General features: G+C 33.2%; 6 protein-coding genes and 1 long non-coding RNA gene across 11 annotated transcripts; 2 read left to right on the top strand and 5 right to left on the bottom strand.

Moving 5' to 3' along the window:
• Window positions 1-6,003: 6,003 nt before the first annotated feature.
• Window positions 6,004-9,899, bottom strand: LOC8260435 (25.3 kDa vesicle transport protein). Of its 2 annotated transcripts, none has more exons than XM_015725405.2 (6): window positions 9,744-9,899; window positions 8,846-9,076; window positions 8,336-8,496; window positions 8,076-8,222; window positions 7,243-7,319; window positions 6,004-6,478 (listed from the first exon to the last, which is right to left on the bottom strand). In XM_015725405.2, the coding sequence occupies exons 2-6, from the start codon at window positions 9,031-9,033 to the stop codon at window positions 6,395-6,397; spliced, it is 657 nt and encodes a 218-aa protein (XP_015580891.1). In that variant the 5' UTR covers window positions 9,034-9,076; window positions 9,744-9,899; the 3' UTR covers window positions 6,004-6,394. The 2 variants fall into 2 exon arrangements, with proteins under 2 accessions (XP_015580891.1, XP_015580892.1); XM_015725406.3 differs by having other exon boundaries at window positions 8,846-9,068; window positions 9,744-9,884.
• Window positions 9,900-17,948: 8,049 nt separating this feature from the next.
• On the top strand, window positions 17,949-20,862 carry LOC8260434. Its single transcript, XM_002529138.4, has 4 exons — window positions 17,949-18,289; window positions 18,746-19,432; window positions 19,615-19,959; window positions 20,322-20,862. The coding sequence occupies exons 1-4, from the start codon at window positions 18,200-18,202 to the stop codon at window positions 20,595-20,597; spliced, it is 1,398 nt and encodes a 465-aa protein (XP_002529184.2). The 5' UTR covers window positions 17,949-18,199; the 3' UTR covers window positions 20,598-20,862.
• A 253-nt stretch (window positions 20,863-21,115) lies between these two features.
• On the top strand, window positions 21,116-23,435 carry LOC125370973. Its single transcript, XR_007217102.1, has 2 exons — window positions 21,116-21,569; window positions 22,057-23,435. It is a non-coding gene; the product is annotated as an uncharacterized LOC125370973 (long non-coding RNA).
• LOC8260433 lies at window positions 21,583-25,354 on the bottom strand. Its single transcript, XM_015725391.3, is given in 6 exon segments — window positions 21,583-22,496; window positions 22,613-22,704; window positions 22,935-23,137; window positions 23,140-23,170; window positions 23,886-24,549; window positions 25,205-25,354. Coding segments are annotated over 5 exon segments (1,605 nt in total). The 5' UTR covers window positions 24,537-24,549; window positions 25,205-25,354; the 3' UTR covers window positions 21,583-21,868.
• A 504-nt stretch (window positions 25,355-25,858) lies between these two features.
• On the bottom strand, window positions 25,859-32,827 carry LOC8260432 (ABC transporter B family member 19). The gene is made up of 10 exons (XM_002529136.3): window positions 32,274-32,827; window positions 30,559-31,955; window positions 30,306-30,360; window positions 30,033-30,208; window positions 29,692-29,856; window positions 29,301-29,596; window positions 28,899-29,215; window positions 28,591-28,814; window positions 26,568-28,496; window positions 25,859-26,366 (listed from the first exon to the last, which is right to left on the bottom strand). Exons 2-10 carry the CDS (start codon window positions 31,789-31,791, stop codon window positions 26,019-26,021), a joined length of 4,743 nt encoding a protein of 1,580 aa, XP_002529182.1. The 5' UTR covers window positions 31,792-31,955; window positions 32,274-32,827; the 3' UTR covers window positions 25,859-26,018.
• A 571-nt stretch (window positions 32,828-33,398) lies between these two features.
• On the bottom strand, window positions 33,399-46,795 carry LOC8260430. 3 transcript variants are annotated; one of them, XM_048378642.1, is made up of 11 exons: window positions 46,399-46,795; window positions 45,566-45,792; window positions 45,287-45,475; window positions 45,086-45,185; window positions 44,877-44,907; window positions 42,829-42,871; window positions 42,183-42,335; window positions 37,981-40,042; window positions 36,437-37,856; window positions 34,624-34,707; window positions 33,399-33,840 (listed from the first exon to the last, which is right to left on the bottom strand). In XM_048378642.1, exons 2-11 carry the CDS (start codon window positions 45,622-45,624, stop codon window positions 33,776-33,778), a joined length of 4,206 nt encoding a protein of 1,401 aa, XP_048234599.1. In that variant the 5' UTR covers window positions 45,625-45,792; window positions 46,399-46,795; the 3' UTR covers window positions 33,399-33,775. The 3 variants fall into 3 exon arrangements, with proteins under 3 accessions (XP_048234599.1, XP_048234600.1, XP_048234601.1); XM_048378643.1 differs by having other exon boundaries at window positions 45,566-45,748; XM_048378644.1 differs by lacking the exon at window positions 45,566-45,792.
• A 10,535-nt stretch (window positions 46,796-57,330) lies between these two features.
• On the bottom strand, window positions 57,331-59,614 carry LOC8260429 (trihelix transcription factor ASIL2). Of its 2 annotated transcripts, none has more exons than XM_015725383.3 (2): window positions 58,228-59,614; window positions 57,331-57,704 (listed from the first exon to the last, which is right to left on the bottom strand). In XM_015725383.3, the coding sequence occupies exons 1-2, from the start codon at window positions 59,183-59,185 to the stop codon at window positions 57,577-57,579; spliced, it is 1,086 nt and encodes a 361-aa protein (XP_015580869.1). In that variant the 5' UTR covers window positions 59,186-59,614; the 3' UTR covers window positions 57,331-57,576. The 2 variants fall into 2 exon arrangements, with proteins under 2 accessions (XP_015580869.1, XP_015580871.1); XM_015725385.3 differs by having other exon boundaries at window positions 58,252-59,613.
• Between the last annotated feature and the right edge of the window lie 1,786 nt (window positions 59,615-61,400).

The following is a 61,400-nucleotide window of genomic DNA, read 5'->3' as shown; positions in this document are numbered from 1 at the left end:
TAATAATGAGTTTTTATTTAAGTTAATTTTAGCTTTATTTTTATTCGGTTTAATTAGAATGATTTAAATACAAATTTTGAATGTTCATATTAGATAAATAAATGAGTTATTTTCTATACCCAATTAGTTTGAAATTTTAAGAAATTATTCAAGTAAATTATTTGAGAAATGATTATATTTTGGTTATTCAAAATTTTCTCAAATGCATACTTATATAAGTAAAATTATATATTGAAAAATTATGGTAGAATTGTAAAGGATGTTTATAAAAGAATTTTGGGAAAAATTGGTATTATAATTGATTAGTAGTATTAAATTTTAAGTTGGAAATTGATTATTTAATTTAATTGTGTGTTAGGACTAAATTGGAAATTTATTTTGGAATAAGGATTGAAAGTATAATGTTATTTTTATAGGGTTAAATTGGAATTTTGATGGATGGAATTGTAAGTAATTAAGAAAGTTGAGGGACTAAATTGTAATAAAGAAAAGTTCGGGGGCCTAATGTCGATATTGAAAGGAAAGAAAATCGGGGAAGAAGAAAGGAAGAGAGAGAGAGAGAGAGAGCGAAGAGGACTCAGCGGTGGCGAGCTCGGGCGCGAGCCCAGGCCGGCGTGGCGCTGCGGCAAAGCGCGCGAGAGGGGCGGGTCTTCCGGCCTTCCGGCCGATCTCGGTGGCGATCACTCCCCTTGGAGAGAGCTTCCTTTTGGCGGCCACGGCTTTGGTGGCTTGAGGAGAGAGTTCCCGCGAAGTGGTGGCAGCCGTGTTTTCCGGTTTTTCCCATGAGCTCCGGAGGATGGACGATCGGAGGACGTATCCCGACTCTCCTCACCAAGCTTCGCGATGGCACCGGTTTCGTGGCAATCGGGCTCCGTTTGTAAATCGGCCGTGATCGTCCGTAAATTTCTCCCGGATGATCGGGTGTCGATCGAAAATCAAGTGGGGATCGTCATCGGCCGTCGTTGTGAGTCCGATGGTGTGTCCGGATCGTCGATCGGACTCTAATTTTCTCCGGCCGTTGATCTTGAAAATCCTTTGATTTTAAATTTGTGTTTATTGGATTATATTGTGTATTTGATAATATTTGTGAGTCAAAAATAATTGTCTGTCAGTTTGCTTGCCTCGTATTTTGTGATGTGTGGCGGAGTCGGGAAATAATGAAGTTTGGGGACCCGACTCCCGTTGTTTAAATTGTTGGATATTTGAAGTGTTCTTCTGGCAGGTCCTGGACCCGTTTTTACGGGGGGTAATGTTCGTGTTGTAGGGGAGGTTCTGCCGAATTTTCGGTAGAATTCTCCTGAGTCGAGATTCTTAGACAGTCAATCCTAGGAGTCTAGAACTAGGATTAAAGATCGATTGTTTCAGCGTTTTGATAAATTATTTTCCGTGATCAGATGATCTGTTCGCTCGCCCAACCGAGGGAGTAGAGCTAGGAGGTCGCCCCAATTCGTGAGTTAAAGTCATTTAATCATTGCACTATTGCTAAGTTTGATTTTAATATGCTATTTTGGAAGTTTATGCTTAATTTGGTTATTAGTATCGCAATGTAAATAATTTTACTGGATTATTAATTAACGAAGATAATATAAGTATTATTATAGTAATGTTATAATAATACCAAATATAGTCAGTTTTCCACATGAGTTGCCTGATGTATTACTCTTAATTGTTAATTGTTATTTTGATATGGTTGAATGATTTCATTATACAATGATATTTGTTATATGTGATGATTTCGATTTGGGGATGTGGCTTTCGTAGAACATGCCGCCTGATGGGTTACATCGACAAGCGACCGGTAATGATCATGGACATGTAATCAGATTTTTTATGGGTTTGCCCTGGTCGAGCATGGCTCTCCGGGCTGATTTGTGTAAATTGCCGGAGGTAAGGTCCCTGGTCGAGCATTACTCTCGGGGCGCCGGCTTATTTGGATGCTTAAGTGACCAGACTGGAAGTAAGGTCCCTGGTCGAGCTTTGCTCTCGGGGCGCCAGTCTTATTGGATTAAGAGAGCCAAAATGGCTGTTAGAATTTGGGGTTAGGGTTCTACTGAGCCACTCGTCCCGTAAAAGTAAAAATATATTTTTATTTATTCATTTATTTATTTATTATGGTATGATTATAATATGGATTGTATTTACGTGCATGGTTGATATATTGATTCGAATGATCAATATTTTCTGTGAAGAAAGTAATAGGGTATGATTATAGTATAATTGGTATTTATGTGCATGGTTTGATATACTGATTTGAATAATCTATGTTTTCTGAGAAGAATGCAATAGTTCCCAGATTATTTGATTTTAACTCACTCTGACTCATTTTTATTGTTTTTCGTGTTAGTCCTCTCGCGACTCTTATTCAAGAACTCCTTCATCATCGGGTGATGTATTTGATTTGGTATGTTAAGTTGTAAAATCTTAGATTCTCCGCAGTAGTAATAGTAGATGTATCAGTTGTAAATTTTCTGAGTTTCAGGTCTTGCCTAGTTTTTCTGGCAGACCAAAGTATTTATGTAGAATGTAGCTGTTAAGATAAATTGTGGCTTTAATAATATTAATTTGAGATGAGATTTGTTTAAATCAGTGAGTGTCAGACTTACTACGGGTTTCGGTGGCCTTAAGCCTACCCATTCCCTAGTGCCGGTCACGGGCCCACGGGTGGGGTCGTGACATTAATTTTATTAAAAAAATTTAAAAAATTAATATAATAAAAAAAATATAAAAACCGACTCACATAAACCAAACCCGACTGGTAAATAATATTTAACCCTCGATCTTTTTAGCTTAGTGCGACTCCTTATAATGGGCCAAATAATTAGCTTCCTAGGAAATGTAGTCGGCACCTCACTTATAAATACATCGAACAAAGATAATATATAATTAATATTGTCATATCACTAAACTACTATAATTGATTTTGAGTAAAAAAGTTTGTGATGAAATTGATCAAATTTATTTTATTATCATTCTAAGTAATTTTTAATTAAATATATATAGTTAAATTTAAATCAATTATTTATAACTAATGTGTATTATTAATGATAATTTTTATTAGGTGTATATATAAATAATGTGATAGATTCATGTTTGGTTCATGAAATTACTGAGAAATAAAATAATTATTCTATGAGAAATAGGTACTTTAAGATTGGAATAATTATTTTTAATTATGTAGAATATTTATCCATGGTGAATTGAAGAATGATTATTTTATGCTTTAAGGAATAATAAATTTCTTTAGTTGCCTATCTTAAATTCATTTGACATTAATTCTAATTATCTAGATTCATGAACCAAAAGAATGGAGTAACAATTATCTAAAAATATTCATTTTATTCTGTATTTATTCCATTTCATGGACCGAATATAGTCTTAAGAATGTTTTTCATAATTGAGGCAAATAAGTTAGTGTAACTATAAAAATGTGAATTTGGGTTCAGCATTTTGAAGGGAAAAACTGCAAACCAAATGTACCTTCTCAAGTAAGCAATTTAAATATTTTCTTATGTAATATATATTGTATTTTTTCTAAATTAAAGAAAAAAAAAAGGAGAAGAAGTTTTAGGACCAATTAGTGGAAGTTAGAGGTATGCTATTTCAATTGCTGAATGAACTCATATTAAGATTGCTTTACGTTTCCACTAATTCTTCAATATATTGTGCTGTGTTTACATCTGATGCTAAAAATGCAGATATCAATCTGTTGGTTTGGAGCAAAAAAGAGAGAGTGTACTATGAACTTGGCATTTTCAAATTCCTTCATTTCTTTGGAACTTTGGACACAATTTTTCCATTTGATTTGCACTTTGGCTGATTAAAGGAGAGTACTAGAGCTGAGCACGGATCGGTGCAATTCAGTTATTTATAAATAACCAGTACCATACCAAACCTCAGTTATTTTAAAATTGAAGGTAATAGTACCGCACCAAACATAAAAGGATCCAATATCGTATTGTACCAATTTTACGGTTCAATACAGTTCGGTTCGGTGCTATTTTTGGTTCTAAAAATTTTTAAAAACATAACTTTAATCTCATCTTTAATCAAATACATTTAGAGAAAATATAATTACCAACCTAAAAAAATAGCATGAAAATCTGAATTGAAATTGCAATCACATTCTTGAACAACCTGTTTCGTAATTCAGTCACTTGCAAATACAATAATTCATTCAATATTCAAATACAAAATATTAAAATATATGTTACTGCTAGCATAAAAATATTTTACAGATGGCAATCATTAAAATAAATAAATTTACAAACTTTATGTAGCACTAAAATACATGTCCAGAATTAGTAAAGAAATGTTATTACCTCCCCTTAAAATTAGCACTCCACATTTAATCTTGGCATAAGGGACTCACCAATCTCAGGATCTTGAATAATTTCTAAAATAAAAGTAAAAATTTACGTCAATATGACTTAACAGCATAAAAAATAAACAAACATAAATAAGAAGTTATGTTTTGACATTTTTTTTGTCAAGTTTTGTTTCATCCTTTTCAAAAAAAAATTAAACTGTAAATATAATTTAATATATTTTTTTATATTTTAATTAATTCCCCCTGTCGACGCCAACACGGCCGTGTTGATGCCTGTGTTCCCAACACGGGCTGGTGTTTATGCCTGTGTTACTCTCTGTGGCCGTGCTCCCTAAAAGCTTCTTTTTTTTTTTTATGTTTGATGCATCCAATACGGCCAGTGTTGAAACCAACACGGTCATGTTCAACTTTCTCATGCCCATACTTAGTTCGTTTCGGCAGTTTTGACGTCCAATTATGCTCCAATTCTTCACTTTATCATTCTTTGACTTCTTTTGGACCTAATACACACAAACAGACGCATATGGTGAGTGTTGGAACCAATTCACATCCAAATGTTCATAGAATCAATCTTAAAAACCCCATTTAGATGTGTATATTTTACGCACATCAAATAACCCCACACTTAGCTCATTGCTTGTCCTCAAGCAATCAAATAAAGAAAAATAGTATGTATACTAGATTACTAGTATCAATATACTATGTGACATATTAATATAAATAACTTATATTTTTTATAGAGTATAAAGTATATTATAATATTATAGTTATTTTTAATATGTATTACTTTTGTATTTCGATAACAATTGCTTCAATTATATAAATGATAAATATAAAATAGTTTTTTATAGAGTATATGTATTATTTTTTTAATATGTATTATTTATATAATATAAATAATTATTTATAAATATATGTAAAAAATTCGGTTCTACGGTTTCGGTTGGCATTCTGATCTGTTTTACTAAAGAACCGTAATAGTAAAAAAAATCGGATCGGTACAATTCGGTTATAAAAACTTTCGGTTTTTTTCGGTTCTGGTACTTTTCGGTACGGTTATTCGGTTCGGGGGGGAATCACCGAGATCCATGCTCAGCCCCAGAGAGTACACTGCCAATTAACCCTGAAATTTTTAAATAAATCGATAAATAATTGACATATATTTATAATTTAATACCAAAATATAAAATACCCATTTTAACGTCTCAATTTTTTATTCATTGTGGTGTATATATTACGCCTAATTAAAAATTTCTCTTTTTTTATATTCAATCTCCAATTGGCCAATTTAGCTTTTCTGATCTTTTCTGTACTCCGGAGGTGCTGCTTCAACATGGGTCGAGCACAATCATTTCACACTTCACATTAACAGCAAGCAAATGGCGATAATATGGAAACAAAACCACAAGTCTCTTTTCCACCAAGTTAATACTTCTTTCAGTGTATCACAGCATTCAGCAGCATTGCCTTGGAAGCAATCTGCTTCACACACATTTATCAATAAGCCATGCAATCTCACCAGCACACCTTAACTTGAACCTTTTCTGAGAACACAAAGCACATTTGTTGTTCAGCAAACTTCCCTGACAACTACTGTGGGAGGGACATTATGGCACCACAACTGACAAGGAAAGTAATTTCCTGCTAGAATACCATCAACAAATAACTAAATAATATAGACGAGGACGTAAGTTAATTTAAAATTGTAGCTAGGAAGTGTGTAAATGTAGTTCTAGATCACATACTGATTGACATTGTCATGTAGATCAATTAAGTTTCTCTATAAATTATCAAAAATATAGAAATTTTCTTGTATCCAACGTATTTTTAAACCGAAGGGTCCCTCTTTCACATTTCCACATGGTCGCTGGGAGGTACTTAAAGAACAAGCACTCCCTGAGTCTTCCGTGAACAAAAACTATAGTCCAGCTCCAAACACGAGGTCTTTACGTGCATCTGGTCCCCAGACAGAAGTCCCTTAAGTTTGGACAATTCCCATGAAGGTAACTGATGGCAATGTAGAGAAACCCAGCAATATGATGCAACAATTCTCAGAAAGCATCCGAGTCACCATAGCTTCGTTTTAACCCAGAAAAGAAGGAACACAACTCCTAACACTATAGCAACTGGAGCCCACTTTCTAATTAATGCCTGCACTCAAATTGTGTAAAGAAGATAATTAGTATAATTTCATATTATATAATTCCCACAATTATATGTGCAAGCATTGATCAAGAAGCACAGATTTGACAAGTGGCAGCAAGAAATGAGGCAAATTTTAAATTCCAGCAAGGGCTATCCTAATGCTCTGCAGGACCCAAATCAAGTAAGCCCTATTTCCATATGCATAGAAGGACCGCCATACATGCGCGCACACACAAAAAAAAAGAAACAGAGAGAGACCTCATAAGAGATTCCATATGGGCCTCAAAACAGTATAACGTAATTGAATGTTTAATGGATATACACTTGATTTCAAAAGATTCAAAAAAATTTTAAAAATAAATTTTAAGAGGATTATCAACAACTCTGTGAAGCAATAATCCAGAGATAGTCATTCTGTTCAGTATTCAGACAGCTTTGTAATCATCTCCTTTAATGACATAAAAATTTAAGCGAGTCAGCACGATAAAAAAAACTGTGTTCCAAGAATGCCAGATCCTTTCACGCTAGTGCCAAAAAGGTAATAAAAAAAGAGAGGTATAATACTAAATCACATTCATTTTCTTGGAAACATATCATATTCAAATGGCTTATCATGACCTTTTCTTTCCAATTGGAAAAGTTTTTCAACTTCAGCAATATTCAGGATGGTGCAACATTTACATATTACGTCATAATTGCCAATAAAAATAAAGCAAGTCTGAAAAGTGAGCTGAAACCTGTAATATAACAACTAGATCAATGGAACTAACCTGCCGATTCAAATCTCTTGCCTTATCAGCATATATTCTAGATTCTGATGTTAACCGGCTGGACATTTCACTGACCTCTGCATTACCATACAATGTGCAAGGTTCATATTTCAAAAGAGCATATTTCAGAGAGAGAGAGAGAGAGAGAGAGCATAATCTGACAAAAAATATCATGTGTATTCTATTAATTTTATGATAAGAATATAAGGGAACAGCAGCAGATGACCAAGAGCAAATAGAAAAGAAACAAAAAGAAAAAATAACTATCTGCCTAATTTGCCTAAGGATAAAAGAATTCTAGCTTATAAAACCTGGAACTAAGAATGGTGGTTTCATAAAGTAATAAATATGTCAGAAGTCAGCTCTCCAATATTTTCATAGGAAGACCTACCATTTTCATAATTTCCAAGGGATATGCATGCATCAAACGCTATTAAACTACTGGGGATGCCACCAAAAGAAGGCAGCTTTGGGGTTTACACCCATTGAGCATGCCTTACACGCATTGTCAATTAAACGTTAATACTACAAGAGGCGCCACGATTATATAGTCAATAAGCTTGAGTTTTAAAATCAACTACGATAATATCCTAAATCAATACATTTTATAAGCATATCCAACCAAATTCTCATGAGTATTCATTCATCAACTCAGCAAGGATTCATGCATGTGCATAATTTTTGAATTTATCCATGCTTAAGGAGTGTAAATCTTTCTTCAGTCTTAATTATAATTTTCAGCATTGCGTTCTTTTGAAATTCATCTTCAGCAACAGTAGAACAAAGTGATATATTGAAAATCAAGTGATTATGAATTTAAAATTTTTTCTTACGGTCTAGTTTTTCGCCAACACCTAGTACGTCCTGCACATTGCGGGTCATTATTTGGTGAACTTCATACAGTTCGTCATTCAACTTTGCAATATTCCGCTGAGTCCGAGTGTCCTGATATAATTTCTTTGTTTTCTGTATGAAAGTATCTTCAAAATACAAAGACAAGAAAACAAAAATCAGATCTATTACAAGCATAAAAGATAAAAGTCAACAAAATATGATAACTGAAGAACAAACTTAATGAAACAAAGACGCCTACCAAACTTAATAAAAGCATATGGTCTAGCAGCGGTTTCAATTTGAGCCCCATTGACACGCTCAAATTCATTCTTGAGGTCTTCCAAGTATTGGAAGGCTAGTTTCTTAGGATATGAGCGGTCACACATTGTGAGGTAACAAACACGTCCTTCAATGATATAACTAAGGTCTCAGGTCAAGGAAAATGCTAAAAAAGATGAATTTTCAAACTCAAATTAATGAATTAACAAAACCTGTGAATATGTCACATGAACATGCAGCCAGTCAACAACATATAAACAGAAAAAGTTTAAAGCAAGGTATTGACCACCAACCATGGCATTCAACAATATGAAATAGCAAGATTTGGGCATTATCTAATCTTATGAAGCAGCATGCTGCACAATCTATCTTAATTGGTCACATAAATACTTCCAGGCTCCAATGTGCAAGTGATGAATGCAAAACATACTTCATATATCCAAATTGTACAAGGCAATAATATGAATACATGCGAACATAGGCAGGATACTGGAAGACATAAGAGCCACTTTCAATAGACATCCTTGAAGGCTCATTTTGGCGTGTGGCAAGATTCTTAAACAGTGCCTTTACTTGCTGTTTGTACATTTCAATATCCTTCACGTCACGGCCATCATCCAATCCTTCAGCTAGCGGTAGCCCATCAGTGACACGCGCAATCATCGTCAGCTTCACCATTGTAACTTTCTCCCTTCCTCAGATATTTATATGTACTAATTAACTGCATTATATTAAACATAGAAAACCCAAATGCATGACACAACAAACAAACTAAATATAATAAGGAAAATAATTCTTTGAAACTATTGCTGCACTGCAAATAAAATGGTTAATACGTGAGCCTTCACTATAACTTTTTCTTACCAAATTTTGCTTACAAAAACAGGAAAAGGCTACATTACAAGAACCCATTGAATTATCTCCACAAACCTTATAAATATATGTGCTACCTCTAAAATCCAGAATTAAAGTTGAAAATCCATAATCTAGACTCTTATCTTCAACCAAAAATGCCAACTAAAAGCCAAATTACTCGCAAGATAAAGAAACCCCAGAACCATTTTTGTCTTGAAACATCAGAAATAAATAAATTTATAAAAAATTTTATTTAGATTTCAATTCTTTACATGTCATAATTTTGATCCCTAAACGAACCCAAAAAGAAAGGGAGAAAAAAAAAAGGCTCTCGTACATGAATATAACCATGGTTGATGCAAATATAAAACAAAAACCCAGAAACAAGATCCCTTTGATCTACCTCCACAAACGAAAAAAAAACCCAGATCAAATCATTTTAATCACTTATTTAGCAAACTACATAGAGTAAATCAATGTGCACCTAGATACGTGATAAATATGTAATTGCACAAGATAAAATTGAAAAGTACCTGATTATAGCATCTGCAGAAGAAGATCTGGGGAAGAGATATAGAAAGGATGATGGTGAAATCTATGTGCAAAACAGAGATCAGAAGATTTGAAAAGCAAATATAAAAAGTTTTTTTAAAATTTCTTTTATTTAATGAAAGAATAAAAGAAAAGAAAATACGGCTTATATTGTCCATAAAGAAGGTAAACTTACATAATGGTATCTGTACTTTGCTATTTTTTGTCAAATTTAATTGGGAAAATGTGCAGACTTGACCCTCATGTTTAGCGTTTCGTCACATTGTATCCTTATGTTTTTTTAGCTCAATTATGACCTTAATATTCAAAAACAGACCATTTATACACAAGCTGTAATGCCAAACTAATTTTTATTTTCTCTCATTAGCCTTTTGTTCACGTGTCTTTAAACTTACTGACACGCAAGTAAATGGTCAGGTGTTTACCCCCAAAAAAACCCTAAAACCCAACTACCCAAAATTAATCTCCAAATTGGTTTTTTGGAACCCTAAATTAATTTCTCAAATATCTAAAAATCTCTAACACTTAGAAAACGCCGTTTTAGGAATGACATCCTCTCTGATTATGAAAAAAGTTTTAGAAAAAAGATAAAGAACGTGTTTGTTTAGTGGAAAGAAGATTCTACTGACAGAGATAAAAGAGCTATTCATTCGAAAAGAGACAAAAGACAAAGAGTGTTGTTTTACCGAAATAGACATGGTAATACTCTAGCTTTGGACTATAAACTATTTGGACCACTTATATGACTTTAGAATGTAATATATAAGCTACACTGATTAAAAATAACTATTTTTAATTGTTTAGTGTCTATGACTTTGTGACTTAAGTTAATAATTTAAATTTTTTAAAATAATTTGATATTGTTAACATCTGTTCTTTGGTATTTGTTATTGGTTTGAACTTTATTTATTAATTTTTTTGCATCTTTTATTCATTACAGAATGGATGACATTGTGGATGTGTGTTTTAATTATGGTGGGGAGTAGGTTGATGATCCTAAGTTGAATTATGTGAATGGGAAGTAGATGTGTGCTATGATTTTGATATTGGTTACTTGACTTATTATGATATTAGCGATAGATATTTACAAAAACTAGGGTGTAATAATTTTTCTAGCATATTCATTCTTAAACCTAGAAAAGCACTGAATGATGGCTTATTTCTAGTAGAAGATGATGTAGGTATTTGGAGAGTTTTAGAGTATATTAGGAATAATTCTTGGATAAGAGAAATATAGATATATGCTACTCATGATGTTGATATTCCTCATATTATATAACCTTTTTTGGCTATTGAATGATTTGTGGATAGAGAGGCTGGAGAAGGAGGGAAGAAGAGGCAATCGGGCGGGAAAGAGTGAATGAGGCAGTAGATGGGAGGAAGTGAATCAAGCTATGAATGCTGAGGATATAGTTACATAGTGTAGCCAAGTTAATAATGCAACAAATGATGAAAATGCAATTGAGAGTGAGGAAGATAATGATGATGGTAGTGAGTGTGAGGATTCTAGTAAGAGTGATGTGAATACACCACCTAAAAAGAGGATTAATTATGATGAGGAATATGGCAGACCTAAATTTATATTAGGTGTGACCTTTGTAGATGTAAAGGAAGTTAGAGAAGCATTAGCTAGGTATGCAACATCAAGGAGGGATTAAATTACATATAAAACCTAATGAACCAACTAGAAACCTAAAGATGGGAAGAACCCTGGTTTAGTTATTAAAACGTTGTGTGTAGAGCATGTATGTTATAGGACATTTCATAACCCTAGCTGCACAACAACATATTTCTCTAAGTATTTCAGGAAGACATTGATTAAAAAACCTCAAACTAAACTTAAAGATCTTAAGGAGAAGGTTGAGTAAGAACTGAAAGTGAAAGTTAGTATGAGCAAGTGCAAAAGGGCTAAACAAATGGTCATGCAGGAAATGAGTGGTAGTTATAAAATAGAATGTACTTACCTAAAAACTTATGCAGCTGCAGTCAAAAGGTCTAATACTGAGACTACTTGTGAGATTGAATTATGTAAAGAGAGTTTGAAAAAGGCTAAAATAGTGTTTAGAAGGATGTTTGTCTGCTTTGATGCATATAAAAGGGATTGGGAGAGGGGCTATAGGCCTATTATAGGATTAGATAGATGTTTCTTGAATAGTATATACAAGGGTCAACTACTGGCAACCGTGGATAAAGATGCGGAGAATAGATGTTCCTAATTGCCTGGGCAATCATTGATAAAGAAAATAAGGTCAATTGAAGGTGGTTTTTAGAGTGGCTGGTAAAAGAACTTGGGCTTGGTGATGGAACAAGTTGACAATCATGTTAGACATGCAAAAGGTATGCTTATTAAACTGTATATTGTTTGTCTTACTGATATTTACTAATGTATTTGTGGATGGTGTTGTTGTTTTCAGGGGTTAATTGATGTTGTTAAGATAGTTTTTCCCAAAGCCGAGCATAGATAGTGTGCAAGACATATCTATACCAATTGGTCAAAGAAATATAGAGATGGAGAATTATGCAAGAAGTTTTGGATATGCTCCTCACAAGAAGGCTCCTCACAACTGATGCAGGGCATATTTTTAGTAGTAGGCAAGAAGGCAGTAGAAGATCTGATGAAATATGCTCCTCACAACTGATGCAGGGCATATTTTTAGTAGTAGAAGCAGTAGTTTTTCTGTGGACAATAATATTTCAGAGTCATTCAACTCATGGATAAGAAAAGTAAGACATAAGCTTATCATTTCAAGGCTTGAGGACATAAGGATTCAAACGCTAAAAAAAATTACTGAAAATAGGAACACTATTCAGAAATGGAGATATGAACGGAGTCCAACTTATATAGAATTTTATCAAGACAATAAGGAGCTCGGTGCATCTAATTGCTTTGTGATTTTTAATGGTGATGTGGGCTTCGAGATTGGTGAAGGATTAGACAAGCACACAGTGTTTGTGCACTTGTAGAGCATGGGACCTAACAGGTGTCCCATGTTCTCATTCAATATGTACTATGTACCATCTTAAGTTGGATCCACTACAATACATAGCCCATTAGTACAACAAGTCCAGCTTTCAAAAGACTTATGAAACTCCAATGCAGCATATCCCTAGAAAAAGGTTCATGAAGATTGAAGAGTATGAGCCTATTGAGCCTCCTACTGTACGCAAAATGACTAGCAGACCTAGGAAGAAAAGGAAAAGAGGTGCTAATGAGAGTAATAGCACCTATGGGCTTCGAAGGCTATCCAAGAAAGGAAACTCACAAAGTTGTGGCATTTGTAACCAATAAGGCCATAATAGGGTTAATTGTCTAGTAAAAAACAAAGAGATAAATGCAATTTTTTTAATTAATTCATAGCCCATTTTTCTTCCTATTAACTAACAATTTTCATATCTTAACCTTAGGGAGCAGCACAACCTACTTAGGTAATACAACCTACTCAAGCAACACAATCAACTACAACTACAACTACAACTGCAACTGCAAGTTCAATAAGGACTTTAGGAGGAATATTTCACAGAGGTCCAAGAAAGAAAGTGCATGGAATGGGGTGCTATGTGGATGAAGCAACTGGAAGGACAAGTTTTAATGTGATGTATTTTTAGTACTTTAATTGCTTTAGTTTTTTAATATTTATACATGCCTTATGTTTGAGTGGGTTATGTTTTGTGGCAGCATGGCATGAGAGATGAAAGAGTTATTTGTGAAGGTGTTTCTCAAACTAGAACTGTTGCTGATGTTAATACAAGATTTCCAATCCCAAATGAACGAGAAGTCAAGATAGGAAAATCATAAGATGGGAGCACATCTAACACAACCAACTTGAGAAAAGTCATCTTCAAGGGTGATGGAGCTATTGTGACTTATGTAGCTAATTTGCCTTTTCAACCACCTGGTCTGCAGTGGATGGGAAGGCCATGCATGACACCAAGCTAGCTACAACAATAAAGGGAGGAACGAATTGGCTAGCAGAAGGACATAGGAAAAATAATAAGTTAATCTAAGACCATTCTTGAACAATTTGTTATTTGCTCTAACTTTTTTTAGACATAAGATTTTTGTAGACTAATTAGTTTCATTAAGCAGATTATACAAGTTCCATAAGAACTTTATTTAGTGTATAGGCAGCATAGTGACTAGAAGATTTCTTAAAGCTTTTGTTGAATTAAATTTCTTTTTTGGTCAATGCAATACATTTTTTGCTTGACATTGTTGAATTAAATTTCTTTTTGTTGTCTTTGTTTCTCGAATTCAATGTTGAACGCGATGTTGATGAAGAAGCAGCCATTGTCTTAGCTCAATTTTAGTTTTCTGCAATGTCTTCTTTAATTTCGTATTTTAGAATTTTCAATTTGGGGATTATTTTGAAGAAAAAGAGATTGAGTAATGGTTATATTAGGATATGGGGCCATTTACTTATGCGTCAGTAAGTTTAATGACATGTTAGTAAAAGGCTAACGGAAGAAAATAAAAATTAGTTTGGCATTACACGGAGTGTATAAATGGTCTGTTTTTTGAATATTAAGGTCGTAATTGAGCCAAAAAAAATATAAGAGTCCAATGTGACAAAACGCTAAAATAATAGGGACAAATCTATACCTTTTCCCAATTTAATTTAGGGTAAAGGTGCAATGTAGCCCCCCCGTAGCTTATATATTGCCTTTAAAGTAAATTTTGGGACAAGTAACTTATAAAACAATAAAAATAATTAATATATAAATTCCTCTCTTGGTTATTTTTGAAATAAGTTGCCATTTAATGTAAATAACATGGTAGGAATTTTATGAGTAAATGGTTCCCACTAAATTGATAATTCAACTAAAAAACTAACTCCTTACACCAAAGGGCGAGACATCACCCATTACAAACCAAAAGAATCTCCATTATTTAAAATTTATTTCTCCAGCTTCTCATGCTTCTCCTTTTCTTTCAATGTCTTCCAAGCAATAATTTACACAATTAAAAAAATGTACCTCAACAATAAGAAATAATAGTAGAGGAACAACAAAACCCAAAATTACCAAGCAATAAGAAGATAAAATATATAAGACATACAAAGAAACACCCAATAAGTATATCGTTGCATTCACATGCAACACTAGGAGAAATGAATCTCAAATATCCATGAACCACGCAAGAAACCCAAGAATTAGTGCAAAAATATATCTTTCCATCATTTTATTAAATAAAATACCATATATGCTCTTATAAATACCAAGCCATTATATATTTATTCCTTAAGATTGAACATGACAGTGGTTTTGCATGTTAGCACTGTAATTCCAATTTAAAAGATGCCTAATATGAAGTAGACTTATATATCTTCAATACAATCAGCGTGTGGCTTTCTTTTTCTCTTTTTTTGGCTTTTAATTCGTTGCTTTTCAAGTAAAACTTAAGTAAAGAAGTTTACACTTTTTTTTATTCCATCATGGTTATTCACCTTAAAGAAACCACAAGCTTCAAAAACTTTAATTGAGAAACAATGACAAGTCTATTCATGGCAGCTCCATAGCTTGAATATTTTAACTATGATTAATGGAGTTGGAGATGCCACCACCATATCTATTAACAGTGACCATATATTCGTACCTGAGTTTAGATTGGAGAGGAGGCATTTGTTTGACACCCTAGCATTTATTTTATTTTTTGTCTTTGCTAATATTAGAAAGAAAATAACGTTGAAATATGGAAGTTTAATTCAACGTTGAGGATATAAAAAAAAAAATCAATAAACAAAACCTAATATTACCGTTGGAAAAAACCCTACAATTGTCCACCGCCGCTTATTTTAACGTTCAACAATATCGTTATGTTTTAAAATTAAGAGAGGGGCTTATATATCACTTTCCCATTGATTTGCAAGTCATTTGTTTCAAAATTTACTTAATGGGTATATGTGAGCCACAACCAAACATTAGGGACTAAATTGTACCTTTAATTTATTATTTTTCAATCAATTGTCTCAACTTATATTTCAGTTCATATAAAAATTCAATGTTGAGGATATAAAAAAAATCAATAAACAAAACCTAATGTTACCGTTGGAAAAAACTCTACAATCGTCCACCGCAGCTTATTTTAACGTTCAACAATGTTGTTATGTTTTAAAATTAAGAGAAGGGCTTATATATCACTTTTCTTTTGATTTGCAAGTTATTCAACTTATATTTTTATGTATTTAAGTGCACTTTTACCGATTTGCTCTACTAAATTACTGATAAGAAATAATAGACCCTATTTAAGCTACAAACGCCCCATGTAAAACCATATAATCAAAGTTTATTCTTAAAATTTTATAATATATGTGAGCAATTTTATAGGATAATTACTATTTACACTATGTTTTTATATTAATACCTGAATTACTTTTTATGTTGTTTTTATTATATTAAAATATTTTTATATTTTACAAATTAACTACTATTCTCATGTGTCCAAAGTCAATGGCCTAAATTAATAAATTAAATTATAATTTAGTCCTTTTAACTTCTATTAAGTATAAAATTCATCTTTTAATTTCTATTATTAATTTTACTGAGATAAATAATTAATTCTACTCTAAATTATTCTTTAACAAAAAATAAGTAATTATTATTTTTTATTTATTCTAATTTTTAGCATAATCTAATTCTAAAAATTTAATTATTTTAAAATATTTACATTTAGAGTAATATTTTTAAATTATTGTATGACTTAATTTGAATTATTAAGATAAAACATATATTTATAGTTAGAAATATTTATTTTTATTATTATCTTGTCAAACAGTAGAACTAAACTATGCTAAACATGACAATTTTATTCTAATATGTTAAAAAATTAATTTTAAAAAAGTCTAATACCTAATAAAAAAATTTAAAAATTATTATTTTATCAATATGATTATTTAGCTGCAGTGGCTTTGAAAAAAATAGTTATAAAATATAAAAGAGATTTAATCAATAAAAAGTACATAAAAAGTAATCAATATATTTAGAACAGAAAATAAGTGGTAAATAGTAATTATTTTTAATTTAATATACAAACTTAATTTTAACATAAGTAATTATTTTGATATATAAATATAGCGGTATTATTTTTATGTTTATTATAATAAATAAATAAATAAATAAATATATTATTTTTGAAGTAAATAATGTTTTATTATATAATATATTCACTTGTTGGTTTATAACTTTATTAATAATATATGAAAAGTAAAAATGTGAATTCTACAAGAAAATAAATATTAGAATCCTAGATTAATATTTATAAATTTTTTGTTAATTTATTTATTATACATATTTAATTTATTATTCTTCAATTTTATACCTATAAAATATTTAATCAAAAAAATAATTTCAATTTTCAAATTTAAATTTTTTTTTAAAACTTCAAATTAAAAAGTTAGTAACTAAATTAATAACAAAATCGATACGTGGATATAAGACTAATACATTTTATTATTCATAAAGAATCATTTCTTTTAAATTTTTTAATAAGGAAAGAAAATATAACTTTTAAAAATTTTAAGAAAATGAGAAATTAGAAAGTTTTTTGGAGTACTAATTATTAAGAATTAAAAAAGAAATATGACTTTTAAGAAGTTTAAAGGAATGAAAAATTAGAGTGTTTTTCTGGAGTCCTAATGTTCAAAAATTAAAAAAATGTGACTTTGAAGAAGTTTAAGGGAATGGGAAATTGGAGAGTTTTTTTTTTTTTTTTTTTGAAGTCATAATGTTTAAGGATTAAGGAGAAAAATATGTCACTTTTAAGAAGTTTAAGGAAGTGAGAAATTAGGAAGTTTCTAGGGTCCTAATTTTTAAAAATTAAGAAAAAAAAGGTGACTTTTAAGAAGTTTAAGGGAATGAGAAATTATAAAGTTTTTTGGAGTCCTAATGTTTTAGGATTAAAGAAAAAAAATAATGTGATTTTAAGAAGTTTAAAGGAGTGAGAAATTAGAAAGCTTTTCGGAGTCGTAATATTTAAGTAGTATATGAGAGTATTGTTGGATATTTAAAACACATCAGATGCACGCCACCTGGCACCTTTGATAATATGGGATATGACACATCATGATAGTGCCAGATGGCATGAGACACATCAACATGGTACCCCATTTGGCTTAGAACACGTCATCAGAGCGCCTGATGTTGGGGCACCACGTGCGAGTGATACTATAAATAGTGGCTCCGAACTCGAAAGAAACTATTAGAATTACTTCCCCTCCTTCCGTGTAGAAAAAGACTGTCAAGCTTCTTCTTCTTCTTCCAAATTTAGATTCCAGTGCATTAGGCTCTGCTCTGCTCTACTGTTCCTTTTTATCCTACTGCTAGAATATCTAGATATATTTACCCAGCCGTCTGCAACTTTTGATAATAAGACATAGTATCAACCAATTTGTCTCTCCATATTCGTAAACCCCAAAAGTTTCCCGCCAAAACAGGAACAATCATGAATCGTGGGCCACCTCATGCCACCGGCGGTTATTCTGCACCCAGAAGAGGGCAATCGTCTCGTTCCGCCGGTCATCGCAACCCACATGTAAGTATAATGTTGTATCTTGATTAATTATCTAGAATTAGATTTGATTTTTATTTCTCTCCCTGTCACTAAAAACTAGTTTAGTTTAGCTGTACTAAGTGATCGATTTTAAACCCACAAAAAAAATAAAAGAAAAGAAAGCCCCTTTAGTTTCTGTTTTTTCTTTTAATCTTTACTTGAAAAAAGTAGTAATTTAACATTATAATTAATAGTTACTAATTTTGAAACAGAAATTATTTTTTCACATCGATGATGCCACATCCACTGAGGGTTAAAAGGACTTGAGATGCTTGAGGGCTCTTTTCTTAGTATATTATTTGTTTTGTTAATTGCTTAATTGGTGGTTGTCTTAGTAGTTTGATTTTTGATAAATCAGTGTCATGTTTATGGTCGTGAATGAGGTTAGTATTTGATGGAAAAGTTCCCTAACCCTAATGCCTTCATTTTGTCAAATAGATAACTGGTGGAGATGGGGCTTTCTCTGATGACTCCATCTACAATAGGGGTGGATTAGCACGTGGCGGAAGAGGATCTGCGCACTACCAGTCTTCGCCTGCTAGCTTTCACAGGCGTTCTACTTATAGACCCACCCCAGTTTTTGAGTATCGGGTGAAGAAGCCATCGAGAGATGAATCGTGTCAAACAGAACAAGTCCACCAGGATCAAAGTGCTTTTAATGACATTGGTAGCAGGCCAAAACAATCCGAGTCTTCAGATTCTGCCCCTGAGAGTGATTCTTCGTTGTTGCCTGCTTGTTTGAGTTCTCATGGTACCCCACTTGATGTCTCAAAAATGCGGGTTGAACAAGCACTTGTAAAGAGAGTGGGCAAAGCAAATATTATCTGCCTGCAGAATGTGTCTCAGCCACCCTTGCACTCTGGTGCTAAAGACCAATCATTGCAAGAACATTTTTCAAAAAGGACTGAACCTACTGGGGATTCAGGAAGTTCAGAGAATCAGCCAGTCATTGAGCCTTTTGACATTTGTCTGCCCAAGAATCGACCTTTTGTAGTACTAAAATCTACTCTGTTTGACATAAATAGGGGAAAACGCAATGAGATCAAGCACGCTTCTGAAAAACAGGGAAAAATATTGGAACCAGGGATGGTTCTTCTGAAAGGTTTCTTGTCCATAGATGATCAGGTATTGATTGACTCTCTCTTGTAAACAATTGGACTCCCTCTTACAAGCTTTTTCGGAGGAAATTAATCGAGTAGTCTGCCTCTCTCATTATTTTTATTTCCTTTGGATAGTACTCTCTCATTGGTAAATTTGCTTTTGTTCTTGGTCATAATTATTTATTTTATGCTCTGGGGTGATTTCAGGTTAGAATAGTAAATAAATGCCGAAACCTTGGGTTGGGTCCTGGCGGCTTCTACCAACCCGGTTACCGTGGCGGTGCAAAATTGCGTCTGAAAATGATGTGCCTTGGTAGGAATTGGGACCCGGATACAAGTTCTTATGAAGAACTTCGATCAATTGATGGTGCTGCAGCGCCCATTATTCCTGATGAATTTTGTGAGTTGGTTAAGAAAGCTATGAAGGATTCCATCGCTCTTTCGCAAAGAAATAATAAAGCAACCAGTGCAGAAGATATTCTTCCAGGGATGACACCCGACATCTGTGTTGTAAATTTTTACTCAACAAGTGGGCGGCTTGGTCTCCATCAGGTTAGCTACGGATACTTTTGTTTCCTCATTGGTGGAATTTTCATAATAAGTTGCTTAACTTGATTAGGGAGTAATTTCTTTTAAACCTTTTCTTCTTTTATCTGGGGGTGGGGATTTGGTTGGATTTATTTAGTGCATTGTGGGTAGTAGTCCAGAATGAAAATATAAGATTAAACAAGGTGATCTTAAGAGTAGAGTTTTTTTATATCATTTTAATATTTCGAGAATTTCCTAAAGTCATCTCGATTATGTTGCTTTATGCATTTAACTACCATGTTCTTGCCTCTTAATCTCTTATGGAGATTTAACATCTCATTTTGTTAAAGACTACCGAGTACTCATATGATTGATCATCCATGCAGGATAAAGATGAAAGTGAAGGAAGTCTTAGAAAAGGATTACCTGTGGTTTCTTTTTCGATTGGAGATGCAGGAGAATTTCTCTATGGTGATACTAGAGATGAAAAGGATGCTAAGAAGGTTTTACTGGAGTCAGGAGATGTTCTAATATTTGGTGGGAAGTCTAGACATATATTTCACGGTGTGCGTTCAGTTCATATTAACACTGCACCGAAGTCTCTACTTGAAGAATCAGATCTTCGTGCAGGGCGTCTAAATCTGACTTTCAGACAGTATTGAAATCTTGGATATGCTTGAAGATGTTTCAAGTAACTGTAAATATATTCTTTTTGGTTTTCCTCCCCATTTCTTTGCGAGGCATCAAATACTCATGCAGTGTCTAAAGGAGCACTGGTTTTTTTGGCTAGCATGTACAACAGTATCACAAGATTGTGTTGCAGTGGTATTAAAATAGACCTTGATGTAAGCTGTTGAATGCTTTGAGTATCAAGTGGAGGTTATTATTATTATAATTATTATTATTATTATTATTAACAATTTACAATTGTGTGCCCCCTCCATAATTTATATGTTTCCCTGATAACTTTTTTTTTAATCTGTTTGTGTGATTGTTGTGCTGCCCTAATTTTATATTTTCTTGGGAGGGATTTTCTGATGATTCTTTTACATCTCCTACTAACCCCATGGTGGGGCTACCATAGATTTGCAAAGGCTGCTTTCTGTTTGCATCTGATAGCCTAATATTGCCTGGAAAGGGCCAGAGCTGTGCACTTCTTATTGAACGCCTTTCTGGCAGCCTAACTTCCAACAGTTACTTGACCAATGAGTGTGTGAGATTGACCATGAGATTGCATTTGCTTAAAAAACAATACATATAAATGCTTATGCAACAAGTAAAGCCAACCACTCTCTCACCAACAACATGCTTCTCAAACAAATTGGTGGGATCCAATTCATCCTTTCAGCATTCAGCAACACCTATAATACCCATTCAGGGACAGTTTACTGCCCATCTCATCATTTACAGATGGTACTTCTTTAGAAGTTTAAAAAAGCATGCTTTAACTGCATTCAATCAGAAATGGCAGAAAGGGAGGAGTTTAACCAGCCATGCTGGAGAAGCAGGGCACATGCTAGATTTATCAGAATGAAAAACCTGAGAATTTTGCATGTGCCTTTGTTCTCCAGCTTGGACTCCATCTCTTATGAGCAAAGTGTATGAAAAATGGAGCACGAGCCAACTGCTGCAAGGTAAGAATTCTAGTTAATCTTTACAATTGAAATAAGTTTATTACTGCTTCCATATAAACATCATTTCTATCAGATATTTCTCGACTTATTTATGAGAGGATCAGTATTAGAGGTTCAAATGGCCTTATTACATGTTCGTTTATCTTCATGCATAATTTGCATAAATAAACTTGGCCAAGCTTGCAGTTACTTTACATTATTTGGCTAATTCCATGCTTACCTGGTAATAAAACTACTAGATAAGTTATTTCATTCACAAAAGAGACGTATAATATATAGAGCTCAACCCTATTTCTGAATCAACCTCGATCTGATCGATTCTCTAGAGCTGATGCAGCTGAATCCACATGAGCAAGCAAACAAGCATAAACCTTTTGCTTCAATCGATCAATAGTCTCCACTAATCCATTATTATTTTCTAAGTTCAAGTTGTTTCTTAGCTTATCTAACCACTCATTTGCATGCTTGAGCTGTGACAATGTAACAGCAATGTGGTTGTTTTCTGGCTCCATGCGTCGCCCAGCACTGTGTTTACCCTTCTTCTCTTGGATAGCAACACGAAACCCGACCTCCAAGGCTCCTTCCAAGAATTTCAAGAACCAAGTTCTGGTTTCATTCAAGACAGCCTCCCTTAGTTCTTTGATTTCTTTTGCACCATCTCCTTTAGCCCACTCCAGCTTCTCAGTTGAACTTGACTCTATTGAAGACTTGGGAGTCTTCAATGTACTCTTAGCATGACTAAGACCTGTTCTTTTGCTAGTTCTTTCTGTGTCTGCAATAAAACAGTGAGTTGATAATTGAAGTGATTTATCCTTTAATGGGGTTGTTACATTCGGTTGGTCGATGAGCTGTTGCAGTGCGAAGAACTTGGTGAGAGAGAGGTGGGGGTTCTCTAGTGAGGCAGAGGAGCGAAGATCCGCAAACATACTAATAGAAAATATGACAGTGAGCAAGTATCTATGAGAAACAGCATCAACAATATGTTAAACAACTGTGAACTGTCTTGAAAATAAATGTTTTACCAGAGCAGATTATGTACTTACTTGAGGCACTTGATAAGTAAGGCAGCAGTAGATGCTTCTTTCTGAGCTTCTGCTGCAACCAGAGAAGCTAAATATCTCCTTCTAAGCATTCCCTTAGAAAATATTCACAGTATGAAAATAAGATAACATTATTTTGTGAAAATGATACAAGAATTTTTCAAGATTGACTGCATAAAATTGTTACCTTGTACCATTCTAAGCGTGATACAAGATTAATGCATAAGACTCAGGAAAAAAAAGAGGGATAAAAAAAAATCAATCATCTCTCTAACTGATAAAAAGGAAGGGAAAAGGAATACAGCAAAGAGAACAGGAAATGCACCTTTCCGGGCTTCAAGAGGCTTGGAGGCAGAGAGGCCCACGATGATGTCTCAGGCAAAAAGTTCTTATCTGCATTGCTAGACAGAGAATTCAAGTTTGTGGTTTCCTGTTTATTTAATGAAGATTTTGCAGATTTGCTCCTCGAAAGCATTGGAGCCTCCTTGACATTGGAAACGGCAACCTCTGACTTTGATGAAAGTGATTCGGATGATTTCTGATAGGAGTAGTTGGACGTGCCTGCAATGCCCGATAACTGTCACTTGATTGACATTTACATATTTTGCAGAAATATTAAATCTTCTTATGTTTATAAAAGAATTCGTTACAATTCTTTTTGGTCAGCATTTTGTTTAGAATCAAAACTTCCAAGAATACACAGAGAAAAAGCTCTGAAAAAAAAAAAAGGCACTCAAAAATCTCTCCAGGGTCTCACAACAGGAATAATACTGTTTCTGTTACAAGTATACAAATTCAACTTAAGAAAGGCAGCCTCCTTTACATCTGTACAAGTTTATGAAATCAGGTTGTTGGTGATTAAAGCACAAGCATTCACTTTCCCTACACAGGAAGTAAACAGCAGATAAGAAACTTGATCTTCATACACAATTCAGCAAGGACTTTCCTTTAGTTTTCCTGCAGAAATCTTTAACTTCCCTTCTCCAGCATGAACAACTTATTTGTATCAAACAAGCCTTCAATATTTTCTCCCAAACACAATTTAGAGAAAGGACGGAAGAAGAAAATAATTACCATTTGATTTTGTTGAACAAGAACATCCATTTGGAGTTTGAGTTTAAAGCTTCTTGTTATTTATCATGAAAACTGTAACTTATTAGCAACCTTGAAAATTTAAAAGACAAGGTAGCAGAATTTAAATCATATTAATGTAGCATAACCAGTAATCCATATCTGCAAGATCCAAATGTATTTTATGTCAGGCAAGATTTCATACCTGACCTTTGTTTTCTTGTTGTCTGCCTTTCGCTAATCCAGGCTTCTTATTACCTGATCCGTTGCTCTCTGTCTCATTACTCTTTCCGCCTCCATTCGAATCCGATCCGCTCCATTTAGGACTTGATGTCAAAACACCCTGCATATATCTAGAAGCAACAACAGCCTTTTCCTCCTTGATAACAATTTTCTGCCTTGAATTCTCCTCTTTCCCTTCAATTAATTCCCTCAGTTTTGAACCATTAACTCCTTTATCATCAAATGGCACAGGACCCTCAGATGGCACCACCATTTGCATCAAGTCCTTGGGATTTCCCACGAAAGGATTTCGTCCTGGAAGTGGTCTGACACCAACTAGAATTGGAACTGGAGTTCCAGCTTCTATTCTATCAACATAGAAGAACTGCCCAAGCTGCAACTTGTTATTCAATATTAGCTCATTATCTTCCCTTGATAATGAAACATAGGTTGAATGCGAAGAATCAGATACTTTTACAAAAAAACCTTGATTAGGCCATAATTCTGAGCCAGTCAAGGCAGGCACGATGCTGATTACTTGTAGCAGAACAGATCGATACTCTCCTCGGACCTTTATATTGGAATTCATACTCTGAAGAAGCTTTAGCAACACTCCCGGTGTAAGAGATGCCATAATGCTTTGCTCCCTATTCAAATATGAACTTTCATTACCAAATTCCTTTCTTTATCCAAAATTGAGAAAACTGGATGATGCACCAAAGCGTAGTTTTAGATCATAAATTCATAATTATGGGCGTTTTACATTGAAGGAGCCTCACAAATCTCAAGAACTGTAAACCCTGAAAGTCTTTCAGGATGCATAAAATCAATCTGCAACTAACCATATCCTAAGCGCTACTGCTAGTAATTATTAAGAGCAAAACATCAAATAAAATACTGAAGCAGTTCAATGTTAAACATACATATCCAATTGCTGTCTTTTAGACCCAGTATCTGGCAATCAAATCGACTCCTACGAGTTTCAGAGTTATCTTCAAATTTATTTGATAGGCATATAATACTAATGAATTTTGGCTCAGAGATACTGGAATGAGCCTGGAGTCATCTCCGGGCGAACTTATGGTGTTACAAGTTCGAAGATTCAGAGTCCTTCTCACTAAGAAATTAAAAAGAAAGAAAAAGCAAAAAAGAAGACCAAGCATGGTGCACAAACAAGAAAGATTGCTGGTGGCATTAAAAGTTTCATGATGCTGAAGCATAATTGAGATAATTTAGTGTAACAGATAAGCTAAATGTATACAAATTAATAAAAGAAATGGACTGGAAGCATAAAAGAAATACCTGAGAGAAGAAATAGAAAACTCCAAGTAAGAATGAAGAAAAGAAAGATCAAAGAGTTCTTCTGTGACGAGAAAAGATAGAGATAGTACACAACTACACCTCAGAACAATGTTGTTTTGGCGACAGAAACCTATTGGCAAGGCCCAAAATCTCCGTAACTTTGCATGTCAGTCACGTAATCATCAACTTCTCTTGGCTTTCAAGCCAAGTGATGGAACTAATTACCCTTAAGAAGCTAGTGCTCAATTTTGTTGGCCATGAATTGGCAAATATGACCTCATGTTTAAGGAGTATTATGCAGCATAATTGATATATTGCATGGGCATTTCGGTCTATGGGTTGTGGGTCTCTTTGAGGTCGCATTTCCTTTTTGGAGTTAGAGGGGATGGAGTTTTTGAGAAGGTGAGGGATATTATGATGTCTATTTTTAATATGTCCTAATCATGCATGTCTGAATTGGGTCATTTGCATTAACCAATTAGATTTAAGCATACATGCAGTGTCCTAATCACTTTCTTTTGATTGTGTCTTGGAGACTTGTATTGCTTGAACTTTGTACACTTTCATCTCTCTATATCATCAGAGTACGAATTAAGTACTTGACCAAGAAAAAGGGGAAGTCAAGAAGTGAACTTTACTCGATACTAATAACAATTCTTCAAAAGCCTTAATGATTCATGATCTTATGGATCCATTTAGAGGTGTAAAAAATTAAAACTACTCAAACAGATCTCGGTTCATTGGGCCTGGCAAAAGAAAGGGATAAAATTGATAACCCAATACAAGAAATAAAGCATCAAGATTGAAGGAGTCCTCAAGCAAATGCTGTAGCTTCAGTTTCAGCTCTAACCAGGCCAGCAAAGACACCATTGAGATGGGAATTCAAGAGGGCATCGTGACTACCATACTCAATAACTGCACCATCTTTCATTACAGCAATCATATCAGCTTCTCTGATTGTAGACAGCCTGTGAGCTACTACAACAGTTGTTGATTGCTTTGAGACATTTCTTAGTGCTTCTTGGACATGTTTCTCTGATTCCAAGTCCAATGCGCTACTTGCTTCATCTAGAAGTAAAACTCTTGATTTCTTCAATATTGCCCTTGCTATTGCTATTCTCTGTTTCTGCCCACCTGATAGTTGAACTCCACTCTCACCAACCTTTAAAGCAACAGAAAGGATATCAATAATCAGATTGCATTATATAGGTGCTTGCAGCAATGAATATTAAATTTATTAATAATGAACTTTAGCACAGTGGTATGGAAATCATCTATAGGCTGTGAGGTTAGAATCGAATCCAGTCAGAGCCAATTAACCAAAACAGAAATTTGGATAGGAGTGGATTGTTTAACAGCATACCTGAGTTTCATAGCCTTGAGGAAGGCTGCTGATGAACTTATGAATATAAGCTTCTATTGCAGCCTCTTCAATCTCAGCCCATGAAGCTTGAGGGTCTCCAAATGCAATATTTTCTCTTATACTTCCAGCAAATAGTGCAGGTTCTTGACCCACTAAAGCTATTTGCTTCCTTAACCACTTGAGATTAAGATCCCTCAGGTCCACACTTCCTAATGTCACCTTCCCTTGATTAGGATCGTAAAACCTTTGTATCAACCAAACCACAGTTGATTTCCCTGATCCACTTCCGCCCACCAATGCCACCATGCTTCCACCTTTTACCTTCAAATAAAAATCCCTTAATACCATGATCTCAGGTCTAGATGGATATGCAAATGTTACCTTCCTGAACTCGATATCCAATGGTTTTGATCTATCGATCTGTCTACCCTTTTCTCGATCATTTCCTATCAGTGGCTGGCGATGAATTATATCAAAAATAGAAGGAATTGATGTCCTGGCCATGGTAGTATCTGGTGCTAGGCCAGCTAGTTGTCCAACAGAAAATGAACTTAAAACAAGAATGAGGAAGATTTTATATACATCACCAAAATCAGTCTTCCCTTGCTTTACAAGGTATGCACCAAACCAAAGGGTTAATGTGTACGCACCATACATTGCTCCTTGAGAGAAACCAAGTGTTAAGCCTAAAACTTGTGATCTTCTTACTGATTTCTTCTTAGGCTCATCTAGGGCTCTGTCAAAGGATCTGACAATCTGTTCCTGAGCAGAAAACGTTGTTACTGTTCTGATATTTGAAACAGCACCTGCAGCGATGTTGCTAGCTTTAGCATAAGAGCTATTATCTAGCTTTGGTCCAACATTTATAATCAAACTCAAGTAACTAGCACCAAGAGTGAATGGAGTTAAAGCAGCAGCCAAAAGGGTTAATCTCCATTCTAAGAAAAATGACATACCAAGACCAACAGCAGCTGAACTTAAACCCATTAACAAGACTGACAATCTATCACCAAGAACTGATCTGAAACTGATACAATCAATCGATAGCCTTGAAACAAGTACTCCTGTTGAATTTTCTTCAAAGTCAAACCAGCCCGGTTCTTGTTTTAGTATAGATCGAAACAAGAGGTTCCTTACTCTTATTGTTAGTTTAGTTCCTGCCCATCCACATAAACCTTGCTGGCCTGTCATCGTAAGAATGCAACCTACTCCAAGACCTACAAGTACTAAAGCGATGTGTCCAACATCTCTCTTCAGTTTTGCTGGATTATCATCATCAAAGTAGATTTGAAGAGCTAGTCCTAGAAGGAAAGGAAAGACAGAGAGAATTGCACCTGCATGCATACCCAGAAGGAACCCTAAAAGAAGCATGACAACTTCTGGTCTTTGGAGTTTCCATATCTCTGATAGGTGATACTTTCTTGGCTTTTGCTTTTCTTGCATTTCCTCCTCTTCTTGGTTCTCCATTTGCATAAATTTTAAGTGCCTTGATCTTGATGTCTCCTCCACATTCTTTGATCTTGGATCATGAACTGATTTTCCATGTATGGAAAACTCTGTCTCCTTACTAGTATCCATTTCTTTCGCTGTTGGTCTTGAAACTGCTTCAGAGGCAAGCTTGACAAGGTCATAGTAAGCTCCAGCCTTATCCATTAGCTGGCGATGATTACCGATTTCTACAACAGAACCATGATCAAGAACAACAATGATGTTGGCATTTCTTACAGTTGCTAACCTATGAGCAATGACAATAGTTGTCCTTCCAGTAGAGATCTTATCAATGGCTTGCTGTACAATCGACTCAGACTCTGCGTCCAGGGCGCTGGTGGGCTCATCTAAAAGAAGAATATGTGGATCCTTAATTATTGCTCGAGCTAGGGCAATGCGCTGCTTCTGTCCACCTGAAAGCTGAGTTCCCCTATCTCCAACCTGTCCACAAGTAGCAAGATTTAACCTGTAGGTATGTAGTTCACATATTGATATTCTTAGGCATGCAATTATAAAGAAGATTGCAGTATGGTACCTGAGTGTCATAGCCATACGTAAGGCCAGATATAAAGCTGTGAGCATTGGCGGCAATGCAGGCATTAATTGCTTCTTTTTCGGTGGCATTTTCCTTCCCCATCATCACATTTTCTAGTATGCTAGTAGCAAAAAGGACTGGCTCCTGCCCAACCATACCTATTTGATCTCTAAGCCACTTCACTTGCAGTGTCTTCAAGTCATGACCATCTAAGGTAATCACTCCTGCAATGAGCAATGTCAGACACTCAGATCTTGTTAACAATTCAATACAATTTCAATCGTATAATGTAGATGATTAGGATTTACCCTTTATCGGGTCATAAAATCTCTCTATCAGAGCAAAAATGGTGGACTTGCCACCTCCACTAGTACCAACCAATGCTACAGTCTTTGAAGATGGAATGACTAGATTGAGAGAGCGAAGAATTAATGTATCAGGACGAGATGGGTAAGAAAAAATAACACTTTTAAACTCAATCCTTCCGCGAACATTTGGCAGTGTCCTGCCATGAGAACCGTAAGGATCTATATCAGGAATTCTGTCTATTATTTCATAAACCCTGCTTGCTGCTACAGTTCCTTGCGCGAATTGAGCAAAATATGTCAGTGACAGTGCCAATCCCCTGTCAACAGAAATGAAGATGATATTTCATTAATGTGTTCTCATTGCATAAGAGTTCATGGGTGGAAAGATTGGGAGCTAATTACCTGCCTCCTACATTGACACCAAAGAAACAAGCAATGGCAGAACCTCCAGTGATCTCACCTCTTGCGACTAAGATAGAACCATACCAAAAGGCTAGTGCCCATGTTGAGTATGTTACCAAGTAAATAACTCCCATTCCTGCACCCTTGGCAAATCCAACCTTTGCACCAATAGGCACTGATTTAAACAAAAAATCAGCATATTTCTCAGCCAAATTATCCTCAGCTACGAAAGAAAATACAGTTCGAATCGAACTAATAGCTTGCTCAGCAATGCCACCAGCTTTCCTGTACGAAGCCTTCAAATTTAACAAATTCAAAATATCAGAAACAATCTTCTTTAAGCAATAACCAGAAAAATGCAAATCATAATGTATTAAGTTAGTATCAATACCTCTTCTTTTGTAGCTAGACCAACATAAATGACCTTATAAGCCATGCCACAAAACATCATCAATGGAGTGACTGAGAATACTACTAGTGATACCTTCCATGACCTTAAGAACCCAACAGTGTATCCGCAGATGAAGGTAAATATCTGATGGACGAAATGCGCCATCTGCAACCAGATAAAACAAGTTCATACTCGTCAGCTCTAAATATCATTCATATTCACAAGCTGGCCGGCCGGCCAGTTAAACCAGAAAAACACACTGCAGGCTAAATGGAAGTTTCGGAAACAGAAAGTAATACAATTAGGCTTCAAGATTAAAGGAAAGCAAGGATTCTTTTTACCTTTTCTCCCATGACTTCTTGGATTTGAGCAACGTCACTTGAAATTCCATGCATAACATCACCTGTGCTGACTTCAGTATCATAGAAACTGATATCTTGCCTTAACACTGCTCTTAAGTACATAGTCCGTATTCGATGAGCTGATCGTTCCCCCACCAATCTCCAACAAGTTATCTCTGTTTCATACATTTCATTTGGAGAAGCTTTTATATGTCTTATTCAATAGGAAATAAAAAGAAAAAAAAATTTGTTAATTAGCGAAATCTCTCTTACCTAAATAAGCTCCAACCACAACAATTGCTGCTAGTACAGTCATTTCTAGACATATCTATGATTACAAATGAAAACATCAACCAAAAACAAAGAATTTACATTAGTACTGTTCGACTTGTATTAAAGAATTCATTAAGGCTTTGAAAATTATTTTCTTAAGAAATAAAAGGAAATCGATATAGATTTCTGATGAACTTAGTACATGTAAGTTTAAGTCTGTAAGCACAAAAATAAAAATAAAAAACATTTGTACCTTCTCTACATCTTTCATCATCTGGGTATTGTTATCTGTTCCTTTAGCAATCTTGTTCACGAAATCCCCAAAAAGAAAAGAATACCAAGGAAGAGCGCCTCCATTAATGAGAGCTCCTAAACACCCCAAAATCACAAGTACAATATCCCATTTTGTTGAATACTTGAACAGACCAAATAGGCCTACTTGCCTTGGTGGTTCTTCCTCATCTTCCTCTTCGTCATAATCATCATCACCATCATCATCATCAACAGACCTCGAATTTTGATCAGTGTCACCATATCCATGGTCAGATTTAGCGCCATGTGAGTGAAGGCTGGGCGATTGATAGGCATCATATATATGATGCCTCATATGTTGCTTTCCAGAATGGTGATCATGTTGATGATGACTATATTTCCTTCCATGTGACATGCCAGGACTAGCTTGAGTAATGCCGCCATGCTCAACATCCACATAAGCATTTGAAACTGAAAGCCAACGAGTATTTTTGCCTCCATGAACATTAGATTGATCAGTCTCAGATAATAAGCCAATCTCTCTGTCAACATCCTCATCATGAGCTGTGTTATACTCAGTAACACTAAGTTCATCCAATGCAGCTAAAGGACTAAACTTTCCAACTGATTCTTTCTTTTTATGATCATCCAATCTTGGAATCCCAGAAATTTTATTATTATTACTATCGTTGTTATAGTTCTTAACATGAACTACTAAACTTTGATCATTGTTATCTCTAGCAACATGACTCTGCAACTCGAGCCTACCAGAAGAAGGCACTGCACTGTAGCTAGAATAATAATGATCATAATGTGGATTTATAAAGCTTCTAGTATGTGAAAGATAATAGTCATTAGCCGATCTTCTAAATACTCGGATGTTTGAAGATGGTACAGTAGCTGCCCATGGACTAAAAACTGCACCCAAGTAACGATTATCTTGCCACCCTGAAGACTCAAACTGCCAAGAAACCTCACTCTGCCACGACCTATCATCATCGGCGGCGAAAGGGGTGGAGGGTGGTGGAAGAGGACGGCGAATTCTACGGGAAGTAGTGAAACTCCGGGAAGTGTCAGTAGAGGTGAAGTGTGTTATCGAAGGTGAAGCATAGTATAAGCTAGTGGGTGTTGTACTGTGCCTTCTTTGCCTGCTATGGTGATGATGATAGTTTCTTGAGGAGACGCCACCAGAGTAGTAGGAGTTGCTGTCGATTTCAAACGAGGAATCAGCCATTGATGAAAGTGTTCTGATGGTGTAGGACGACTGTGTATTAGAGAGAAACGGTGGCCATTAGTTTTAGAGAGAAGAAAACAAGGCTCAACTTTGTGTTTCAGATTGGTTGTTTTTTCTCCAAGTTACAAAGACTTCGATCCTGCCGCCTGTTTTATACAGTAGTCCTGACATGAAATATGCTTATCTAATTAATCAATGTAAAATGTTTAGACTCATAAATTGAACAATCAACAGTGAAATCAGTTGGCTGAAATAGAAAATTTGTGATTATAATTTTTTTTATATCCTGAAATTCTATTGTTATTATTTAAAAAATATTAACCATCCATCTTGATTTCTCCTAATTCTTAGCTCATACTTTTATAAAATTACTTTGTCAATAAAAAGAAACAATCTCAAAACATTAAAGAAGATTTTTCTAAAAATATTATATATCAGGAGAGTTAAAATAAATTATGGTGGATATAGAGTATAACTCTTACTATTTAAACTCGCCAGCACCAGTTCAAGAAATGGAAGGATTGGATTGGTGTGAATTGGCCGAGGGAGGATAGCATGTGGACAATGGAGGAAGGCTAGAGGGCCGGCCATTTGAATATTCGGATAATGGGGCCATGCACTTAATCCCTAACGATGTAATGCAGGTCATGAGCTGAAGGAATCAAAATATTTAGATGGAAATCTTCTTTTTTTAAAGAAGAAAAAGAAATGGGTCTCATTATATTATTATGTGGGTGCATTTCTCCAAAGTTAAGTTTGGATCGGGGTTAACAGATTTTGTCCAAATGTCATTACAACATAAACAACAATGTAAGCAGTCTCCCCATTTGTCCATACAAGAAGAAGAAGAAGAAGAAGCAGCAGCAGCTATAAACCCACCAACCGACACCTGTTCTATTCTATTGACCAAGATGGTAATTTTGACTTTTCCGAGACTTGTTTTATATTAACCTAATTATTTTTTTATTGCAAATAGTATAAAAGTAAAATATGTACTATTTTAAAATAATTATTTAATAGAGCATGTCAAAACTTAGTATTTACATATTAATATCCGGCCCTCGTCCCTGGAAGCATCTATGGCTATGTCCCATTTGCCTGAAGGTGAAAAGACCAATAAAATAATTGGAATAATAAAGAACGGAGATTACACTGCAAGGATGCCTGCATCGTGGACATTATAGAGAGTCAAACTTGAAGACTTTTCTTTTTTATATCACAAACACATAAGGCAGCAAGCAACTATTTCTGTAAACTTAACCCTTGACGAGCAAGAACAAGTCAATCTCTTTGAAATGCAGAAGAATCTGTGTACAAATCGAACTTATCTATAAAACTTGCCAAGCTGAAACTAATACATGGAACACCATCTGATGGAGGAGCTAGGCAGAGAAACTTGGCGACCACTTTTGGTGGAAGTGGTCTCCAAATGCTGATTTTTTTTTGTAGTGATGTAAGGTGTTTCATGCAAGATAACGGACACTGCACTACATTTCATTTCAGTGAGCTTGTAACCTGGGACTAACATCTACATATGCATGACTGAGGGTGAGAGAGAGAGAGAGAGAGAGAGCCAAGACTATAAATTAAATTTATAAGAGGAAAAAGAAAAAAGGACATAGAGAATAACATTGGCAGCAGGACAGAGGGAGTGTAGAAGATGACGTAAAAGTAGTCATTGTTTACATGATATTACTCCGCATAATCACATCACTCTTCTTGAGACTGTCACCAACTCTATGTTCTGCCAAGAGTCTGATTGCTCATATGCATATCACACCAGGCTAGAGCAATTTTTAAGAAGAGAAAAAAAAAAAAAAAAGAATGCTCCTAGACTACCAAAATCACAATAACGCCAATAGGCGATTTTAGTTCAATACAATATACAACATATTTCAGCACAAGCATTTGTATCCTATATATAATCCTTTACACCCTATCACTTGAGATATTCCAAGTAGCTCTGAACCTTTCACTGAAGCAATTATCTGAGCTTTGATTCACTTCCCTTGCTTCGGAATGTTGAAAGGGAGAAGAATGATCGCGGTGCTGAAAAATTTGGACAGAAGTATAAAATTAATAACCAATCTCCAAAAGAAACAAAAGGTTTCCTGTCAATATTTCATGACAGAAAATCACTCCAACTAGTGAACGCTTGTATAAATAAGACAGCAAATGACTCGATCAACCATCAAACTGAAAATGGGAGAGACAGCTAAAATTATGTCTCTTTCTAAAGTATGTTGATGAAAACAAGCCAAATCTAGCAAAGCCCAGAACAGGAGATTGCAGGCGGGCAAGAGAGCACATGCATTAGAAGAGGGAACTGTTTATAGTGAAAGCATAGTTCATGTGGGCAGTAGCATTGTAGCTTAAGGTTTCAGGTAAGATTTTCAATCCAGTAATCTTGAATAAAACATGTATAAAATGAGGATGCAATGCCTCTCACTTCAATTGTTGTCTCAACTGGCTATTCCCATTGTTAAAATAACAGCCAATTGAGAGTCAGTTTTGGTGCCCATATAACTTCCAAATGACTTTGCTTGGCCCATTTGCAGCTCTAGATTAAACGATAGTAGCAGAGCAACAGGTTCTCCTTTATGTTTACAGCTTCTCCAGGTCATATTTTATCTAACCTAGGGTGTTGATAGGAAGAACGATATTTTCCAAGTGAGGCCTCAAGCTATACTGTATAATGGGCAGGTCCAATTCTCAGCAATACACACTGGTACATTTAAAAAGTCCTAATATCACTAAAAGACTCTTTAATATCCTAAAACAATCACAAATTTATAACCAACAAAACATAAATATATATATATATAATATCACCTTTAATAGAGCTTCCAGACATATGATCATCCCTCAATTTGAAGTTTGCTGGAGGTGCTGGTATGGAACTATGAATAGATTGAACTGCAGAAAAGAGATTTATTGTCAGGGAACCCATCTATATACCCAAATTATGTAAGCCAAAATAAAACTTTTATAAAAATTGTATAAAAGAGAACTACCTAAAGGCACCAAAAAATTTTCAACTCAAAAGATTCAAAGTAGAGATATGCAAAGAGTCCAGTGTCTCCTAATTTCTTAATCAAGCCATTTCAATTACTTCTGAAGAATGAATGACAAAATTGATCATTTATGTGGACCAAATTATTTAATCCAACTGGCGAAGAGACTAAAAATATTCATCAAGTTCAAAAATCCCACAAGTAGAAAGAGAGCATTAGAGAGGTCCCTCTGGTCCTAATGAAAAAAACTCAGATAATTGTTGAGATTTTATTTTAGGTCATTTGGAAATTTTAGAGAAACAGCAGTAAAATTTATGCAGGAAGAATGTCCAGAAGAGGACATTGGGGAAACTGTTCAACTTCAATTATGCATAAAATGTTCCCAATATTCCATAGCAATCCATTAGAAATGGAGAACACTTTGCAGACAGTATGTATTAGTCAAAGTTGGCAGCCCTTGGTAAAATTCTTCACAGAAAAAGCAAGAGTCACCTAAATTAATTTAACCATAGTTGTTAAAGGCGATAAAGGCTCTTGGTGCCTGAGGCGTGAGGCTTACTGAAGTGAGACGCAAAAAATAAAATAAAATAAAACCAAGACTCATAACACATCGAATGCATAAAATAAAGAACTTAACACAACCAAAGAAATAAAAGAATCATGACAATCATATCCAAGAGGCACTTAACAAACAATAAAAGATATGTTCAAAGATATAATAAAAGTAAAATATTCTCTTATAAATAACTAGAAATCCTAGAATAGTAGTAGAAATCTTAAAGAATCTTCTATTACTAATTTACTATAAGTCTATAATTATGGTCTTAGTCCTACTCCTACGTGCCCCGACACTATTTTGAGCATAGATGAGACTTGAAAGAGAATAGGAGGAAAAGAAGAAGAGGAGAAGAAGAAAAGAAAAGGAAAAAGAAAATTCCATCGGTACAGTACAGACTACAGGTACAGCAAAAAGAGAAGAGGAGAAAAAGAAAGGGAAAAAAAAAGAAAACAATCCTCAATTCAAGCTGAAGCTAAGTGGTAGACCCTAGCCTCTTGGAAACTAATTTCTTGAAGGGATAGAGCTGTTAAGGTAGCTGTCAAAGTAATCGTGCGGCAAAGTCTACTCTTCTTTTTCCCGATCAAGTCTTTTTTTGCCCTAATCTTCTTTCTTTCTTTTTTTCATTTTTTCAGAGATAATCAGGTGTGGGTCAGCCTACATAACCTACATTAAGCTTATGCTGAAGGGCTGAGATTATTTCATGTTTTAAAAGGAAAAAAAAAATTAAAGTCAAAATATTACAATGGGTAAGCCTACATAACCTACATTAAGCTTATGCTGAAGGGCTGAGATTTTTTCATGTTTTAAAAGGAAAAAGAATAATTAAAGTCAAAATATTACAAAGGCGCGCCTCGCCTTCGCCTTGCCTCAGGTTTGAGGCACCCCAAGGCGTGCGCCTTAATGAAGTCATCTGCCTTGGCTTGAGGCCCTAAGGCTTGCGCCTTGTGCGCCTCTTGCCTCAGGCGGGTGGCCTTTGACAATTATGGATTTAACATGAGCAAAATACATAAGTAAACATTCTCAGTAATCAAGGGAAAACAATTAACAATCAGGAAAGAAGTATATAAGTTACCCTGCTCATTGAACAACTCGCTTTCATTATAGCAATCATCAGAAGCATGACTGTGAGAAAACCCCATCCTCGACTTCCTCAAGTCTTCTGATGATCGATTAGCAGGATCTCGCCCATCTTCTGTATCATCATCTCCTTCAGAAGTTGTGGCAGAAATCCAGTCAACCAAACTCTCAGCCCCACGACTTTTTCTTCCAAACTTTAACAACCGTTTGAACCCTTTTGTCACATCCTTACGGGCCTGATTCTGAGAGGAGTTAGCAACAAGAATAGGTTTCTGAGCACTTCCCCATTTCTTCCTCATTCGAGCTGCATCAGCCTCTGTTTGGGTGAGCGAGTGAGAATTCCAAGACGCAGGACTCCCAATAGGAGAATCCACAGAAGCATCAATATCTGAAATCTCATGTGGGTATGAAAATGGATTGTGCATGCGGGAGTTCCATGACACCGGGCTTCCCCCAGGTGAGTCCTGCAAGGACCCTACAGCATGGAATGTTGAAGAAATGGAGGTTGGCAGTTCAGGAACTGAAGAGGGATCAATTTGAGAATGAGATCTTAAAGACTCATCATTCTCAGATTCAGACATCTTGTCTGATTCCTGGCTTAGTCTTGGTTTGCCATGTCCATTGTTAGCATAATCTTCAACCTCTGTCGTTTCAAGCTCCTCCTCCTCCATCACCTCTTCTTCTTCCTCTTCTTTTGCCCCATTAACTGAATCATCTGCCTCAAAAGGTGATTCTTCAAACTCTTCTTCGTTTTTGAGAGGTTCAGATGCCACTGAAGCTTTCACTTTGGCTATACTAGTTCCAGCACCAGGACCTATGCCATTACCTTTCCGAAGGAATGGCTTTGGCTCCACATTCTTTGAAAATCTTTCATAGAGGCCTTGCTCAGTTTGCTCTTTGTCAAACTTCAATGGCATCAAAACATCATCAGAGTTCAGAGACAAATCCTTAAATTCTGCAGGACCAGCTGAGCTTTTCCTCAATGACTGAGAACGCCGGGGCTTTTCTTCCTTTGCAAGAGGTGTCTCTTCGGCTGTACTCTTGCTGCGGGCATAGGTTCTCACCTGAGTCCGGTTTGTGGTTTTGCTGACTCCAGAAGAGGGCTTCGTGTTCTCTTTTCTGAAATCAGAGAAGTTTGGAACTGATTGTGCAAGAGGATTCTCTGATTGCATTCTCCTTCTCGCAGAACTGGTGTTGGACATTTTAGCTGATGATCGTGGAACTGGTGCTGCTGTTGTGCGAGGGGTGGATGAAGACAAATTTCTGTTCAGCAAAAGCTTCTTGTTTTGTGAGCTTCTAGAAGTGCCATCCATTAGAGATGCCTCACTAAAAGATCTGTCTTGTCTATAATATTTCTGCTCCATAAATTCAGAAGGATCTTCATCCTCTTCACTCTGAAGGGAATCTATCAGATGCTGTAAAGACAACCTTACCAAATGAGTGAGTTCTGAAATTTTTTATAGCTAAAAGCAAAGCAAAATCTTACAGTCATCAGCATCAGAACTAAACTCTCAAAGGCATAGTTGAAAGATTAAGTACCTGCTCTCTCTTGATGCTCATACGAGAATGGTATGTTCTGAGCTTCTCTGCAAGTTGACGAGCACCAGAACTAGATCTGTCTGCAGACCCAGAAAATTTGGCCTTCATTTCAGATCTACTCTGCTCAAGGCTATCCTGCATGGCCTTCAACTTCGCTTCCTTCTCCGCTCTTTTTGTACCCCACTCTTCCCTCAACTTTGCATCCCTTTTCTGCATGTACCTCTCATAAAACTTTCCTCTAGAATCATCTGAAAAACTGAGCTCAGAGAAATTCTGTCTCAGAGAACTGCTGTAGTCTTGATGATCTACCATCTTCATGGGTGGAGTGCTAAACTTCATATTTTCACTGGCATTCATGATTGGTTCAAACTCAGCCTTATTATCCAAAAGCTGTGTGGTAGATATCTCTACTGCTGCTGGCTTTCTATACTGTGAACTTATTGCCTGTTCAACCTGCAAGTCAGTAGGTTTACTTCTTCTTGTAGAACCAGATTGCTTGTGCTCTGCAAAAAGCTTTTCAAGCTCGTTTGCCTTCATTTTCAGCTCATCATTAAGCTCTTGATTCCCCTTAGACTGCCTTGCCCTCTGAACTTGCTCTACTGATGCTGCTGACACATAGCCCAAGCTCTCTTGATTCTCAGAAACCTTTTTGCTAGGAAAAACCAACTTGTTACTTCCATAAGCAGAGCCACTCTCATCCCTTCTACCTTGCAGCTTCATAATCTGTTCTGGAGCAGCAGAAGGAGGCTTCTGGACCTTTATTCTTGGAACTTCAGGATCTTCCACCCACTGTAACTGAGAAGCTGACTGATCAGCCTCAGTCTCGTCAGATGGCGCTTCCTTAAATCTCAGTGAAAAACCACCTTCAAACTGCCCTGAAAGAGACCGTGTATATATCTGAGAACCCCTAAACCTTGGTTGGCTTGGTGGCTGATTCTTTGGTTTAACATCATCAACTCTATGGCCAGGTTCAACCTCCCCCACACTTCCTGCAATATTTCCAACCTGAGCCTGCAAGCCAGCCTGATTGTTGACTAAAGCCGCCTCTCCTCTATCCGAATAACCTCTTGACTTTCCCTCAAAACCACCTTGATCTTTCACTACGCTGCTCCTCTCATCCCCACCCAAGGCACCCTTAAACTTCTCCTCTCTAGCCCCATGGTCAACCCCTGACTGCTCACTTCTACCAGTGAATGACCTGAGCTGGTCCTGAGACCCCACTTTAACCTTCAAACCCACCTCATTGTCCTTCCCCATGAATCCACCACCACATTTCTGCAACTCACCCTGATCTTTGATCCCAGAAACATCCTTAGCCTCAATCTTAACAGAACTTGCTGTATCATTGAGCCCCTTTTGGTCCTTATAATCTACTGATGTGCTAGGAAACACACTACTTTTGCTTTGGGATACAGAAGATGAAGAGGGTGTACACAAAGGACTTTCTACACTGTTATTATCCTTTTTTTCATTTCCCAAGTCAATGCTCATATCACTTGCTCCACTCCATCTTCTCAATACAGCCTTTTCAAGTGCAGGTGCAGAAAACACATCAGAAGAGAGTCTCCTCAGCTCTGCAGGTTTTGCTACAGCTACAGGTTTGCCACCTGAGTTCTCCTTCTGCTTATTCTCAAACAGGTTGATCCTGTCCTGCACACTGAGTCTCCTTGCAGGTTGACTTGGTTGAATAGGTGATGGCTCAGTCGTAGATTCCTCTTTTGTCTTCTCTTCTTCCTTGGTCTCCTTATGGACAATTAACTGCTCTGCAGGGAGTGAGGAATTGGGATAAAAGGTAGAAGGTTTCGAATGTTTAAGGTGGTATTGATTTTGTGTTAAATCTGGCTGTTGCTGTTCATGGCCTGCTTGCTGGTGTTGGTGTTTATTTTGGAATAAGTGCTGGGACCTAACATTGTGGGACCCACTTTGTTCTTCTGAAGGGTCATCAATTGACATGTCAGATCCCCACGAAGCCCGGACCAGTTGATCCTCGACACCTGGCTTCCATGGATTGGTCAGGTCTGGTCTTCTTTCGCATAGTGAAATATATTTGGTACAGGCTTCACTGCACAAATATGTAAAGCTTGAATTAAAGTTTGTCACTTTCAGGTTAAGGAAAAGAAACTAAAAATAGAGTTTATGGGAAAAATGAAAATGTAACTAAAAACCAAAAAAGAAAAGGTGAGAAGTACAAGAAAGTTGGCACCTTGAAAAAGGAGATAACAACTATGTAACTACTAAACCTGCCATATTGTGACAGGGAAAGTTTTGAAGACGGAAGCTATTTTTTAAATTATCTATTTGAGATCTGATATAATTATTTCTCCTCTCAGATTTTTGTTATAAGCTTCCAACATGGGACGAAAATTGAGGCTTCCTTTGCTAATTTTTTTCCAGAAAGATTCCTCTATTGTCCTAAATGGCGGGCCCAAGAGGCACTTTTAAAAAAAATATATAGCTAACAAACCAAATTTGGGCTGCATGTAAGCATATGCAGTAGGGATATTTTAGATAAATTCCTAGAAAGTGTTAATAATGATGGACCCCGCATTTAATTGATGACACTCAACACAATCATGAAGAATTTCCTTTCAAGTGTACTTGGTATTTTCTACTGACCCATTGTGACCTATATTAAAGGATCCCAATGCTCCAACCCAGAATTTTCAGAGATTAACAGTAGAATCAGAAATAAATAAGAAAGAAATCCTAAATGCTGAGAGAGACAAATCCCAAACATTATTGAAGTTTCAGCTTAACAGAGATCCTCTGCAATATAGATAGCCATACCAAGCGTGTTCACATTCCTAATAAAGTTTTTCACTCTTCAATCTACTCCATAAAATTACAAGGACATGCCTAATTAAACTCGGTTATAAACCCTACTTTACTCTTCAATCTGCTGCAATCAAAAACATGATTGTCTTTTTTCAAAATTCAAACATAATCGCTGATACATCAGTGGAATGTGAAAAGAGGAAACTATAATGCAGTGTTATCCAAAAATATCCAGATAAAGCATGAAATTTTATGATGGCTTCCTACTTCAATCTTAAACAATAAGTGCTTTTTCAACATCTTTGTCAGATGATATCTTAGCTTTTACACTACCCTGTTTACCTATATTATGCAACTACACAAAGATGCATGAGAAACATGTTTGAATCTCAATCCTCAAGGCTAAAAAATCGCAGCAAATGTTATAGGTTGGTGACTTCGTATGTATTCTGATGTTCCACCAAAATAAGCAGCACATCTCATCGGGATTGAGACAAGGTTAAGGTTTAACATAACTAAAGAATGGCTAAAAACAAGGTATCACAGTACATGAAGCCACCCATTTTGCGGTTCCCCCCCCCCCCCCCCCCCTCTCTTTTTGCAAAAGGCTGTTTCTACAACACAAACTTGTGGTCACTGAGGAACCTGTCTTGCATTTAGACTAGCTTAGCCTAGACATTATATTCGCCCTTATTTTTGACCTACAATGGCTTGTCAGTTACCCCAATCTGTGGTTGGCATTGATCCCACAAACAAGACATTGGATTGACCAAAAAAAAAAAAGTAAACCCTGTTGAACCCTACATTGGTACTACTATCTGCTTATCTGCAATAAAATTAAAACCTAAAGCAATGAAGTTCTCATAGACTTTCCCTTCATTTTACATCCCTTGTGAGTTTGTAAGTCAACCACATCCCAGAAAGGCTGTTTCTACAACACAAACTTGTGGTCACTGAGGAACCTGTCTTGCATTTAGACTAGCTTAGCCTAGCTTCAAATAGTGAAATATGCAAAAACTGGAATACCAGTATTCATTTTATTAGTGATCACATTATATTCGCCCTTATTTTTGACCTACAATGGCTTGTCAGTTACCCCAATCTGTGGTTGGCATTGATCCCACAAACAAGACATTGGATTGACCAAAAAAAAAAAAGTAAACCCTGTTGAACCCTACATTGGTACTACTATCTGCTTATCTGCAATAAAATTAAAACCTAAAGCAATGAAGTTCTCATAGACTTTCCCTTCATTTTACATCCCTTGTGAGTTTGTAAGTCAACCACATCCCAGAAATCACTCTTTTCTCCCTTCAGCTCTATATAAAGGCATCGGAAAAGACTGTTAAACTGAAGATACACAAGAATGTGTGCTCAAACAGAGAGATAATAGTTATCAGGTTTAAAGTATTAGCTAGTGTACTTACTTTAACCGATGTGCACCAAAACAATCTGAAAAGAGTTGGAGCTCTGATACGGTCTCGGGATTAAAACCAGCAGCTGATGCCCGAGCACAGGCTGTAGTTAAATCCTGCGTAACTGCAGCAAGCCGCACATCAATTGCCCGCAGAAGCTCCTTCCTGCAAAGCAAAATAAATAAGTAATTAAATAAACAATTTTATATATATATATATATTACAAAAGCAATTAGGGTATCGCAAAAACCCATTCAAGCATGTTAATTTGGCTGTATCATGCAGCAAGATAGTGGTTACTTTTGTGAACATATGCACTACTTAACGCCACATCAACATCATTAACAATTCCACGAAATATCTACAATAACAAATCCATACGATATACAATTCCACAATCTGATAATTCGTTCAATTAGTAAATCTCATGTTGCAAACTCTGATTATTCTTTATACCGTTTTACATGAAACTAAGCAGGAATAAACGTCAATGTCGTAGTGTGCCTTAAAATTCAAAAGTCTCAGCAGATGATGATATCAACAACTCACACATTTAAATTTTTTAAAACTAGTCAAATATAATGTTCAAAATGGATATGGTGGAGTCCCATGTCCCCTCCCCAACCCTCTTCCCACAAAATTAGAGAAAGAAGTTTACTTTGTTGCATCAGTTCCTGCCACTGTTCCCATTCCATCCCCACCTGCAGCAAGTTATCCAAATCCTGAGTCAGTATATGAATGATATGTACTTCATTAGGATCACAAAAATAATTCTAGTTGATAATGTTTTATGAAATTCCAGATATTTATTAGCATAAGGAGAATAAGTTTCATGAAACTTTCTCAGAAAGATGGGAATAATGATTTCATCATTTCCTTCAACCAGTAAATCTACGATGCAGACAAAGGAAAGCCTAAGAAGATAACCTAAATCTGTTCTAAATCAATCCAGAACATTGGATTTTCTTTTGTGTCAATTACTCTCAATGTTTCTACTTTTCGAGGCAACAAACATATCAAATGTAGTACTCAAGTAACAGAATAAAACTAGTTAGGTAATCAACATATAACCATGTTCAATGGTCATACAAATCCCAAGAATCGCAATGCTCGCAGACTCATACCCTGTCTGACATTAGTTAAATCCATAAGCAGGTTAGCTAGTAAAAGGGTACATGAGCAAGCATTAGGCATACTACCATGGCACTATCCGTATCTTCTAACCAAGCCCTTTCCAGCAAACCCCTCCAAGAAACAGATCCAAGAGCCTTGGCTTTGCCCAATGAAATACATGCTTCTTTCACTTCAAAAGGCATCCCTCTTCACATTACTCCACCATTAGCATTTCATTTATAAATTATCTTAAAACTTGAAACAAAAACCATCAAGGAAGATCCTCCTTTCCATTCAGCCAAGTTTCACCACAGTCAACCTTTAAACAAATATTTATCATCAGATAGCTAACTTGTGCTCTCTCATGGTGTTTTATCCTTATCTGAGCCATCAATTAACTAGGAGATCTTCTCTGTCAACGATTGTAATATAGTACCATAATGCAGTGCTCCAACTTTTTAAATGAATTTAGTATATAACAAGCATTCTCAGTACCCTTTACAGATAGTAACAGAATAGCACCAGCCAATTTATTATTCAGCATTCACCATAAGTACATTTCAAAATCATCATCTATTCCTATGTCAATCCTCCCTCCTCATCTAAATTTGGTTCAATCAACATAACAAGCATTCTCAGTACCCTTTACAAATAGTAACAAAATAGAACCAGACAATTCGTTAATAAACATTCACCATTAATACATTTAAAAATCATCATCTATCCTATATCAGTCCTCCCTCCTCATCTAAATTTGGCTCAATCAACATCACTTAAAGGAGATTATTCATGAGATGCTTCAATTATTAAACTAAGAATGTATTTGACCATCAACAAGGTGTCATACGGATGCAAAAGGATGTTTAGTTTAAAGTTGTATTTCTCTTTTGCATAAATACGATAAGGAAAAGCATCAACAAGGATCAAAGAAAATAAATAGGTAAACTTCATATGAATTTAGATATAAGGATTTTCCTGTGTTTGTATTTCATGTATCTAATCTTATACCGCGTGCATTTTGGGTCCTTTATCACTTAGGAGGCTTTTAGACATCAATTAACCATATAACTTTATAATAAATTGTTGCATTCTGAAAACAGGCACATGGTATGCAGTCAGTTTTGACACATTTTCTGAATTAAACAAGCCCACCAGAAGGATTCATAACCATATAGGCAGAATTGAATTAAACTGCTTTCATTTATAAATAAGAGAAAATCCATTAAAGAAAACGAAATGAAGTATGTTTAATTGCTAACGGATCTAGCATATTGTGGTTTACTTTTACACTAGTTGTAAACTTGGACATATCCAGTTAATTCAATTTCTTTCTCAGTTGAAATGATATCATAACAGAGTATATACCAAGACTTGTGTATAATACCTTAATTCCTTTCCTTATATAAAATGTACCCACTACCCTATAATGATAAAATCTAATCCGTTATGTAGCGATTTTATCTTAAATGGAAGATCTCTATATTATACCTTTCTAGCATCCACATAAAAGTAACATAAACTGTATAACTAATGCTTATAAAGAAATCTAAAATATTTTTTTTAAAAAAAAAAGGAGGAGAAATAGCTGCGCACCTAAAGCACCAGATAGCTGATCGCCAGCCCCCTGAACAAAAGAGCTGTCAAATTTAGTAATGGTCTTTACCTTATGATTAATATAGTGAAGGTTTGAGAAAGGGTAGTAGCTTACATCTTTCCAGTTGGATTCATTAATGCAACATGACAATTATCACACAAGCGTTCTCTACTATGAAAAGATTATAAAAAAGAAAAGGCAGTGTTACCTGAGAGTAAATTCTCCGTGCTCCTTCCAATTGAGACATCTCTGCATCAAATGTATTGACCATTTCTAAAACCTCAGGTGTACTGACAAACCGCACAAATCTGAAAAGCAAGAAGTTCCAACCATATTAAAAGGCTGAACTGAAACTAAATCATTTCTTCTACAACTGCAAGAAATTATGTCAGTGGAAACTGCAAGTGACCTCTCAAGGGTTCCTTTTGTGAACCACGTCTCAGGATTTGCATTTCTATGCCTTTCAACTTCAAGCTTAATTGAATGAACTGCCTGTGCAACCTGCTCTTCTGCAACCTTCAAATGAGCCACAAATGGCTTTACTAATCCTGAAGCAAGTTTCTCTGTACTTCCACTACTCGACACAAACAATTCACATCTGCCAAGATGGATAAGAGACATAAATATCAGAAGGCAATATATAGAAAGATAACTAGGACTATAAAACCCAATGAACAAACATCCTCACCGAGAATGCCTTGGAGACAGTTGAAACACAGCATAATCAAGAGGTGTGTTGGGTTTCATTTTCTCTAGTATATTTACACTACCTCCTCCTTCTCTAACCTCCTCATATAACCAGATGTTCTCCCCTATGCACGGGTTCAGATCCTCTTATTTTTTTACTAATCAAGTCCCAGAACTAGCAGAACTTCAATCCAAAAATAAAAAAAAACCAAGCCCAGAATGTAAATTCTGTTGAAAAGGAAAAAAGAAAAGCAGAAGGACAAAAGTAAATGAATTAACATTTTGGCAATGCATTGAATGAAATTATTAAAAAAAGTGAGTTAAACTCCAAATATGCAAATCAACAAAGAAACCAATACTTTACGTATCCACATTGCAAATCTAAATGAGAATAACTAAACACAAATAAATATGCATATAACTAGATAACTAGCTCCTCTTAAAAATGCTTCCAGAAAGAAATACCCACCGATCTTAATCCTAAAGTCTAACTGAAAAACAAAAAAGCAACTTAATTTAACTGCAACTTCAAAACAGAAAACACTACTTCATATAGAGTAAACAAGCAAATCCCAGATCTGATTCCATCAAAATCCACCCGGAAAATGCCCAACAAAACCAAACCCACTAACCAAAAATTCATAATTACGAAAAAAAAATTAAAAAGAGCCAAATTCAAATTCCAAGATAACAAAACCCATCCTTATAAAGTACACAGTAACTCATGACTACACAATAAAAAACACAAAAATGTACTAAATTAACCATCAAGAATCCCAAAAACCCTAACCGTTTAAACCCAAAAATTGAACTAAAATGTAGGTTAGATCATACCTGAAAGAAAGACCAATAAGTAAGATCTTGAATAGGTGAACAGGATCCTAAAGTTTTGAGTTCTACCAAATGGGTACCAGCATTTGAGTTTTCATTTATTATCTAACCCCTTTTTTTCTTTACATATATATTCTATCTTTATATGTTCTTTAAAGAGATCAACTATGGGTATTTGAGTTTTTTATTTTTAAGGCTCTTAAGAAAACCAGAACAATGACAAGATGGTTTTTGCTTTACTCATTTCTCAAATGCCAATCTTTTCCTTTTTTTTTTTTCTTTTTTTTTTTTGTTGGCTTTCGCTTTGCTTTCTCTCTCTACACACAGACTACAGTAGAGAGAGAAAGTGAAGGAGACTGTAATGTTCTCTTTCAGACAAAACAACTTTTGGTTTTTGTAAATTTTGAGTAAATTTAACTACAATTGAAAGACAATGACTCTTCTTTCTCTCTACTTTGTTTTCTTTTCAAATTACTAAAAAACCGCTTGTGTGGACTTAGTGTCAAATTACTATAATATCCCCACAGCATCCTTCCAAATTTCCAATATAATTTTCCTTTGATTGTAATTTTGGAAAAGATTTTGGCTGCTTACCAACACCGAGATAATGTCAAAAAGCAACCCATTTGTGATTTGAATTTGAAAATTTTAATTTAGATATTATACTATTACGAATTGAGGATTTCGAGTTTTAAATTTTAAATCTCTATAAATAAATAAAAGTTGCAACAATTACTTATCTTGAGGATTTGAAATTTAATTATTTCTTTCTCAGCTAATAAAACTTATTACATGTCAAAAAGTCCAAACTGCTCAAAAAAATTATTATATGTATTTATTAAAATATAAAATGAACACAATACCTAATAAATTTTATGGTGAAAATTTATAAATGGAATCTATCATTATCTTATTAATGGAGATTATCTAATATAATAATTTAATTATTAAAGATCTAATCATCTATAAATTTTTATAATTCATCGTAGCTATAAACGTAACCACTTGTTTAAATTTATTATGAAAGATGAAATGATTTAAATTTTAAAAAAATTATTTAAAAATAAATAATTTATTTTGAGATAATAAGACTCTCTTCTAACCTAGAATGTGTATTTAACTTAAATTTTTAAAGATTTTAATGGAATTTAAAAGTTATGATGCATTCGATAATAATTTTAAAAAACTGGATATAAATCATAGGATTGATATTAAATACCTACTTTTAAGGACTATAAAAAATATATATAAATTAAAGAGATATTCAATTACAATCGTTATAAAACCTTCAAAAGTAAGTTAGAATTCAAAAGATTATTAACTCTTATAAACATTGACATTTTATATATTTTTAATGACTTTTTATGCATTATCTTAAGATTCCTCTTTCACTTTTCTTTAAGATTTCAATAGATTTAAAAAAAGAAAATTAATTCTCCTATATTGTCATATTAATTTCTCTTCATTATATTCTCTATTTTAAAAAATATAAAAAATTGGATGAAACTCATAAGCTAAAAATTATTTACTAATAATATTTTCTTATACTCACATATATAAAAAAATAATTAAAGTTTTTAATTTAATTTAAAAAAAAACCTTCATAAAACATATGAATTTTAAATGAAAGATTTAGTAAATTGTTTTGAACAAACAATCTCACCAAATATAATTTTTTAGGTTTTATGAGAAATATTATCTGTTGGTAAACGTGATTGTTGGTATAGATATTTATCAAATAATTAGTAAGTATGATTATTATTGGTTTAAGTATTTATCAAATAAGTAATAAATAAAATAAAATGAGTATGACATGAATTTAGTGGTTTAATTGGAAACAAATTATAATATGATGATTTTTTTAAAAAATAAATATTCTCTTGACAAAAAAAATAATGTTCAGGTTGTGAGGTAGAAAATTTAAAATTGATATAAATTTAACACAATAATGAAATAAAGTTTGTTATTTGTGTATGGAGTTGCATATAACATTGTATGGAATAATATTTAAAGGAGATATAAAAATAAAATGAAAAATGAAAAAATAATAGAAATAAAATGATTAAATTTATTTTAAGTAATTAAATAATAGTCTGTGAAAATTAATAAAAGTTTATTAATATTTAAAGTTTGTAAAAGTCATTCATAAAATCATAAATTCTGTAAAAGTCATTAAAAATTTAAAAATAGTTTAACAGTAATTTATTTAAAAAAATTAATAAAAGTCTTAATTAAACACACCATTCTTAATTAAAGTCTCGAGTTTGAATCTTGAATATGCAGCTAAGTTAACATTCTCAAAAGAATATTTTGCCACTTAAAAAGATCGTGCTAAAAAAATTAATTATTAATGAATTATATTAAATATATAACTAAATATTTTTTTTTAAAAAAGTAATACAAATTTTCATTAATTTTAATAGACGGTGAGGATGAGACTCGCTCGAAATCTTAATGCACGATCACTCTGGAGTGGATCAGATTCTATTTTTCTTTTACTTTGAACGACTAATATAAGCATCTTAACCGTCAAGCAAGGTAGGAAAAGAGAAAGAAAAAAAAAAAAAAAAGCAGTAAAAGAAAAGGCAAATTGTTATTTTGATGGGTATAGTTGTCCAAATACTTACGTAAGCCTACCTTAATCGAGCGGAAATGGGGGGATATTTTGGTAATTTTGATAGGAAAATAAAGGAGAGGGTCAACTGTCTACGTTCTGTAGGAAGAGGCGATTCTAAAATTTAACGGTTCTTTGGGATAAAAGTTTTTGAAAGTGAGAGTGAAAGATCAGCATATCTTGCAATTCAAGCGCCATTTTTTTCTTTTTCCTTTTTAATTAAAAATTAAAAAAGAAAATACTGATTAGTAAGAAAAGAGAAATTTATTTATTCGATTTTCTCAGATAATGCTTTTTAATTATTTATTTAACTAAATCAAATCACGCTCCTCCCAAATTCCACCACATATTGTTATTTGTCATCCAGTCGTTTATCGACACTTGTCGCTCTTCATTTGAGTCAGCACCAATCAAATACTGCCTTTCATTTGACAATTTAAGTTCCCACCGCCAAAATTAAAGACAATAAAGAACTTAAGGAAAAAAGAACAATAGTAGTGCTAGTTACAATTGCAACAATAACAGCTGTATTCTATCAATTCTTAATTATAAAAAAAAATAAAGAGCAAGAACATTTGTTCTAATTATGAGTTTTAATTTTTATTTATATAAATATCAATAATATCATTGAGAATTAATCTAATTATCTTTTCTTACTGTAATTTGTTTTTTCAATGGTTGTTTATAGACTGTGAGGGATTTTAATGTTAGGCACCGTCACTGTAGAATAATACAGTAGAATAGATGGGGGATTAGAGACCCAATTTTTAAAAATTTTGCTAAGCTATGAAAAACTCTTAATTAATAATTTAATTTAGTATGACATGCTTTGACCATGATGTTATAAAAATAATAAAAAAAAAAAAAAAAAAAAGAAGATCGTACGTTTTCTGCCTAAAAGAAAACGGGCAATATTTATTAAACTAGATTTTACTTGAAAGTATAAAGTGTGGTTATTTTAAAAATCTATATAAGAAGTTTCTTCCTTAATATTAAAAAAATTTAAATAATATTTATCCATTTTCATTTTTAGAAATTACTAGATAAATTATATTTATTCTGTAATTTTTAATTAATAATATTATATCACTTGAGAGTATGTTATAAAATTGATTCATCATTAATTGATGTAATTTATTTTTATTAAACGTATTTATAAATAATATGATAAATTAAACTTAATGAAATTTATGGTTTCTTTAACATTTTTGTCAAAGAATTATTACACCAACAATTATGAAAAATCTCAAGCCACCAAACTTAAATTTCTTTTTGTAAGCACTTTGAGAGAAAACTTGCATTATTCTTTTAAAAAGGAAATATATATATATATATATAGAAAGCTTCATCATTTTTTTTTTTCAGGAAAAAAGAAAAAACAATTAGTAAATGAATTCAGCCATTTTTTGGATTTGGCTAGATTGAAAGGGAAGTATCTCTGCATCACAATTCTTTCACCATCTTAACTCATCATGAAAAAGCAAGAGAACCCTTTTTCCAAACCGAATCTCAACCATTCAATTCCTTCCACAATTTGGATATTTGTTCAGAAAAATGACCATATAATTCTTTGTTCACATGCTCCCTTTGTTGACAAAAAGAAACTACATATATACATGACTACACCAACTTCCTCAATTTACTTCACATGGTAGGTCCTTTAGAATTTGTGTTTCATATTCTTTTCTTTTTTCCTTCCTCCTTTGTGTTGAATCTATGGCCAATGAAGCAGTTGGGATTTGCAGAAACAGCCAAATTTTCATAGTTATTAGTATGGTTCTAGCAATACCATTAATTTATTTAGGCTATAAATGCCCCCTTGAACTTGTTGTGTTTTTCTAATTCGTCATCTAAACTCAATCTTTTTGTTCAATTTGACCTTATCATTTTTAAACCTTTATTAACCGTTAGAATAAAATACTAGCTTTTATATGACACCACCAAAACCAAATCCCATACTGTCTTACCATTTTAGTCCCTAAAACTATTTCTCCCTTACATACGTACTCTCCTTCTATCTCTCACCAAACCATGAGTAAATGTCTTCTTTATCCTCTTAGATTTTTACAATCCATTTAGTTCATGGGATTATTTAACTAAATCATAGTATTAATAAATAACATTGTAGATGTTGACTTAATAATCTCAAGGGCTTAGCTAACCCATATAATCACTCTTATCTAATCCTAAGTCTTCCATATCTTTAGTAAGCCATTTTCAATGAGATTACTAATCCTATAAATAATAAAATCCTAATTCCTAAAATAGCCTTACATTTTTTACTTTATTTATTTAAAATAACTTTATAAATTACACATTCTTTTTTTCTTTTGCTTTTTAGCTAAAAAGTTAAGTTAAATTAACTTTTTCACCAAAATTATATAAAAACTTCTACAATGGTTTAATTTGCATTTATATTGTAAATTTTCGTAAAATAGTTCGTAATAATTTTTTTATTTGCATAATAAGTTTGAATTATGATTATTTATGAATTTTAATGAAAAATTACTAAGATTTCATCCAATAAAATATGCAAAATAATTAACATAAAAAGTATTATAAGAACTAATTAATAGTAGATGATTTAAAGACTTTTTAAGAAAATTAAAAAAAATTAAGAAGATTTAATTTCATATATATATATATAGCAAAACTGTTTAGGTAATATAATAATTTTAGTACTTTATCTCGTTGGTTAAATTATCTTACCAAACATGAGATTGTAAAAATAAAATTAATAATCCTATAGATTAGAATGTTTGTACCAAATGAAGTTTAATATAAGCAATTATATAACTTACCTAAGCCTGGAATTATGACTCTGTGAACCAAATAGTCGATTAGTGACCTGAGTTGAGTTGTTGATCACCATATTTTTATTATTAAAGAAACAAAACAATATTGAACTATTGCCTTACTCCGGCCAAACCAATACTGATTTGGACGGCTCACCGTCGATCGACTTCCTCAACCTCTAAAAGGCCTATCTAGTGTGTAAAATGGGGTCGCTTGTTGCTATAATTGTTGCTACAACAGGTGGTGGTGTCGTTTGTTATGTTTTTGCAAATGGATAAAAGATATACAGTGAATTGAGAAAGAGAAGAAAACAGTAACCAACGACACAATTTGTAAATTTAAGAGAGAAAAATAAACATATTGACATTGTTTATAAATTTTGAGAGATTATTTTCGGCTGGAGGGTTGAATGTTATTGGTTTAATTGGAAAGACAATTAGTTATAAAATATTGATTATGAATACAAAATTGCGAAACTGTTCGAATACTAGCTCCAATCTTGAAACTAGGATGTGGGTTCCATGATGGCGTCGGAGACCGATCAACCATCAAGTGCTTTAATTATTTCTTTTTATTTTTTTTAATTATTTTTTCAAATCATATAATTTTTTAAAATATATTCTAGATGGTAGTGCAGAAGACACACCAAATATGTATTTAATATGGATTTAAAAATAATAAAATTAATAATAAACCGAGTTGAGAAAGTCAATTCTAAAAACACCATAAATTTAAAATGCAACGGATATAAAATTTAAAATTATTATTTTTTCAGATTTCATTTATTATTTAAAATATAGTGCGATTAAATTATATAAGACAATAGAATATTGAAAGATGAGTAAATTCGATGGAAATAAGGTCAGTTCATAAAATAGTGCTTAGTGAAAATTAAAAGGGTTATTAGCATAAATATTCTTTTAAAGAAAACTTATTCGATATTTATAAAGTTTTTTGTTTTTTGCTCAAGTCGACTAGGGCCAATTAATCACATGACTATGCCCCTGCTTGGGAATTATGCTTAAACAGTTCATATCTTCTTCATTTATTTGTGCTTAAGTTTGTAAATAATAATATTAATGGCATAAATTATGAAAATAATTAAAAATAAAATATGGCTGCAGAAAATTTCTTGATTCATTTTCGGTTCTTTTTTCTTAAACACGTATTTGGATAGAGACAGGATTCTGTTGTTTAATAACATTTAAAATTACATCTTTAGTCTATTCTTGTTACTTATTGTTATTTGTTATTTTGACAGTCTAATAAAATTCGACCTCAAATTTTCTTTTATTGATTTATTTACATGACATAAATAATTATTTTTTGAATTTTATTATAAGAATAATAAATTTTATATCAATATTCATAAATAATGATAAGAAAATTAGACAATCAGCTAAGTGTATTGTTACATATTGAAGATGCATATAAGTGGTTGTTTGATTTGATTTAATTGGTATCATTATTTTTTAAAAATATAAAATGACAAATATATAATATTTTTAAAAATATATAATTTCTAATATTATTTCAAATCCGTTTTTATGTGACTATAACGGTGGCATCGTCGTAAGGCCAATTTCGGTGGCTCTAGTATCTGTATTGCTATCATTTCATTTTTAAATTTATTTTGTAAATTTTAATTACTGATTATAATATAAAATTGTAAATAAAAATTAAAGAATTAGATTTTATTTTAAAGGATGATATTATAATATTCAAAGAGTATCTTTTTAATAATAGCTTTGAAAGTAAAAGATTCATTAAAAGTAAATGCCTTATTATAAATATACAAGGATATATATGACTCTCCCAATTTTAATTTAAACAATTCAAAATGGTAAAGCAGAACATTTTTGTTTCTTATTTGACTTCTTGGAGGATTTAGAGGGGCAAAATGACCAAATTGTCTGGAATTTTGATCAGAAACTTTTAAAGTATCACTGTATTTTTCAATAAGGAAAGGGTAAAAAAAACAAACAGAAAGTGATTGGCTTTGTTTGGAATTTTGTATATAAATTGACAATTTCTTCACCTATCAATCCAGGTGTCAGACAGGAGTCGCCATTTTCTTTCTCAAATTAAAGAAAACAAAAAAATTCACAAAGTGGTAAAAAGAAAGAAGATGAAAATCATTATAAATCATTAGGGTTTGTATTTTGTGTTTGACTGCCACGTGGAACAAAAATACTAGCAACACCAAAACCCTTTTGATTTCATTTAAACCCATTACAAGTATATATATATAAAATATTAGTGATAATGATTCAATTATTATCATGTGATTGGGATAAATTATCAACAAAAAACTTACATAAATAAAGACCCTTTTAGTTGATTTTGAGGTTAACCCACAGATGTTAATCTTTTTCTATTGCCATGATTAACAAAAAATATTTACACAAACATGTTTTTGGACCCTCAGGATCACCACCAAGCCTCAACACTTGATATGTGTTGAATGGCCCCCACTTCCCATCAATTTTTGGTGATGGTTCTGTCCAATTTGAAATCATTTTAATCCAACGGTCCTAATTCCATGATCATGATGAGTAATGTGTCTCTTTTTTCTCTTTTCTTTCTAATTTTGCATCTCTTCCTACAGCTACTTTAGGTTCTGAAAATTTAGAACTTTGCCTGACATTATTGTATAGTCGGTGAGGGCATGATGGCTACATATTTATAGCATTTCAAAAAAAAAAAATTTAAATTATTTGAGTTTTAGTTATTAATAGAAATTTAATTATAAATGACTTAATTATAAATCTTAATTATTTTATACTTTTTCTAAAATTATTTTTTATAATTTCAATTATTGATTATTTTTTTTTATTTTTTAGTTTTTATATTCTAATAATATCTTATTGATTTAAAAATTATTTTTTTAACTCGTCACGTTTGTATTCATTTCGTCTCTCTTTTCATTCTATCTTTTATATATATATATATATATATATATATATATTATTGAAATTATTTTGACAAAGTTTAGTTTCAAATAAAAGGAACTTGTTAATAGAATTAATTTTTATATTAATAAATAAAATATCTTTAATGTATTTATTAAAAGATAATTTTTAAATTAAATTTTTATCCAATTTAATAAATCTATGTCTATCTATATATATTTATGAGAACAATGTTTTATTATTATTTTTCTCTATCTTACAGGGCATGCCATATGATTTCTAAACTATTTTTTTTTATTATTTTTAAAAAATTAATCTATTCTAACATATATTTCTACTATTTTAAAGAGTACTATATTGCAACTTTCAACACCTTAATTAGGATATTTAGTTATTTCATATTCTTATATTCTTTTGGATTCTTATTTATAATTCTCATTTTAAATAATGTCTTTTTTCATATATTGTATTATAATATATAACACTTTAATTATAAAATTTAAATATCTAATAGTCCTTTTTTTCTCCAAATTCTTCTTTATAATTTTAATTTTTTATTAGATTTTTTAAATTTTTTTATTCCCAAATTGAATAATTATTTTATCAATTAAAGAACTATTTTTAGTTATAATATTTATATTTATTTACACCTTTCATCACTCCTTGTATTCTATTTTAAATATATTCTGATGAAATTATTTTGATATGGTTCAATTTCAAGTAAAGAATTCAGTTAACTAAACATTAATTTTTAGATTATATTTTCTATAATTTGGTAAATTAAAAAATAATATAAAATATTTTTACTTTTATATATATAAAATAAAAAATTACTGAATTATATACTTAAAATATATAAAATACTAAATCAACAAAAAGATATTAAAAAATAAATGAAGTATTATAACATAATAATTTAATTTGATTCAATTTATATTATTAAAATATTTAGTTCATTTAATTTTATACGATACTCCTATTTATTTAATTTTATATGGATGTAATGAATAGAGTAAAAGAAAATTAAAGAGTTCAAAATATAAAAAATATTAAATCATATAAAAAAAGAGAGAATAAATCTTTCTTAGTGAATGAATTTATTGTCATTAAAATTAATAAGTATTTAAAAAATTTAAAAAGATATAACAATGTTTATATACCAATAAAAGACACAACATAAAATATATAGTTAGTTATATAGTAAATTATTGTTTTAATATTTTTGCTAAATCTTTATAATATGGTATCATTCAATTTTACTTTTAATAATTTTATAATTTTTATTGATAATAAAACTAAACTGCCCATAGGCTGGTAATTATCTAGTTATATACTAATATTAAAATACATAATTTTTATGGCAATTAAGTTTTTATTAAATATACATAAATAAAATTGGAAAATAAACTATATTAAGGCCTTGTTTGTTTCACATAAAATATGTCAGGAATTTTATGCGTTTAGGATGTTTAAGAAAATAATTCAAAGGAAAATATTTTTCTAATCAACAAAAAATCTTATGTCTTTACTATGCATGACAACGAAGAATGGAGGGGAAGAAAAGGTAATTTAAAGGAAAGAGAAGGAAGCTGTAAGAAAGGGAGAAAAAAATTATTATTCTATTGTGTTTGATTATATAAAAATAATCATTAAAAAGAAGAAAGGGAAAATATGTAAAATTTATTTGGATGAGTGGGAGGAGAAGGAAATAATAATTATTTAAAAATAAAAAATATTTAAGGTAATGTATAAATCTTAAAAAATATGTTATTGCATAATAAAAATACTTACAAGTTTTACAAGTTTTAATTAATTATAATATTTAGTTTTAAATAATTTTATAATAAAATACATACAATTTTTTTCTTATCTTAATAAAATCATGAGATAATTAACTATGAAGTAAATATCATCAAATAATAGCTATGAAATATATAATCTTTGCATAAAAAAAACAGAAAAGAAAAGAGACACGCCTTATATGAAGTAACAATCCTCTTTATCGTAGCAAAATAAAGAGAATGAATAAATATGAAAACCTAACGAGAGACAACTCAAAAATTATATAAAGAGTTATTTTTGAATTATTAATAAAGAACACATAAAATAGAATTTATATATATTTTTAATTCTTTCCCATGAATTTAAATATCACAGCCGAACATAAAAAAAATAAATTATTTTCTAAAAAAAAATATTTTTTCCCAAAATATTTTTCATAAACAAGTTACTTTCCATGAGAGCGTACATGACAAACACGTTATTGATGGATTGTTAGAAACATCTTGAGAAGCGTTTAAGGAATCATAATTTGTCTTCCTTGCCGACATTCCATGTGTCTTTGAACTTCCTTCATATTACTTGAGAGGAAAATCTTGCATGACCTTTTTATGCTTTGATTGCAAGAGTCTGTACTTTGTTTTTCCCTTCTTTTTTTTTTTTTTCCTTTTAATTGTTTCAATATGAACTAGTTTCATCACAACTACAATATGTGTTATCCTCGTATCAAAAACTAAGGATGCATGTAATGTGACTTGGTCACTTTTTATATTCCTCCCTGATTTTGAGGTGGCTTATGTTTTAGAGAATTGGGTAACTGATGAGTAGAGCAAATCATAGAAAATGGTTTACCGTACACTTTACTCAAAGAGTCTTATACTAACAGTAGTACTCATAATTTAAAAAGCTCAATCCCAATAGATCAAGTAACCATGTTGGGCAGTAACCCATTCTTAGCAAGTTGCTACTGGCAATTCTCACTTGCACACCAATGGAAGATAAAGAGCAACTGAGATTACTCCTGTATGCCAATCTCTTATAATGGATGCGTTGGTAGCTGGAACAAGAACTTGTATGCCATTATGGAAGGACCAATGGGCTTAGCTGCAGCAGACCAGAATTAAACAAATCCTCAAATTTCAGGGCATTCCCAAATGTCAAGGAATCAGATAACAGAGTCAATGGATTGAGCAAAGAATTGGCAACACCTGGCACAGACATTAAAGACAATCATATCTCTACTTGAAGCAAGCAACTCACTAATTGAAACTACTGACTAATAGAATTGTCAGTATCCATGGAACATCAGACAGATGGATAGCAGAGAAGAATGCACAAAAGTGAAAAAGACTCACTAGTACTACCAAGATGTTGGAGAAGCTGCAACAAGTAATTAGTAAAGAAATGTTTGTATACTCAATTGAGATTGTGTTGTCATTATAGAGACAAGAAGTTTCAAACTGTGAAATGCTGTCATAAATTAAACTTAACAAGCAGAATACAACCCAACACTACAAACTACAAATGTGTCCTTACCAAGTGCAAGTTTACCAGTAACCAAGGGGGTAATCTTTTACCCACATTATAACACAGATCAACCTAAGAAAAGACTGAAAATCTAAAACTAAAATTCAACTACATTATATAAGTAACCCACAAAGTCTACTCTTAGTTATCACTATCACTATTTGTTATTGCTATTGTTATTCATAATGATATTATTGTTACTACCACTGTGATGATGCTGATTACTACCATTTGCTCCTCTTGTACATGGCTTCAACTGTGAAATCTCCATCTGGGTTTTGATAAAGAATTGCATCCTCTGCAATTCCAAGTCTTTAGCAAACTTCATTCTAGCCTTCTCCATCTCCACCACTTGCTGCAACTTGGCACTCTCAGCCTGCTCATACACTTCCCCAAACTTGAGCATAGCTTGTGTCAACATCCGAATCGAATTTCCCCACCCTTTCTTTTCCTTCACAACAACAACCCTTTTTGCCTTTTTCTCCGGTGGTGGAAGGCTATCATCAGAATCTTCAAATTCCTCTTCTTCAGAATCCTCCTCCTCCTCCGTCTCCACCTGATGACCACGCTTTCGAAACTGTCCTCCTTTCACATTATTGCTCTTCAATTGTACCTTCCGATATACATTGGAGTTAACTGGAATACCTACAGGTATATTACTGGCATTAGTACTTTTAGCAACCGGGCCAATTAATTGATCCAAGCGTTGGAAAAAGGGCCATTTACTAGGGCCAGCACCAGCAGCAATCTTAGCTTTCTCAAGCTTATACTTTTTCTTAACGGTATCAATCCGATTCTTGCACTGAATATCAGTTTTCGCTGATTTGGTATAATCTTCTCTACTGCTCACAATATCCGCAACTTCTTTCCAATGTTTCTGCTTCAAATTGCCTCTACTCAGCTCTAAATATCTCTCTCCCCACGCATCTATCAACACCCCTGTCGCTCCTTCGCTCCAACAATCCTCCCTTCCTCCGCCGTTGCTCTTCGGTGGTTGTTGCTGGATCTGAAACGGAATCACCGCCAGATTGTTCTTCTGCTGCTGTTGCTGCTGCGGCTCCGCCACGGCTGCGGCCGCTACTGTCACGGTGATTCTTCCGTTTGACGGAGACGGCGACGTCTGCGACTGTGACTGGATCTCCATATCATCATCATCGTCCATTATTCAACGCACAAAAATAAATCAACGGCTCAGATCTGATTAATTTTTCTTTTCCTTTTAGAGAGAAAACAAAAGAAAAAAGAAGTGCGTTTATATATATAAAAGAAAGTGAAAGAAAAAAAAAGGTTGACGGGGAAAAGTGGGGATTGACGGAGAAGGAGAAGGTGGGGGTATAGAAGAAGGACACGTGGAGAGGAATTGATTGGCTGTGGTTGGAATTTCCGTCACCGGCGTGATGGTGAGCGTTGTTGCCGGCTTGGTAGTTGTTGAGGTGAATGTTGAAGTTTGTTTGGAGATAAGAATTAACGGAAAACGACATGGTGTTTATGGGAATTGCCTTTGGTGAGCTGCCTGCCGGTTGCCGGTGCTCTGTGTTTCCTAAATTACCCTTGTCGTGGTAAAAATGTGCTAAATTGCAGAAAAGTAAAAGTTTGGCACGCACTTGCATAAACGAGGCTTCTTTAACTTCAACCATTAATAAATCAAAAGAAATATGAGTTAGAATTCTTTTATTAATAATTTTAACCTAAAAAGTGATCCGTCCAAAAGATAGTTATTTTTTTTTATACGTTTTATATCATAGTTTACTTTTTCATTTTTCATTTTTAATTATTAATTAAATAAATAATTATGGTGCTGAAAATCTGTTTAAAAAAGATTTAAAAGTTAAAAAATTCTTAAATCAAAATCAAATTTAAAGAGCTAATTTAAGGATGTATTTAGACTTTTCTTTAATATCAAAACTATTATTAATGATTCCTTATATTATTTTCTCGTGATAAGATATTATTAACAAGTTATTATATTATTTAATTATTTTTAAAAATCTAATTTGACAGTACAATAATCTATCTTGAATTATAAAAATATAATATCAATTTTAATGAGAATTTGATAAGCTAAAAAGATACACTATTATTGTATCCTCGGTTATTTGACATAAAAAAAAATTGTAAACTCATATTAGTAATTTTTATAGAGTAATTCATTCCATATGTGAATTAATAACTTAATTTGTAAATAATGCACCAAAAGACTTTATTATTTTATATTTGATTTTATACTTCGATTTCAATGTAAAATATACTATAAAAAGTAAAACTATAAATGACTTTTATAAGATTTGAGTCCCTCAATCCAATTTTCATAGACCATTTCTATTTTTTTAGTTCTTTCAAGAATATATGTGACTTTCCCTTTTAGTTGTTAATTTAATAATTAAATATCTAGAATACTCAATAGTAATTAATATAAATATCAATATCTATAGTTATTTTTACTTACATTTTGAAATTGCAAATTACCATACAATATTTTTTTTGAGTTTTCATACAAAATTATTTTTTTACCCGTTTTAATTATAGTTTTTATTATTATTACTAACTTAATAAGTAATTATAAAAAGATATCCTTCATTAATTAACACCAATATTATTACATGCAATTAAGTTTTATACTTTACATTTGGAAATTATAACTTTTATAGAAATTTTAATAAAAATGTTATTTTAAAAATATAGTCATAATAATATTAACTAAAAAATTTATATTCTTAATTCGCATGTAAAATTAAAAATGACCTATTTATTTAGAAAGAGAAAGTATTTATTTTAATATTTTAATTTATTTATTAAATATTTCAATACTGTTCGTAAAAAAAATGAGACCTGAGTACGACGTGTACCACCATCTATTGATCCTCTCTATTTTTTTCTTAGATCGTTTAGGGTTAACTTCGATGCTAGCCACCCTAGTGGCTTTTCTTGCCCTTCTTTTGTTATTTTTCTTTATTTTAAGCTCCATTTTGTGTTTTAGTGCCCTAATTGGACTCGTTATTGCAAGGTTTTATTTTGCTGACTTTTGTAGTTCAAGCTCGAAGTCTAGAGATGCAATGGACATTTGGTGCTGCAAAAGGGTAGAATTGGTGATCTCTGGCTTCAATAGTCACTAGAACTTTCAGGAAAGAAGATGGACTACTTTAGTGATAAGTCTTACAATAATGAACTAATTAGCATTTCCTTTTCATGAATTCATGCCTTAGTGCCGTTTGTTTCACTTTATTATGTTTATTTTATGGGTCTTGGACCTCTCTGTTTATTCCCTTGTATTGTTTCTTATTTGGACCTCTGATCCTGGTGCTTAAGTAGGGGTGGTTCCTCTTGTTATATCATAGTCTCTTTGTTTGTTTTTTTTTTTTCAAGCCATTGGACTCTTT

Source organism: Ricinus communis, chromosome 8 (genome assembly GCF_019578655.1).
Source record: "Ricinus communis isolate WT05 ecotype wild-type chromosome 8, ASM1957865v1, whole genome shotgun sequence".
NCBI lineage: Eukaryota > Viridiplantae > Streptophyta > Magnoliopsida > Malpighiales > Euphorbiaceae > Ricinus > Ricinus communis.
This window is presented reverse-complemented; position numbering and strand designations above follow the sequence as displayed.

What these genes read in the sequence shown, in the direction of transcription:
- LOC8260435 (XM_015725405.2), bottom strand. Translation starts at nt 9,033, where the DNA reads ATGGTGAAGCTGACGATGATTGCGCGTGTCACTGATGGGCTACCGCTA. An exon ending in TGTTGGCGAAAAACTAGACC is followed by an intron (nt 7,320 to 8,075) that starts GTAAGAAAAAAT and finishes ATGGTAATGCAG; the next exon opens with AGGTCAGTGAAATGTCCAGC. An exon ending in CAAGAGATTTGAATCGGCAG is followed by an intron (nt 6,479 to 7,242) that starts GTTAGTTCCATT and finishes ATTTGAGTGCAG; the next exon opens with GCATTAATTAGAAAGTGGGC.
- LOC8260434 (XM_002529138.4), top strand. Translation starts at nt 18,200, where the DNA reads ATGAATCGTGGGCCACCTCATGCCACCGGCGGTTATTCTGCACCCAGA. An exon ending in CCGGTCATCGCAACCCACAT is followed by an intron (nt 18,290 to 18,745) that starts GTAAGTATAATG and finishes TTTGTCAAATAG; the next exon opens with ATAACTGGTGGAGATGGGGC. An exon ending in TCTTGTCCATAGATGATCAG is followed by an intron (nt 19,433 to 19,614) that starts GTATTGATTGAC and finishes GGGTGATTTCAG; the next exon opens with GTTAGAATAGTAAATAAATG.
- LOC8260429 (XM_015725383.3), bottom strand. Translation starts at nt 59,185, where the DNA reads ATGGACGATGATGATGATATGGAGATCCAGTCACAGTCGCAGACGTCG. An exon ending in TAATCAGCATCATCACAGTG is followed by an intron (nt 57,705 to 58,227) that starts GTAGTAACAATA and finishes TGTCTGTGCCAG; the next exon opens with GTGTTGCCAATTCTTTGCTC.
- LOC8260432 (XM_002529136.3), bottom strand. Translation starts at nt 31,791, where the DNA reads ATGGCTGATTCCTCGTTTGAAATCGACAGCAACTCCTACTACTCTGGT. An exon ending in TGATGAAAGATGTAGAGAAG is followed by an intron (nt 30,361 to 30,558) that starts GTACAAATGTTT and finishes TTGTAATCATAG; the next exon opens with ATATGTCTAGAAATGACTGT. An exon ending in GGTGTCAATGTAGGAGGCAG is followed by an intron (nt 29,216 to 29,300) that starts GTAATTAGCTCC and finishes TTCTGTTGACAG; the next exon opens with GGGATTGGCACTGTCACTGA.
- LOC8260430 (XM_048378642.1), bottom strand. Translation starts at nt 45,624, where the DNA reads ATGAAACCCAACACACCTCTTGATTATGCTGTGTTTCAACTGTCTCCA. An exon ending in GCAGGAACTGATGCAACAAA is followed by an intron (nt 42,336 to 42,828) that starts GTAAACTTCTTT and finishes TTTGCTTTGCAG; the next exon opens with GAAGGAGCTTCTGCGGGCAA. An exon ending in TGAGCATCAAGAGAGAGCAG is followed by an intron (nt 37,857 to 37,980) that starts GTACTTAATCTT and finishes TTGTCTTTACAG; the next exon opens with CATCTGATAGATTCCCTTCA.